Source organism: Lactuca saligna, chromosome 8 (genome assembly GCF_052625555.1).
Source record: "Lactuca saligna cultivar CGN05327 chromosome 8, ASM5262555v1, whole genome shotgun sequence".
NCBI lineage: Eukaryota > Viridiplantae > Streptophyta > Magnoliopsida > Asterales > Asteraceae > Lactuca > Lactuca saligna.
Window position 1 is genome coordinate 265,328,116 of NC_136424.1, and position 72,089 is coordinate 265,400,204.

Genomic DNA, 72,089 nt, shown 5'->3' on the forward strand with positions numbered 1-72,089 from the left:
CCTGCTTGTTATTGTAGCGCTCACTCAACACTTTGTTAGCGCTATGTAATACGACTTCAGCACCACTTGAACTGCTCAATAATCATATAACTTTTCTATTCAACACCCACATTCCATTCAATTTTTATTCGATCTTAATAAACATCTAATCAATTCTTATTAAACTTCCGTTATGAATGCCTTTAACTAGGGATGAGCAAAAGGACCGAACCGGTCGGAACCGGGAACCGGCTTCGGCCAAAACCAAGAACCGAACCGGCCCGACGGTTCTACTGGTTCCCGGTTCCTACCGGTTCTTGTCGTGTCTTCAAATGTTGGAATCGAACTTCGAAAAATAGCATCATATGGTTCCGGTTTTTGCCGGTTCTACCGGTTCCGGTTATATCGGTTCCGGTTCCAAAAATCCACAAAAATAACATCCCGGTCCCGGCCCGACCGGTTCCATCGGGTTCCGGTTCCGGTTCCGGTACCGGTTCCGGCCGATTCCCCGCTCCATATGCTCATCCCTACCTTTAACAAGTAAGGTAGGTGGAGTATTTTTTATATTTGGCATAATAAACATTAACCAGAAGAATAAAAACAAAGCAATCAAGTGGCGGCATTTAAATGGAATAGTTACTATTCATCAATTGGTTTTTAACAGTATAACTAGGGTTTAGACCATCCGCGCGTTGCTGCGGAAGATCCGGTATGTTAAAAAATATAGTTTGACACCATATATACCATTGAGATAATTAAATCATGTAAAGTGGAACACAAAAATATCAAAATAAAATATGGATACAAACAATTGATATTATAATGTATAAAATACTAATAATTTAACTTTAAAATTATAATGGGTGAAAACTGTTAAATAAAAATTAATTTAGGATAAAGAATATAAATATATATAAATTTTAAAACTATAAGGATAAAAATTATTATATCAAAATTAGTTCAAGGTACAAAATATAAAAAAAGATAAATAAGGTAGAAAAATGTAAAAAGAACCCAAATATGAAAACTTAAAAATAACTATGGTTACGTGGAATGAATAGTGAATTGCCTCTCATAACTATTTTGGTAATTAATATATATATAATAAGTAGTAAATCATTAAAGAAAACGTTAAAATGCCTACCTTCATAGCTAATAAATGTAGTAATATTTCCACTTAGCAGATTGAAGCCTGCCGCCGAGCACGTTGTATGAATATATGATAATACACTCGGCCCACCTTAGTGGGCTAGTTTAGCCATTCAATTCATCAATTCTATTTATTAATGAAAAATTAATTATTGTCCTTCTAAAAAATACAGAATTGTTTAAATCAAATTATCAGCAGTTATTTATACAAACACCAACTTTTCAAACTAATCATGCCCTAAATTATCGGACAACATTTACAAAAAACCAATTTTACATACTATGGTAGTTATCAGAATATAAATCCAAAAAATTATTGTACTTGACCTTTTTCTATTTTTAAGTAATTGATTCTTCCATAAACTACCATAGTTTTTTGGAATTAAACAAATAAACACAATTAATCAATCCGTTATAAACAAAAGCAAAGTTTACAAAATTTATTATATGAGCTTATACCAAAATTCTCTTGTATTGAAATGTCATATACAACATAATGTATTCATACAAACTCTTTCTAGAAAAATAGACCTGTAGCCACGATGCTATAATAGAGTAGAGTTTGACATAGCTTCGTGTGGACCGTTCCTACAAAATAATGGGCTCTAGCGAACTGTTAGGAGAAAGGGGCTAAAACAAGGTTGTTGAAAACTAGAAAAAGTTCTTGAATATATGTTTGTAATATGAAATAATCTATAAAATACATTTTATTTTACGCATAAATTAGAAATTAAGGTACTAGAGTTGTGTAAGAATGTTTAAGACCTTTAAGGGATATAATTGACGAATTTAGTATATGCTCATACCATACAAAATTGGATGAGATTGACTAAAACATCGGTTTTAACAGGTAAAAAACAGTTTTTGAATAAAAAACTAAAATCAGTCCACACAAGAACTCTGGTTCTAGTCTTAAATCATCATCTCTGATTTATTATTTTTGGAAACTATAATAAATTTACGTCATTGATTAAATATAATATATATTGATTATCATCATTGGTCTATTATAATTTATCATTTTATAAGAGCTATCAGTTTATTATGTTTATTCATTCAAAAAATTACACAATATTGATCATTATAAATATTCGAATGAATATATGAATACTAATAATAATAGATAAAATTGATACAAACTTACGTATGAGAGGTAAATTAAAATAGTCACATTTTTCATAATTGATTAAGAGTGTTTTTGGCATGAAGCTTTTTGAAACGTTTGACAAAACGTTATAGTTTAAACAAAAAGTTTCGTTTGACAATACGAGCGTTTAGCTTTTAATTTAAAAAAAACGCTCTAAATTTAAAAACTACTTCATGTAGTGTTTAACAAAACGCTACTGAACTTTTGAAATCAATTTTCATAATTACTCTTAAAAATATCTTTATATATTTATTTATTTTTAATCAGTTGTCATTTTAAGTAATTTTATATATTTCAAAAGCTTCCAGCTACTTTTGTCAAACACTTATATAACAAATAAAAGCTACAACTTCCCGCTACCAGCTACCCACTATATGCTATCCTTTGTCCGCTACCAGCTACCTGCTAACCGTTTCCAGCTAACAACTAGTTTTGCCAAACAATCACTAAATAAAAGACTAGTCTAACCCATGTTAACATCAAATACATTTCATGAAACTATACCTTAATTTTGGTCTGATCAGGATTGTAGTTGGATTTGGCATCAACCAATGAGGAAGGGTGGGGTTGAAAGCCTCGTCTCATGTATTTAATGCAACTCACTAGTCCAAGTTGCCTTTGAATAAAATTGAAAAATGAATGCGAGATCTTGATAATCCTGAGAATTTTTCGGTAAGTTCCACTAGACTTTACATTAATGAAGTCTTATTATTTATGAAGCCTTATTAGAAGCCGAAAATGATTCCACTATATAAAATAGTTTTGTTCAAAAAAAATATCACTATTTTAGTTTGGAAGGTATTATCTATTTGGTTCCCAATTAGGACAAATTTGGTGAATAGATGAATTGATCTAGAGTCACTTTGGTGTCCCTGTTGTTTCATACAGATTAAAGACATTTAACCTTTATTGGCCTAAGAAGATGACAAAAATGTAAAATTAGTCCTTGTGGTTTCATAAAAAAGTTTTCGACTTGCATAGAAAGTTCAAAATCATGAATTTTCTATGGTTTTGGTTTCAAAATTAAGAAATACTCATAGTTTTAGCCCATGGAAAACTTAAAAGGACTATTTTGCCTTATTAATTTCTTTTTTTTCATTTTTATATTTATTTTTCCATTTTATAATTGAAAAATAAGAAATAAAAAGTTAGCCAACCCCCCCCCCCTCTCTCTCTCTCTCTCTCCCTATCTCTCTCTCTCTCTCTCATTAAACAAACAAGTTGGAACAAAGAACACACACATCTCTCGTACCTACAACTCAAACACATTTCTTTCTTAGTCTCCTTCCTTATATCTTTTTCTCAACTTGCAAACGTAAACCCGAGAACTTATATACTCAATAAAACCTACCACATAGAGAATGGGTATCTATTAAAAACTCATATGTATGAACGATCCATTAAATCGATCTCTAAAAAAAACGTGGCTGCATGAATCGATTTTTCAATCCATTTGTTTGAATGATCATGGTGGTGCCTATTCATCTATATGACGAATCAATTTTCAACCCATATATCATCTTCTTCGTTCCTCTCCACCAGCCACTTGCGTCGACCTGCATCATCTTCTTGGGTTTTGTAGATTCCACAAGATCTGTAAACAAATGGTTCGATAATTGACAAGAAATTTTGTCAAACAACCTATCGATTAGAAATCGACATCTATCTGCAAATTAGAAAACAAAATCGAAATTATGGTTCAATGGATAACACTCGATGACATGGAAGCCGACATTGGTGATGGAGCAAAACCAAACGTTGGTGAACTACGAAAGTGATGATGGAGCAAAACCAAACGACACCCAATTGGATTCAAATTTATGGAGATGTAGGAAGACAACTGCTGGACCGATTGTGAAAAAAAGATCATGTTTTTCGATCCTCTAAACAACAACGAAAGAAGATCTAGAGATAGTATAAAGCTTAATAGGAGAGATAAGTCTTCTTTTCGTGAGATCTTATAGATTTCCTAGTGAAATCTGTTTGTTTTTTCGACAAGGATTTCAAGCTGTGAAACGACATGTGGGTCTCCAATGGTGGTGACTAGAAGACCCGATGGTGATGACATAAATGTTGAGATGATGCTACGTCCGACTAGCAAAGAATACCTATTCTCGTTCTTCTCCTGTCAAAAACACTTATTAACTGGAAAGACTAGTTGCAAGGTTGCTGTCGAGAAGAGGTTTCTACGACCTGAGATCGATTGATTGTTTCTGATGGACCACCAAGATTTGGTTAGAGATTTGAAATCAACGTGAGAGAGAGAAAGAAAGAGAGTAAAAGATCAAAAAAAAAGTCAAAGGGGGATGAGGGCTAGCTAATTTTTTTATTTCTTATTTTTCTAATTAAAAAATATTAAAACAAATATAAAAAATAAAAAATGAAAGAATAAAACGGTCTTTTCAAGTTTTTTAGGACCAAAATCACAGAAAATTCTTGATTTTGGACCTTCCATGCAAATTGGAAACTTTTTGGACCATATACACAATTTTTTTTGCAAACCACAGGGACTAAATTTGTAGTTCTTTGGTTAAATATTAGAGATTCTCCATGTAACACTTCCTTTAAAGACAAAGTAAATAGAATGAAATAAATAAATAAATAAGGATAATAATAATAAGTGAATAAAAATAAATAAATAAATAATAAGCCCTAAAATCCTGAGATGTATTTTATATTTTATTTTATTTTAGCCCTAAATCCTTAGTAATTTATCAGTGTTGGCGATAAGGAGTTAAATGATATAAATTCCAGAATTTAGGGTTTATATTGTAACTTTAGGACCTGAAATGTAAATGATTTTGGGAAGCAGGGGTTGCATGTTAAATTATGGACCTAATTCGAAAAAAGAAGGGGATAAAGGGACTGAAAGTGTTAAGAATGCTTTCAGTTTGCTATGTGGAGATGGGAGTAAGCACCGTTACCTCCCACCCTTGTCCCTCGTTTAAAAGCATAACACCGATACCCTCCTAAAACCCTAACCCTAAAATTCCAACCGCCACCACGTTATCACTACTCATCCATAGCCGCTGCAGTGAACCACATCCCCGCTGAATACCATAGTTACACCACTAAAGTCGAAGTCGGGAGCCACAAAATAAAGGGTTATTGTCTTTTTTCCCGTGGTTGTTGAGGACGGGGAACCACAATGGACGTCCTGGTCGCTATTGTGATCAGTGACGAACACAACCGCCTCTCTATCGTAAACGATATCCTCCCCCCCCCCCCCCCCCCCCCCCCCGCTTTCGTTCAGGGCATTGCTAGCCATTATCATTGCCAATCAAACGACCTTCTGCAGCTCCGGTCATCCTCAATCATCGCTTATCACCGCGAGGAAAACTGAGTGTGTGAGTGTGTGTGTGTTTAGTGGGTGCTCGTGCTTCATGTACGGGTATATGTATATCACTGCTGTGATCGTGATTTGTTTGTGTGTTTTTGGTTGGCTGGAAGTTGAAGAGAGCCACCATGGCAGCTAACCATGGCCGCTGCTGCCATTTTTGCTTTTTTGCCACCATCGACAACCGTGTGTGGGTGGTCTTGTGTGTAATGTAGTGTGTGAACGTATTTTATTTGTATGGTGTTTTATGGACATTGCTTGGTCGGAAATCGAAGATAAAATTGTTGGGTTATGAGCATTCTAACACTCCTAAGTGTACATGCAACCCTAAATACCTTGGATCTATGTTTTCTCTATTATACATGCAAATATGAATATCCAAGGTATTATCCTAAACTAGCATACACAACAATCAATATAACAAGATAGAATACATACCTCTTTGATGGAGCTTGTCTTCATGAAGCTTGAGTGCCTAGTGCCCCAAGTGTGACACCTCAAATGGTTCACACAACACCATAAGCACTTGGAATAACTTAGAGAGAAATTAGAACACTTCATGAAATCGTCTAGCCCTCATACACATACATACTGTCGATTTCTTGAGCCATGGGTTTCTTTTATATGGTGGCTATTAGGGTTACACCATGTAACTCATGACTTTACCCATTCCTTATGCTCCATGGATTTTAACCTCCATGGAGTATCCATGGGTCACCCCATGGACTTAGTCCAACATAAGGAATCTTGGATCACAAGCCCACATATATAAGAATGAATGATTTACATAATCAACCCACATATTTAATTAGTCTCCTTTTGATCACTTAATTAATTCCAAATTAATTCTTGATCAATACTAATTAAATAACCTTATTAATATATTAGAACTTATAATATATTAACAAACCTTAAGTGTTATTTCTCTCATTTTAGTCTATCCAAGTGCATGATGCCATGCAACCCAAATGGACCATGCCGGGTCGGGTCAAGTCTTACCAATTATAGTTATGGACTTAGACATTAATCCAACAGTCTCCCACTTGGATAAGTCTAAAACTATTTTTGCGTATGACTTCAGGAACCAACTGGCAATCGTAGCTCTCAAAAGCTTCTGTCGAACTCTGACCTTGTAGATGAACTCTGATCTTGTCAATGACTTGTCCATTAGATAAGGGATCATATATTCCTCCATTCTAGATATCATATAGACTGAGACATGGATTATAATCATTCTCTCTGTCCATTTGTTGTTTCCCGATTTCCGATTTATGACGACTGACTAATTGAACAAATCAAATCAGTCTTGGCCCGACCGAGCACTTCCATTTGTCATCATCAAATCATCGAGGGGCCCACAGATATCGCTTTTATCCCGAAGGTAAAAGGAATGGATAAACTTCGACTCATATGGCTTGTTCTACTACTTGTTGAATCGTACACAAAGACACGTTTTATAACATCGAGTTACCAATGCGTTTCGTGTAATCAATGTACTATCAACTCATAGTAACAACTCATATCTCTAGGTTTGAAGAATATAAGATATTATCGTCTCATGATCACTCGTGATAAAACCCATGAAGTGATTCCAATGAGCGCGGGTTGAATCCAATACTCAGAACTTATGAGCACTCATGAGTGTTGTAGCCCTTTGTCCAACATCTTAGACCTCTACAAGCCAACCCATGACAGTCTTAATTCATATCTACTTCCAACATATGACCGATTGTGGATGGTTTGAATAACTTAGTCATTCCGGAAGAATAACCTAGTTTATTCGGGAAGTCAAAACATGCAAAGTGAAACACAATAATAATTGAATCTAATATGGTATCAAAACCTATGAACATAAATAAAACACCTTTTATTTATCACCATATGATTACACATTATTCATTGTATACTGTTTCAGCTATCAACTTTTATTCTTGAATTTAAAACAATAGTTATCCCATGCTCCAAGCATGTACACTATGTTTTTTAAACACTAGTCATGCCATACACCAAGTATGCATAATATGTTTGTCTATGATCTTTAATTTTGTGAACTAGATCAATTGAACATAACTTCAATGATTCTCTTTTCACACTCCCAAATCCTTACTGCAAATGCAAGAATTCCAAATTCATGTCATTTACTGAAATCTGTTAGATTCTAAACTTATATGCATCGATCCTCTTGTAATGATTATGCACAAAGTCAGAAAGACTTAACAACAATCATTACAGAGCATTCCAAAGGAGATCAAGTCCTTGGAACCATCCTTCTTGCATTAAGTTTCCTTTATCTTACACAGATTGAAAATTCTAACTTTGAAACATTTCCAGATTCCATTTCGACTATCACTTCTGAACAAGAGTTGCCTCCTTACAGATTATGTCAACATGGTCCTTCCAGAATTATCACTACACTTCCAACTGTCCTTGAGCAACCAATCTTTGGTAAACCTTAGATTGTCCTCGACAATTGTTTAATCCTTTTAGTCATATCCAGTTCTAAACCTTTTCCCTTCTTAATGCCCCAGGCATTTGGAAATTTTTAGAAAGGATGAATATAGCACATGTAATCGATCCTATATCCGAAGCATATGGGACACGATTCATGATGTCTCACATAAAGACTAAACCAGTCTTTTGCTATAACATTTCCATTTCAATTCGCCAAGTTCTCATAATTCAGATTATGAAAAGGGATGCCGTAATCATAATCGAATTTTAGAACGCAAATAATGGACCCATATACAGAATTTCCTTATGTTGAGCCATTCCAACATGAAATTCATATATATCCTTGACTAAATGATTAAAACCTCATGATCTAAGCTTATAGATTTGAGATGAAGTATAATTTCCTCTCCCTTAATTATAGCAAAACAACTTTTTCCCAATTGAAACCTTTTGTTTTCTATAATTAACATTGCTAGCTTGCAATACTTATCGTAATTATCATGCTCCCACTAACATGATGATTATTAGCATAACACTTATGCTCCCACTAGCTTTGACATGTACTCAGAAAGCTCGACTTCTAGAAATCAATACTTTATTGACTTTCTGACCAAAGTTCAGATTTCTGATACTAGATTGTTTTGATAAGACTTTATCAAAAAACATACACCTTCCCTTAGATAGCACATTTGTGTGTCTAAATAATTATGAAGAGGGATGCCGTAATCATAATGGTTAGACCTTTTTGCCACTTCTCACAAGTCCAATTTAGTGTGCCGGTAAACCACACACGCTCCACTAACGACTTTGAGAATGCAAATATCCCAATTGCTATCTAGCTAAAATCTACTTAGTGGAAGTGTTTCCTCACCATCATTTTCATGAATCAGAGAGAAACCTTATGACACTTAGATTTATTGGTGTATGAGTTCCTACCCATATGAATTTGTCAAAACCATAATCACAAGACACGGATAATGACAAATCCAAAACCATATGGATTGAACTCAATCTTAATTTCTTGCCACCTGGCAGCTCAAGGGCCTACCATTGCTTCCAAGTTGTTGTGCAACACATTGAGAACTCTAAGAACTCATATGCAAAGCCAACTTTAACTGGAATGGGCACAGAATATGTCAACACGATAGGTTATAAACCTTAAGTCGTGTGCTAGTGAAGAACTTTAGGTTTCATTCTTGATTAGTTCTTGAGACTTTCAAGACCTTTAAGACTCCCACTGTCCTCTTGACCTATAAGACTCCCTTTTCAAACATCCAAGAGATAGTGCGGATTCTAATCAAGACAAACATTTCACATAATTAGCCTTAGTTGGTCTTTGTTTTATCCAAAACATCACAACTTACCAATTTCAAATGTACAAGAGTAGGAAACTTTTACTCTTACATTTGACACGTGTTTTAAACCTTCTTAAAGACATGTCACTCAACTTACAATCTTGAAGTATGACTCTAAGACTTGTATTGGAATGAAGTATGACTCATCTTCTTGATTTAACCATTTCAACAATTCAAGATCCCTTCTTCTTAGTCACAAGAATGAACTAAGACTTCCTTAGAGAACTAATTTTGATATGGTTTCTTAATCATTAAGATGATCACAAAACTGATACTAAAGTACTCTCCCATCTTCTGAGAAAATTTTATCCTTCTGCCTAATTTGATTCTTCTTATTCGCTCTACCTTACATTGGAACCTTTTCCAATGTCTCAGAGTTACACTTAAGCTTGTAAGTATAATCATATTTACTGAGCTTTAGTAAACTATGACGAATAGCCTTATATCTTTTGTGGTGGACTTAATCAGTGCACATGACTATATACTCGATCCCTTAGTCCATTACTTGACTCACACATCCATGTGAACAAGTAATCAGTCTTAATTTTCCAATACTTGAAAGTTCTCATTCATCATGCTATAGAACTTGCATGATTCCAAGTTCCGGTCCAACTGAAACTTGGGTGATGAGAATCTTTCCTTATTTGGTAAATTTAGACATTACCACAAATGAAGGAATCAATTTCATATTTCCACTCTTGCTATTAATGGAATCATATAAGCAACAATTTTTCCTCAAATGCCATTGTAAGGATATTTTTAAAATAAATAAAATCAAAATTTTCTTTTATTTTCAAAACTATGCGGAAAACTTATCCTTACAATCCATATGAAAACTTGTTGTTATCTATTCCTTAGCAGTATCTCATAACTCCTAAGAAGTAGCTCAAGAATCCGATTTTCAAACTACGCGATAGAAATCCATCTATGCCATCAGATTCAACATATTCTTTCTTTAAGTTCCTTTACTTTTCTTTGATTCTTAAGACATTACCATGTGACCCAGTCACATCATGCATCAAGAATCTCAGAATAGAAACTTAACAGAGTTAGAGTAGTGGACTTTACCTGAAGTAGAGTCAACCTTATTGACTTTAACACCCTTAGGTAAATTTGGCAGCTTCGCAAATAATGACCCTTTCTTTGGCAATATAAACATATGGACCCTTTGATAATGGTACACGGGAATATCACAGACTTAGCTTTTCTCTTTACCATTTGTTCAACCGAGTTGACTATGGCCGATCCCTTTCCATTGGGAAGAGAATGCTTTTTCTGTATTTTTTTTTAGTGTCACCATTGTCAATGTCCATAAAGTTTCAGGAAGTTGATCTTAACAATAGATAAGATCATTAAGGGTCTTGTCATAGTCTATTTCATAGGTGTTCCAAAAGAACTCACTATGTGACTTAGAAAGTAATTGAGCCACTAACTTTCTCAAGACTTTGACACCCAACTCTCCCGGCTTGTCAATATGTGACTACATCTCCAAGATGTGATCACACCTAGACCTTGCCTTGCCAATAGGGCTTGAGTGACCTTAAACTTTTCAAGAACTTGTGGGTTAGGGAGAATAATTGGAGGAGGAGAAAGAAGTATGATATCCATGGGACATCGTCTTCATTAGGAATGCTTGTTTCAAGATATTTGGGAAGATCATAAATGTCTAAACCAGACATCTTTTTGGGAGATATTCAAGATAGTTGATTTTAAAGTCCTTAATATGACACCCAATATGAAATATTAAGGCTAGGACCCAACAAACTATTTTATAACTTAGAAGAGGTATGCCGTAATCCAAGCTATAAAACAATTTGAAGGTAGGTGAATGACGATTCACCAATATCCACAAAGATAAACGAAATGTATTATTAGGTTTTAATTGGTTTTTGAAACTCCTAGATCTTTTGAGATTCATTGAACTGTTCAATGGCATGTTTCAATCTCGAGTGTGCCCTTCAGGTTTTGTGACTGGGATGCCGAGGATCACAAAACAAGGTGTGAAGTAACCATGCAAATTACTTGGTACCCTTAATAAATTACCCCTCAATCGATGTGCCGGTTAACCACACACGCTCCATCGATACTATGATAAATATTAAGTTACCCTTTGCCTACCTTGTTAAATACGAGTTAGTGTGCCGGTTAACCACACACGCTCCACTAACCGACTTAAACAAAGTGCAAAGTGTAATTTCATGGATTAGCACCTTCTTCACATTTTCCTAAGTAACTAAGATTGGGAATTATTAAGAGTTTAGTTACTTAGTATTTATCATTAATACTTTTAATGAAGGGAGAATTATAGTCCTGTCAAACCCGTTCGGCTAACGACCCTCCACCAGTCAAGCAAGCGGTGAGTGAGAGTGGACACCCATTAAGTTGCCATTTTATAGGCAACAACCTTATACCCACCTTATACACCGGCTTCGTGAATGAGGCGTACTAGTGGTAAGACCGACTTTACTCTTATACATATATATATATATATATATATATATATATATATATATATATATTATTAACTTATAATATTATAAAGTATAAGGGTTGAATTTTAACTTTTAAAATTCTAAGGGCTAACTTGGAATTAAAGTATTCATAAGAGAAAACTTTACAAATTCCAAAACTTGAGGGCAAGTTTTGAAACTATTCAAAACTAATTAATTCCATAACTTATGTGTTTAAAGTAGTTTTAATCCAAAAACTCTTCAAGTTCCATAACTTGAGGACAAATTATGGAAGACTTTAAACTAATAAAGAATTAACTTTTTCTTTATTTTATAACTTATGAAATTAATTAAGGTTACATTATTTTTTTTTATATTTATTTAATGAAGAGACTCTTCATTTTTTTTGTAACCTTTGCCAACTTTATGAGTTTTATGAGTCTTTAATGTGACTCTTCATGTAACTTGAGGATAAGTTACACAAACACATTTTATACTCAACTCTTAGATTAAAATGGATTGAAAACAACTATTTCATTCAACTTTTCTATTAATCTAAGAAACTCATAAGAACAAGATAATTCAAATCAAACTTTTTCATGTAATTAGTCTAACCTTTAAACTAATACAAAACATGAATCTATTGACAATTATCTTTGAAAATGGATTAGCATGAACATTACCACATTAAAAACAAGTTTATAAGTTCAAAAACAACTTAGGGTAATGTTCCTAGTCCATTTCTAGCCAAAAACCTCGAAGATATGCTGTCTGGGGTCCAACTCGTCGAGTGCATGAACACAACTCGGCGAGTTGGATGCATTTTGCCTTGGACTCGTCGAGTCCCTTCATGGACTCAGCGAGTCAGTTGGGCTGACAGCATCAAAACTCGATTTTTCAGCTTCTATTGCAGGTATAACAAGAAAACAAGCCTAGGCTTTGATACCACTGTTGGGTTATGAGCATTCTAACACTCCTAAGTGTACATGCAACCCTAAATACCTTGGATCTATGTTTTCTCTATTATACATGAAAATATGAATATCCAAGGTATTATCCTAAACTAGCATACACAACAATCAATATAACAAGATAGAATACATACCTCTTTGATGGAGCTTGTCTTCATGAAGCTTGAGTGCCTAGTGCCCCAAGTGTGACACCTCAAATGGTTCACACAACACCATAAGCACTTGGAATAACTTAGAGAGAAATTAGAACACTTCATGAAATCGTCTAGCCCTCATACACATACATACTGTCGATTTCTTGAGCCATGGGTTTCTTTTATATGGTGGCTATTAGGGTTACACCATGTAACTCATGACTTTACCCATTACTTATGCTCCATGGATTTTAACCTCCATGGACTTAGTCCAACATAAGGAATCTTGGATCACAAGCCCACATATATAAGAATGAATGATTTACATAATCAACCCACATATTTAATTAGTCTCCTTTTGATCACTTAATTAATTCCAAATTAATTCTTGATCAATACTAATTAAATAACCTTATTAATATATTAGAACTTATAATATATTAACAAACCTTAAGTGTTATTTCTCTCATTTTAGTCTATCCAAGTGCATGATGCCATGCAACCCAAATGGACCATGCCGGGTCGGGTCAAGTCTTACCAATTATAGTTATGGACTTAGACATTAATCCAACAAAAATCACCACCACCACCATCATGAGGTTGTGGCTTCCGTCTCCTACTGCCATTCCACCACCACCAAGCCGCCACCTTGGGTGTTTTGTGTCTTCTAGTATTGATTTTATCATGTTTTGTGTTAAAAATTATAAGCATTCACCACTAAAATAGGGGCTGTTGCCTTCGACCGCCGTCGGTCACCACTGCTTAAGGTGGCTGTGGGTGGTGCCCGATTTATAAAAACATATATATTTAATTAATTAACTAATTAACTAACTTATGACTTGTAAACCCTAATTAGGGTTTAGAAAACCCTAAAGTCATGAAACCCTAAATTTGGAATTGATTGGGACTCACATTGAAACTATTTATTAGACATAAAATATTAATTAATAATCCTTTGAAATTAATTTAACTCAATATTGCAATTAATAGATTAAGTCCTTAATGGTTTAAGTGTTCTTACCTAACTCTAATCGTCATTTTATGTGAAAACCCTAATTTTGTTTGGGCTTTGAGCTGGGCTTTCCTTTTGGGCCTAGGTGTTTGTATTTTATTGGGCCGTCTGAGAGCAGTTGTATGGATAGGATTTAGGTTAAGGCCCATGTAAGGGGTTTGGGCCCAATTAGGAAAATTAGGCCGTATATTGGGCCTCGATTCATTATTTTTCTTTTAGGCCTCTAGAGTTTGAGTTTGGGCCTTAACATTGGTCCAAGCTAGGTTAGGGGTAAAATAGTCTCTTCACCCAAAGTATAAAGTTTATGGTTATGCATTGGAACCCAATTATTAATTGGGTGTTGTTTTGATGTTGATAGTTTGGGGATCTGTCAGCCAGTAGCCACAGCTTTATTCGCGAGAGTGTGGCAGTTTGAGGTGACTCTCCTCACTGTTTGTATGGGTCGAAGGCACCAATGTCGACCCATTTGGTTTATGTATTGTAGCAAGGCCCGGGGTCTAGCCCTAGGCATTGTGTATGAAAGACCAAGAGGTGGTTCCTAACATACTGTATGCTATTATGTACGGTAGGAAGACCCGGGGGTTAGCCCTACACATTATGTATGAAAGACTAGGAGGTGGATCCTGGCACACTTTATGCTAATTGGCTAAGTAGAGTATTATGTATGCTGGTTGTATTTGTGATGCTTGCATGGAAGACTAAGAGATGGCTCTTGGCACTTGTATGTAAGACCCAGGAGGTGGCCCCATGCTTGATTATGATATATGTATGGATCATGGTTATGTATGATAATATGTGATTTATGTGCTTATATTCTAGATAGTACCTCATTGAAAGAGACCAAATGGGTAGGCCAGCACCCAGATATGTTAGGCAGTATGTGTTGGATTTGTGTCTAAGTCCATAACTATTTTGGTATGTACTTGACCCAATGGTGCATGCTCCTTTTGGGTTGCCTTCACCAAAGCAACTTGATAGGATGAATTATGGAGAGAAATGATTAAATATGATTTATTAATATATTATGAGAATAATATATTAAAGGAGAAATCATATTGTTTAATTAATATTAGCCAGTAATTAATTGGAAATTAGTTTTGTGACTAAAAGAGATTAGCTAAACTTAAGGGACTGGAATTGTAATTATAAGATAATTGCAATTTGGGCTATGGATTGTCTTAAATTAAGGAGTGGACGAATTCTATGGGGAAGCCCATAAGGAAATCATCCAAGGCCTTAATTAAAGGAGTCTATGGGTTACTTAGGGCTTAAGCATCCAAATTAGGGTTTCCTTGTTAGATAACCCTAATAGCCTAACTATATATAGATCCCTTATGACTCAAAAACGTGGGGAACTTCTCTTCTAGGGTTAGAACACGTTTTGGGCAGCATTCATCCTCTCTCCTCTTCATTCTGTTGCTCTTGGTGTTTGTGAGCCATTAGAGGAGTGACATTTGTGACTCTAAGCTTTCTAAAGTCAATACAAGGAGGAATTGAGATTGTTATTGCTACATAACAATCAATGTATGATCTAAACCCTAATTATATGTTATATTGATTATCATATGTTAGATGTAGGGTTTATAGTCTTGGATAACTTGCATGTACAATAGAGAAACCTAGATCCAAGCATTAGGGTTTGTATGAGCACATAGGATGTTCTTATGACTAAAACCCATAAGTGGTATCAGAGCCTAGATTGGTTTCTATTATATTGATGCCTTGTATGTTGAAAAAATTCAATTTTTGTGGTTCTGCATCATAGACTTGGCGAGTCCCACTGTGGACTCGGCGAGTTGGTCCTACTCGGCGAGTCCATGGGGGTACTCGGCGAGTTCGAGCGTCAGATGGAGCTATTTTCGGGATTTCTTGCTGTTTATCTTTGAGATACTTGCATTTATCATATTAGATCAATATAAATCCGATTTTATGATATATATGAGTATATTCTTGATCTGACTGAAGATATTTATCAATTAATAAAAATATTTGTTTCCTTATGTGATAATTGATTAATTATTTTGATTAAATTGGTAAATTGTTTTGCAAGAAATCATTAAATAAATCAAATATGGATAATTATGTGATTAAATGTTAATTTAGATTGTTTGTTATTTGATCCTCGTTGTTATGAAAAGTTTAATATTTTCCCCTTTAGGTTTTATAGTTTAAATTTGAACCCAAAAGTTTTGTTGTTTTGAAATTTAAATAGTTGAAACCCTAATGTTTTGAAAAAAAGGTTTCAAAACTTGCCCTCAAGTTTTGGAATTTAACTTTTGATTAATAGTTTAATTTTGATGTATATTTAAATTCTAAACCCAAATGTTTTGAATGTTTCAAAACTTGCCCTCAAGTTTTGGAATTTAAAAGTTGATTAAAAAGTTTAATTAGGAATGTTAAATTCTAAAACCCTAGTAATGTTTTGAAAAGTTCAAATCACACCCTTATGGTTTTATTAATTAATTAAGGAGTATACTTAAAAGAGGTTTAATAAATCCATAAAATTTTAGGTATACAATTTAATTGAATTAAAGGTATAATTATAAAATTTGACCACCTAGTATTCTCAAAGTGTAAAATACACCCTATACTATATATAACATTAAAAGTCTAACATTATATATATGTATGATTAAAAGTCAGTCTTACCGTTAGTAGGCTTCATTCACGAAGCTGGTCTATAAGGGGTGTTTAAGGAAATTACCTATAAAATGGCGATTGAATGGGTATCCACTCTTACCCACTGCACTCTTGACTAGTGGGGGGTCGTTAGTCGAACGGGTAGGATAGGACGAAACCTTCCATTATAAGTACAATGAAGTACAAAAGTAACTAAATGATTTTCAAATTCCCAATCTTAGTTACTTAGGCAAAAGTGAATTGATGCAATTCCATGAAATTACATTTTGTGCCCTTGCGAAGACGTTAATGGAGCGTGTGTGGTTTACCGGCACACTAAATGGTTATATGCAAAGGTAGCAAAGGGTGACTCAATGTTTGTCATAGTTCGGTGGAGCATGTGTGGTTTACTAGCACATCGAATAGGTGACTGTAACATGTGAGGGCACCATGTAAGTTTGCATGGTTATTCACCCCCGCTTTGTGATCCTCGGCATCCCAGTCACAAACAAGAGGGGCATATTGAGATTTAAAGATGCCATTGAAATGTTCAATAAATCTCAAAGTATCTAGGAGTTTTCATAGATTTAAAACTTAAATTTCTTTTTGTTTTTCATGGTGGAAATTAGTGAATCATCATTCACTTACCTTCAAATATTCTGCAACAAGATTACGGCATCCCTTTTCTAGGTTGTAGCGTATTGTGTTGGATCCTAGCCTTAGTATCTCATTTGGGTGATTTACTAAGGACTCAATCAATCAACTAACTTGAATTTGTTTCTCCCGTTTTGTAGATGTCTAAGGTTGACAACTATGGTCTTCCCAAATCCCGTGGAACAAGCATTCCACATGAAGATGGTATTCCACGATTCGATCGAGGAACAAGAAATCATGCTTCACTTCCTCCACTCCTCCAATTGTTCTCCCTAACCCACAATATCGAAGAATTGAAAGGTTCAACATCACTAAAGGCCTATTGGAAATGAAACATGAAGATGGTAAACCCGTGTGTACCCACGTTCTAGGAATGAAATCACACATTGATAGGTTGATAATGTTGGGTGAGTCATTCCCAAATGAGTTGGCTGTAAATTGGTTTTTGCAGTCACTTCCTGAATCATATAATGAGTTCAAAAGAAAGTATTATATGATGGATCATGATGACAACCTCATTGACCTAACCTACATGCTCATTGCTGCTGAATCAGAAATGATTTGGCGTAGCAATGGAGCGTATTTGTTGGGAAAGTCAACCGACCATGCTTCCGAGGACGTTATAAGAGAAGCGACCTGTGTTTACTACCAAGAGAAAGGGCGTTGGATAGGAATCTTCCCCAAGAGCCTGAAGATTCCAAAGATGGGAGAGTCAAAGAGTATGGCCGTGCTTCAGGTAAAATCCACTATCTAACTCCGTCAAGTTCCTATTCATTGATTCTTAATACATGATGTGATAAAATTGCATTTGAATGTTTTGCAGGATCGGTGAAAAGAAAGGAAGCTTGGTGAAAGAGCAAGATGAATCTAGTCACAAGGAATGGATCTTTATGGCATGGACTTGAAGATTAGATTTTGAGCTTAGATAGTTATGATAGAGTTGTTAGAAATTTTCCTTTTGAAATACATAGTTTTCAATGGATTTTGCATTGTAAGGACAAATGTTTTCCGCTGCTTTTATAAATAAAATAAAATTTCGTTTGACTTATTTATTTATTTGTTTATTTCCTTGCAATGAAATCGTTATGAAAATTGGTGTTTGCATATTTCTACAGCTAATGGATATGATTCTTATTTATGGAAATGATGAGAATTTACCAAATAGGGAGAGTTTCTCATCGCCCAAATTTCAATTGGACAGAAATTTGGAATCACGCAACTTGGTTGCATGATGAATAAGAAATTTCATATTTGGAAATTAGACTAATTCGGTGACAAAGTGAAGGACTAGGAGATCGAGTACACAATGTTGTGTGATGGTCAAAGTTGACCATAATAGTAACAAGACATTCATCATGATTTACTAAAAGTTTAGTAAATATGATTATACTTATAAGATTAAGTGTAACTCTGAATTGATTGAAAAAAGGTTTAAATCAATGGCAGAACGAATAAGAAGAATCAAGTAGGCAGAAAGATAAAAGGTTCTCCATTCTAAGAAGAAGGGAGAGTACCGTTTATGCTTTATGATTGGTCTTAATGATTAAGAACCATATCTCAATTGATTCTCTTAGTGAGTCTTAGTACAATTGTATGTTTAAGAAGAGGAATCAAGAATTGAAGAAATTGTTAAATCAAAAGGTCAATCATACTTCGTTCCAATAACAAGTCTTAAAGTTAAGATTGTGGCAATAAGTGACAAGTATTAAGAAGGTTTATGACATTCATTAAATATGGAAAGTTGTGATGTCTTTGATAATACAAAGACCAACTAGGACCAATTTATGAAGTGTTTTGATAAAAACTACACTAACTCTTGAATATTTGTTTGTCAAGAAATGTTTATTGACAAGAGAATCCTATATGTCAAGGAGTCAGTGGGAGTCTAATGATCTTGAAAAGTTTCAAGAACAAATCAAATAAGCCTTATCATTCATCACTAGCACACAAGTTAAGGTTTACAACCTATCGTGTTGACGTTATTTTTGTTTATGTGCTATTCCAATTGAGTTAATTATGCATGTGAGTTCTATGAGTTCTCATTTTGAATGCATAAAAGGCAAGGCACCTTGATCAATGAAAGGTACATTGATAGGAAAAGGTGAGCTGCTTAACTACTTGGAAGACGTGGTGGGCAGCTGTGCTACCATAAGGCAAGAAATCAAGATTAAGAAAGTTCGGTCCATATGAGTTTGAATTTGTCGTAAATTTTGGTTTTAACAAATTCACATGGATAGGAACACATACACTGTTTAAATCTAAGTGTCATAAGATTTCCTCCTTCATGAAAATGATTGTGAGGAAATGCTTTCACTAAGAAAGATTTTTAAGAAGATAGTAAAATTGCATTCTCGAATTCGACTATGGTTACGGTATCCCTTTCCATGATTTGAATTGTGAGGTTTGGCAATTAGTCTTAAATGTTTAGACACACATATAAGCTATCTAAGGCAAAGGCGTATAAGTTTAAGAAGCCTTGATAAAATATTATCAAAGCATTAAGTATTAGAAACATGGACTTAAGAAATTCAATAGGTATTGTTTTTTCTGAAAGTTAAGATGTTTATGAATACATGTCAAAGCTAGTGGGAGCATAAGTGTTATGTTTATAATAATCATCATGATAGTGGGAGCATAAATGTTATGATTGTATGATTATTAAGGTAAGTATTGCAAGTTGGCAATATTAATTATAGAAAACAAGAGTCATTCTTTGCAAAGTCGTAAGGATGGAATAATTGTTTTGCCATAATTAATGGAGAGAATATTATGCTTCATTTTAAAACTAAAGGCTTAGGTTGTGGAATGTTAATAACTTAGTCAAAGAAACATAGCGTGTTCTTAAAATTTCGATTATGATTACGAAATTCCTTTTCACAATTCGAATTTTGAGAACATAGCAAATAAAACATTATGCGTCGTGTCCCATACGCTTCGGGTATAGGATCGATTGCAAATGATTTAATGTTTGACCATTCTAAAATTTTCAAAATGTCTAGCGCATTTAGAGGGAAAAGGGACTAGAATCGGTTTTGACTAAAATAATTAAACAACTATCAAAGGACAATCCAAAGTTTGACGAGGATTGGTTGCTTATGAGTAGTTGGAAGCATGGTATTGAATGGACCATATCGACATTATTATGAATAGAAAAGATTCTATTAATAAGTTGTCATATGGAAAATATGGAAATGTTTCCATATTGGATGGACCATATCGACATTATTACGAATAGATAAGATTCTATTAAGAATGAGTTGTCATATGGAAAATATGGAAATGTGTCCATATTCGGAAATTGAATATTGAAAATCTATGTCTAGATTAGAAACTTTTATGCAAACGGATGTTCAAAGGAATGTACTTTGAGTGAGAGAAATCATATCTAAGGAATTGTCTTGTAACAATATCCGATAGAGGACTTTGTAATTTCATTGGCAATAGTCTTTGTGACTTTGGTGTAGTGATATTTCGAAAGGGTCATTGCATAAAACGTTAGAATCTAGCATATTCTATAAGTAGCAAGAATTTGATATTTTTTTCACTTATGGAAAAGGATTTGGAGTTGTAAAATGAAAATGATTGGAAATGTGTTCAATTTGATCTATTTCACAAAGAAAGAATCATAGGTAAACATTGTGTGCATGCTAGGAGCACGGGACAAGTGTAATAACTCAAGTAAGAAGTCGATTACCCGAAATGACAAATAATGAGTAATCGATATGGTGATAAATAAAAGGAGTTTTATTTATACTCAAAGGTTTGAGGCCATATGGGATTAGTATTATTCTTGTGTTTCACTTTGCATGTTTTGACTTCCTGAATAATTTAGTTGGTTTAGAACAGTCAAATTATTCGAACGGGCCACAGTCATTCATATGTTGGAAGTAGATATGAATGAAGACTGTCGTGAATTGGTGTGTGGATTGTCTAAAAGAGTATTAGACATAAGCAAATGTTTGCTGCAATGTTTATGAGTGCTTATGAATATGAATTTGAGCATTGGATTAAACCCACGCTCACTTGGATCACTCCATGAATTGTATCACGATTGATTGGTGAGACGATAACATCTTATATTCTTGAAACCGAGATGTGTTAGTTGTATCTTGATAATCGGTTGCACATTGATAATATGTAAATGCACTACTAAGTTGGTGTTATAAAACATATTGTTGTGTGTGATTCGGTGAGTGAGTGCAAGAAAGCATTGTATCAAAGTTTATCCGTTCCTTTTATCCAAAGAAGGATAAAAGCGATATCTTTGGGCCCCTCGATGATTTAGTGATGACGAACGTAAATGCTTGGCCGGGCTAGGGCTAATTTGATTTGTTCAATTAGTCAGTCGTCATAAATCGGAAGTCCAGATATAGTACAAAGAGAATGATTAGAAATCATATCTCATACGATATCAAGAATGGAGGAATATATGATCCCTTATCTAAAGGACACGCGTATCTGATAGGATCAAAGTTGACAGCGGCTTTGGAAAGCTTCGATTGTAGATCAGGATCTGAAGTCATACGCAGAATAGTTATTAGACTTATCCAAGTGGGAGACTGTTGGATTAGTGTCTAAGTCCATAACTATTTTGGTATGTACTTGACCTGATGGTGCATGGTCCTTTTGAGTTGCCTTCACCAAAGCAACTTGATAGGATGAATTATGGAGAGAAAGGATTAAAGATGATTTATTAATATATTATGAGAATAATATATTAAAGGAGAAATCATATTTTTTAATTAATATTAGTCAATAATTAATTGGAAATTAGTTTTGTGACTAAAAGAGATTAATTAAACTTAAGGGACTGGAATTGTAATTATAAGATAATTGCAATTTGGGCTATGGATTGTCTTAAAATAAGGAGTGGACGAATTCTATGGGGAAGCCCATAAGGAAATCGTTCAAGGCCTTAATTAAAGGAGTCTATGGGTTGCTTAGGGCTTAAGCATCCAAATTTGGGTTTCCTTGTTTGATAACCCTAATAGCCTAACTATATATAGATCCCTTATGACTCAAAAACGTGGGGAACTTCTCTTCTAGGGTTAGAACATGTTTTGGGCAACCTCCATCCTCTCTCCTCTTCATTCTGTTGCTCTTGGTGTTTGTGAGCCATTAGAGGAGTGACATTTGTGACTCTAAGCTTTCTAAAGTCAATACAAGGAGGAATTGAGATTGTTATTGCTACATAACAATCAAGGTATGATCTAAACCCTAATTATATGTTATATTGATTATCATATGTTAGATGTAGGGTTTATAGTCTTGGATAACTTGCATGTACAATAGAGAAACCTAGATACAAGCATTGGGGTTTGTATGAGCACATAGGATGTTCTTATGACTAAAACCCATCAGTATGTTGATATGTATGGTATGTGGTATTTGGGGAACTAACTAAGCTTTGTGCTTATGGTTTTCAGTTTTCGTTTCAGGTACTTCGTTTTCAAAGGAAAGGAGATGACGATCACAACGCATCACACTATGTTTTCCGCACATGAGATCTTTGGGATCACACTCTGATATTGTTTATGATAACATGTTTTGATTATTAACACTTTGGGTATTGACATGGAATGTTATTATGGATGTTTTTAAATAGTTGGTTTTATAATAACTTAACTGAAAATGAAATTTTTGGTCTTGAATTTTGGGATGTTACAAGTTGGTATCAAAGCCCTGGTTTGAGGGATTCAGACTCACTCTCGGGTGTGTCTGGACTCAAATCAAGGATTTGAGAGATTCTTACAAGAAAAATAATTTTTCTAAAATTAAAATCAAGGGTTTTAATAAAGAACAAGGAGTGTGATGCATGAAATCAACCAAGCTCAAGTAAGTTTTCCCTAAGATACCCATACATGTTATGTTATGTTATGTTATGATATGAACTGAGAATATTTGAACTGCATGCTAGATTTTGGCTAAGGATCTAGGAAGGATGCCTTACATACCTATTATATGTGCTTATAGTTTTTCATGCTAGTATTGATCAACTAGTGGTAGGATGGCTTGTTTAGGTTATGCCTGATTGTATGAGCCTTCAAATTGTGTGCCAGTATAGATTCCTGATTAGAGGATAGTATAGTTTGATTGGGGTATGATGGTTAGTTTTTCCATTGTTCGAATGCTATTTTCTTTGTGCTTTGTGGGACTCTTAGTAATGTGAATTAGATACTAAATGAATATGCTAAGTCACATGTGGCATAGGCAGGATAATCTCAGAGTGATGGATTTGACCCTATTATATAGCTCTTTTCAGAGTCCAACCGTTCTAGGGATGAGTATTTTACTTGAAGGATTATCTAATATCTGTTTTATGTGGATATATTCATAAGGTAACTAGTGGACATTAATGGGAATCCTTAGCAACTAAGGACTGGGTGGGTTTGGGAACCTAAGAAAGCCTAGGATATGCTGCAGTGGATTAGTAGTCTGGTTCAATGAGTACTGGAATAATGGTTTGAAGAAGTGACTTAGAGGATTCAGGAGGATTGCTGAGGAAAGTATGGATAGGTGTGGAATGTAGTATTGGGCCCGTACTACTGAAACAACATGATCCATAATCGAATCGGTGAGAGTCTTGGAGAATCTAAGAAGCTTATGAGATGTGGATTCTTGGGTATCTCCTTATTGTTGGCTTAATTGTATTTCAGTTTGGAGATGAGCTCTTAGGGTGATGGTTCAGGTTCGGGTTCCGGATCAGGTGCAGGTGTTGAGCCAATTAGCGAGCAGTTGTAGGAGTTCCTTTCATAAGAGATTTCTCGGTGTTTTACGGAGGTAGTTGATGAGTGCTTCGGTGCATCCCGTGCGGAGGTTATGACTATCATTGGAGCCCGCACACTGACTTTCCAAGAGTTTCGTGATTGTGGAGCACCTGCGTTCCATGGGGAGAGGGAACCCATTGTCAATAGGAGATGGTTAGCAAATATGGCTAACATGTTCAGAATGAGTTTCTGCCCTAAGTAGGCAAAGGTTGAATATTCTTCCTGCATGTTGAAGGATCAGGCACGTGATTGGTGGGAGGAGATCGATAGTGACTTAGGTAATGATACGGTCGATGCTATGTCATGGGATGATTTCTCGACTAGGTTCCGAGATGAGTTTGCACCGAAGATTGAGGTGAAGTAGTTAGTGCGAGAGTTCCTGGATCTCCGCCAGGCTACTGAGACGGTGGCAGAGATCACTGCTAAGTTCTGGGAGAGGGATTTACTGGTACCGCAGTATGTAGCAGACGAGGAGATGAAGAAATTAAGGTACCATGATATATTGTGGGATGACATTAGAAAATTCATGAGTATTTCAGGGTGCGAGACCCATAATAATATGAACTCTAGAGCCCGAGAACGAGAGATTGATTTGGAGCACATTGAGAAGAGGAGGTTAGATCAGGTGCATACTGTGGAGGGTCCCAGGAAGAGACCCAAGACTTCTGAACAGCATCCGAGAAGCCAGCAAGACCAGATTCAATGCAAAACATGCAAGAAACTGCACGATGGATTTTGTCGCCCCAGAGGTTTAGGCTTTTACAAGTGTGGTAGGGGTGGTCACGTCCGTAAGGATTTCCCTCAGGGGGCAAGCCAATTATGTTTTCACTGTGATCGGGTGGGCCATAAGAAGGCTGACTGTCTGATGTTGGGGGGAGGAGCAGTAGGCACACCTATTCCGGCTTCTTTGAGGATCACAGATGAACCAGATGGTAGGGTAGGAGCCGCAGGAAAGAGGAGCGGATTTCTGCAGGTATGTATCTTTTTCCTTCTTTTAGGTTATTTATATCCATGTTTATGGTTGTTACGGTATTACATCATTTTAGGTAAGCATACAATCAGTTTATTCTCTACTTGTGTTTGGATTATATTTTCAAGAAATGTCATATGCCAATTGCATACCGTGAATTATTAGTAGTTAGTGTAAGGTCATTTCCATCTTGCTAGTTCGGGGTGTGCAACATTATCTCGACTCGTAATCGAGATTAGTTCAGGGACATTATGTGGAAGGTATGCAGTCAGGGTTCAGCAGCATGGTTATCGAATCACTTCAGGTTCCGGAGGGTTCAATCATTATGCTCAGATTGACTCATGGGGTCACCTAGGGAAGTGGTCTATTGCCAAGGTTTTGGTCGAAGCGTTGGCTATTTGGAATTCAAGATCTGAGTACAATATCATTTCAAGGCATCTAGAGTTATCAATATTGCTGGAACTCAGAAAGTGTTCAACAATTCTTCAAGGATTGTTTGGTCTTTTATGTTAGCCTAGTAATGGCTTGCTAGCATTGGTAAGCACCGATTATCAGCATATCGATCATTGGAAGGTAGGAAGGATTAGGAATCCTTCCATTTCTCGTATGCTGTGGAGACTTAGTTTGATCGAAGTACACGAGAACCGTTTAGGTTCCCAGGCAGAAGCAAGCATGAAAATGGGATGAGCTCGTATCCCTATCAGGAAAGGAAAAGGTGGTCTAAGTGGCTGCCTATATGCGGATAATGTGAATTGGAAGTTCAGGAAACTTCTAACTTTGGGACCACATCTGACTGATTTATAGCAGATTATGGGGAACCTAGTTAAGGATCCCAGTCAGGACATGAGTTCAGTGTGGGATGTTAGACCACATGGGTGATCGACTTGGGGTGTGTTTGGATGGGTAATTAGCGGTAACACTATGGTCAGCGGTTGAGTTAGCATGGGAAGTGATTTAAGACTATGGGATAGCCGTAGCATTCACCAGCAGGCAGATAGCATGGAAGGTGTTGTAATACTGTGGGATAGTTGTATCATTCACCAGCAACTAGATAGCATGGGGAATGTGGTAAGACTGCGGGGTAGCCTGCAACAATAATCAGCAGACAGTGTAGAAGTGTTGTAAGACTACGGGGTGGCCCATAGCATTCACTAGCTAGCAGGTAGGATATAAGTGTTGTAAGACTGTGGGGTAGCCTTAACATTCACTAGTTAGCAACTAGTGTGGAAGTGTTGTAAGACTGCGGTGTGACCCGTATCATTCACTAGTTAGCAGATAGAATAGAAACGTTGTAAGACTGCAGCGGTGGCCTGTAGCATTCTTTATTTAGCCATTAGTATAGTGGTATAGTAAGACTGCGGGGGTGGACCGCAACATTCACTAGTGGTCTGTTAGTATAGGGGTGTTGTAAGACCGTACGGTGGCCTGTAGCATTCATTGGTCCCTATCTGACAGTGAGAAAGTGATTGATTTATGATTCACTCATATATTCCTTCAGATTATTTAGGACCGGATGGGTCAGCCGCACGAATGTGAGTAGGCCACAGTACGATCGAATTTGGGAACGGTAGGTTGTTGAAGACCAGGTGTGATGTAAGACTAAAGTGATTCTGGTAGCATTCAATTTTTGTATTACATTCGATGGCAATAGGTAGTCGGACCATCATGATCAGGAAGATCAGAAGGAATAATGCATCCATGAGTGGTAATATGGTTAGGACAAATTTTGATAGCCCAAGTTCTCCTTTAGAAGTCGTGTGGGGCGACTATGAGGTTGTTCTTTGCTCAGAAATTAGGCATGAATCTCATATTCCAGATAGTTGGTATATAAGTTGGGACCAGTGAGGCCTCGTTTACCATGGAAATCAAATAGGAGGCAGAGTGAAGTTTCAGGTAGTAGTAGTGATCTAGGGATTTCTTAGCTGGGTTGTTGGATCAGAGTAAGAGTGTGGTTTAGTTTAATATGAAATCAGTTATTTTTCATTGCAGTGATTCCCTTTTGGTGTGGGATTAGAGTGTTATCGTTTGGTCGTGAAGCTCAGAGACTGTTTGATTATGTGAATTTTCGTTCATCTTGGTCGCTGTAAAGGAGTGCATCATGAAGTAGAAGCGAGAGCTGATTTCGAGGTTGAAATCTAATTTAAGTGGGGGAAAATTGTAACATTCCATTTAAAGAAAAAATAAATAGAATAAAATAAATAAATAAATAAATAAGGATAATAATAATAAGAAAATAAAAATAAATGACTAAATAATAAGCCCTAGAATGCCGAGATGTATTTTATATATTATTTTTAGCCCTAAATCCTTAGTAATTTAACAGTGTTGGCGATAAGGAGTTAAATGATATAAATTCCAGAATTTGGGGTTCATATTGTAACTTTAGGACCTGAAAAGTAAAGTATTTTGGAAAGCAGGGGCTGCATGGTAAATTATGGACTTAATTCGAAAAAAAGAAAAGGATAGAGGGATTGAAAGTGTTAAGAATGCACTAAGTTCGCTATGTAGAGGTGGGACTAAGACGCGACACCTCCCACCCTTGTCCCTCATTTATAGCTTAGCACCGATACCCTCCCAAATCCCTAACCCTAAAACCCCACCCACCGCCACCTTATCACCCCACACCCCTAGTTGCCACTGTCACCCACATCGCCTTCGAATACCATTGTTGCACCACTGATGTAAAAGTTGGAAGCCACCAAGTAAAAGGTTTTCGTTGTTGTTCTTGTGGTTGTTGAGGACGAGGAACCACGACAGACGTTGTGGTCATTGTTGTGGTTAGTGACGGATACAACCGCCTCTCTATCGCAAATGCTATTCTTTCCCCCTATGCTTTCGATTAGGTCGTTTGGGAACTGAGTTGGGCTTTCCTTTTGGGCCGACGTGTTTGAGTTTTTTTGGGCCATTTGAGAGTATGTGTATGGATAGGATATGTGGATGGGGTTTAAGGTATGGCCCATGTAAGGGGTTTGGGCCTAATTTGGAAAATTTGGTCATATATTGGGCCTCCATAGTTTGAGTTTGGGTCTTGATTATGGTCCAAGCTAGGTTAGGGTAAAATAGTATCTTAACCCCAAGTATGGAGTTTATGGTAGTGCATCGGAACCTAATTACTAATTGGGTGTTGTTTTGATGTTGATAGTTTTAGGATCTGTCAGCCACTAGCCACAACATTATATGTAGGACTTCAGCATTGTAAGGAAAGTCTCCTCACTATTTTTATGGGGCAAAGGCACCAATACTTACCCATTTGTTTTATGTATTGTAGGAAGGGTCGGGGTTAGCCCTAGGCATTATGTATGAAAGACCTGGAGGTGGCTATTGGCTCACTGTATGCTATTGTATATTGTAGGAAGACCTGGGGGTTATCCCTAGGCATTATGTATGAAAGACTAATTAGAGTAGTATGTATGCTAGTTGTCTTTGTGATGCTTGCAAGGAAGACCGGAAGGTGGATCTTGGCACTTGTCTATAAGACCGAGGGGGTGCCCCCCAGCTTGGCAAGAAAGACCATGTGGCAGTTCGTGGCATAATGGCAAGATTATGTTTAGCATATAACATCTTTATTGATTATGATATATTTATAGCTCATGCTCATGTATGACAGTATGTGATTTTTGTGCTTATATGCTATACAGTATCCGGTTGAAAGAGACCGAATGGGTAGCCAACACCTAGATATGCTAGGCAATATGTTGATATGTATGGTATGTCGTATTTGGGTAACTCACTAAGCTTCGTGCTTATGGTTTTTGGTTTTGGTTTTAGGTACTTTGTTTTCAAAGGAAAAGAGCTGGCGATCGCAATGCATTTGTGACAACCAAAAGTTATTCTGTTACATTACCCCGTTACCGTTAACGGAATATTCCACTGTATACAAGTTCTGTTAGTTAGAGGTCGCCAAATAAATAAATATTTCAATTATATATGTCGTTAAGTCGTGATAAAAGGAAATAAAAACACATAACACACCTAGTCCATTATTCGGAAAAAAGTTAGTTGTATTATCACGACCACTAAATCGGGTGCGACCAAAAGCCCCGTTAAACGACAGTATCGGGTAGAATATCACTGAGCTCCAACTCCCACCCATATATAAAGGGGAGTAAACTCCATTTGGAGACTTTTCCACCCTCTCTCTCTATACTCTCTCTCTAGGCTCATTTTCAACTCCAAAACCGCGATTTCCGACCCCTAAACGTAAGGCTATCAACCCTAACTTGTTCTATGCGTGCATTATTATCTTTTTAGCCTAAAAATCATAAGATTGAGACATGAAAAAGGAGTTCACGGCCTAAGCTCCTCCTTAGGCCGTAAACACCCAAAATGAGGCCAAAATGACCCCAAAATGTCCCTAAAGGCTTTGAAATAAATTAAGGGAATTGCCTAGGAGTGTTTAAACATTAAATGACATGATTTTAGGGGGTAAAAGAGAGTTTATGGCTCATGAACATGCCAAGGCCGTAAACACCTTTTAATCTTGTCAAAATTCCCCAAACACAGTCCTAAAACACCCTTGGACTTAATACATAAATTAGGGGCTTATCATTTCGGGTTTAAACCATTTAAACACATCAAAATGGAGGGACAAAAGGAGTTTACGGACCAGGTATGTACCAAGGCTGTAAACACCCCTAAACATACCTAATTGATAGTTTTAACCCCCCCAAATGGCTTCACACTTCATCATAAATTGATAGCAAGGTATTAGGGGCTTGAAACTTCACAAAACTCAAGGAATGAGAGTTTACGGCCGTAAACTCCCTTAGGAGTTGTCCCTGGTCCGTAAACTCCATTAAGATGCCCTTAAAGACCTTAAACCCACTCATGCCTTTTGGAATTCGACCTAGAAAAACCCCACTATCAAGATTGAAGCCTTCAAACACACTAGAACCCCTCACCATGAGTTTATGGCCGTAAACTCATGGTGAGTAGTCCCTAGGCCGTAAATATGGTGTTGAGGGTTTACTCTTGGAGAGTAAACTCCATTCCTAAGCCATACACAACCTTAAATGTTACCTGGGACACCCCAAACACTTAAACAAAGTGTTTTTCGCTCCTTTGAGTGCGTATACTTGTTTAAATTGTATTAAATATACTAATTGTATGTGAACATATGTTATCATATGCTAAATAGGTCTCTAAGTATGTCTAAGTCCTTATGTGACACCGAACACCCAACCAACACCTCCGTCAGACCTACTTACACCAGGTGAGTTCATACCCCTGAATGAACCTTTTAAATGTTTTTACATGTTTTATAGGGGGGAATACAAGTTAAACATGCAGTTATCATATCAATCACATGTGATTGATAACCCGCATGCACGAGATTTTACCACACTGTACACTGTTTTACCGAGTAGGATACTATAAGGGTTTTCAAAAAGGATTTCCAATTGTTACAAAACTCTTACTTGTACTGTTGTATCTAAAATCATTTCAAACTAGTTTATAAAGATTCCAAAGATTTCTACAGGTTTTCAAAATTAATTTACCAAAGAATACCAAAATGTGATTATCCTAAGTATAAAGGTTTTTCCAAGGTTTTCATCAAAGTTCCAATCAAGATTAAAGCCTTCAAACACACTAGAACCCATCACCATGAGTTTATGGCTGTAAACTCAAGGTGAGTAGTACCTAGGCCGTAAACATGGTGTTGAGGGTTTACTCTTGGAGAGTAAACTCCATTCCTAAGCCATACACAACCTTAAATGTTACTTGGGACACCCCAAACACTTAAACAAAGTGTTTCCCGCTCCTTTGAGTGCGTATACTTGTTTAAATAGTATTAAATATACTAATTGTATGTGAACATATGTTATCATATGTTCAATAGGTCTCTAAGTATGTCTAAGTCCTTACGTGACACCGAACACCCAACCAGCACCTCCGTCAGACCTACTTACACCAGGTGAGTTCATACCCCTGAATGAACCTTTTAAATGTTTTTACATGTTTTATAGGGGGGAATACAAGTTAAACATGCAGTTATCATATCAATCACATGTGATTGTGTAAGACCCCATTCACTAAAATTACCATAAAGCCAAACATGCTACATGCATATTCATAATTATAATTCACACTAGTGGTCTAAATACAAAAGCATGGATACAAACCAACTAAAAGGGTTTTTACAAAGTTTCATAACTAGTTGTATAAATACATAACTACCCAGGAATTTATAATCCATATACATATATGTATACCAAGTAAAAACGTAGTAGTGTCAACTACTCTAAGTCCTCCAACAAAGCGTGTTTACTCTGGATGCTTATCACCTGAAATAGTTAAACACTAAAAGGGATAAGTGGGCGTCACTTAGTGAGTTCAAAAATAGATACAATATAACGCTATGCCATATACATAACAATATGACAGGAACAAAAAGAAACAAAGGACAACAAAGGCTTATATGTGTATCAAATGAAGGACTTTCCAAATCAATAAACGGTTAGATTCAAAGGATTACAATAATTAAGACACAATAATTTAGGATCATAAGCATCATAAATTCCAGCCCAAGAGGCACATAAAACACAATCCCTTTTAATCATGTTGCTAGAATATACAGGCTTTCAGCCCTACCTAGCCCGAAGCCAATACCAAAGTGATACGAGTCATGCTCTACATGGTCAAAGGCACAAAGCCAATACCAAAGTGATACGAGTCATGCTCTACATGGCCAAAGGCATCAAAATCAATATCAAGTAATAACCACTTAGATCAATAACACAAGAAAGCACATTGCACATATAACACATAACATACAATTGTCCCTATATTGAACTCACTGTGCTGTAACCGAATGTTGCGATAAAATTCCTCTTTTTCTGATGAAATTACACCATCCTCAGGCCTCTAAAACCTTCAATTATACCCCTGGAGTTCATATTTCAAATTTCATAAGCAATTACTCAACTACTCTCAAGTTATGTTGTTTTCAATTTAGAAATTTTAGTTTTTGTTCTTAGTATAGCTGTCACTTGCAGATCTGTTTTACCCTTATTAAATGTCAAAATAACTAATAAATTATACATATTAATAAAATAGACTCTTATATGTTTCTAATGCCACTGACCTCACATTTTTATGATTTTTCTATAATTTACTATGAATTTTACAAAACAACATCCTAAAGCTGTCAAAATGTTCCAAAGCTGTCAAAATTCAGCCTTACTGCACTGAACATATAGCTGTTTTCACCCCTTTTAAGTCCGGAATTAGATTTTGGTTTTAAAACAAAAATCAAAGTAGACATTCTCAGCTTTCCAGGGATATATAGCACATCTCCATACGATTTTTCTATAATTTTTGGTGATTTTTACAAAAACAGGACAATTATACCCTTTATAATTTCATTTTACCCTTTACATGATCAAACCTCATGATCAATATCACCAAGTTCTTCTTTTACAATGATAACACTGAATATTTTAGTAATCCATTCTAATTCAAGTATAAACCATGGGTTTCATTATTAATTTTCACTAATTACTCTTAAACCATATGATTAATTCTCAAGTTTACATGTAGTTACTTGATTTCCATTTAAGATTCTAGGTTAATAACATAAACTCATGCCTAATTTCATTAAATCAGTGGTAAACCCACTTTGATCAAACCCTAATCTCTTAATAACTCACTAATTACAAGGGCTAATCCAAAAATTAAGAGTTCATACCTTGATTACTAGACTTGATACTTCAAGAACACTCAAAATCTTGATTTAATCTTCAAAACTTGATCAAGATTGATCATGTATGTGAAAATCTCCCATAGGGATGGTGACAAACTGAAAATGGCAGGAAAATGACTCAAAATCGTGTTTCAATGGGTAAAAACCCGAGTTGGGTCGGGTTTGACCCGGTTTGGGTACCCGTTTTACCCCTAAACACTAAAAATTGCATAACTTTTCGCTCGAAACTCCGTTTTCGATGAGGTTTTCGCCTGTACGTTTCTAACGAGATAATTTACAACTTCCAATAAAAATATCCCAGAAAAGATCTTCCAATAAAATCAGATTTAATTATTTTTAACTTAGACGTTATACTTTCGTTAATTCCGATAGTTGACTTTTTGATCGGAATCACATAAGACTTCCCTATCACCTCTAATACATTCCAAATGATTCTAAACTTAGTTTAACTTCAAATATTATAAACCTATTTCGTTAGAAATCAACGCTTAAAACCATACCGAAAATAATATATATATATATATATATATATATATATATATATATTTTTTTTAAACGCTTACAATTCTATTTTACTATAACTACCTACTTTAAACGTTTAAAACAACATAATATATAATAATATTCATTTTTAAACTAACAATCATATGAAACATGATAATTAAACAAGGTTACTAAAGTGTATGTTACAAATACCTCCTCCTTTTGAGGATTTCGTCCCCGAAATCACGACGATTTAAACAAACGGGGATATTTTTCTCTTATGTCATTCTTATTTTCCCAAGTATAATTTGGGCCTCGATGATGTTTCCACTTGACAAGCACTAACTCCACTTCTTTATTACGCAGATCAACCGTTCTCTCATTTATAATCTCTTCAGGTTCTTCTATATATCTTAACTTATTATCCAATTTCACCTCTGATAATGGAACTGTCTCATCATAGATGCTCAAGCATTTGCGTAGATAGCTCACATGAAACACATCATGAATACCTGCCAAATCTTCCGGCAATTCCAAGCGGTATGCTTGTTTACCAACTCTCTGGATGATTTTGAAAGGACCAACAAATCTAGGACTTAGTTTTCCTTTCTTCCCAAATCGCATAATGCCTTTCCACGGGGATACTTTTAGCATTACGAAATCACCCACCTGGAATTCTATGGGTCGTCTCCTCTTTTCTGTATAGGACTTCTGTCGATCCTGGGCCGCTTTCATTCTTTCTCGTACAATTTGAATCTTGTCGGTGGTGTCTTGAATCATTTCAGGGCCTCCAAGGATCTTTTGTCCTATGTCTCGCCAACACAATGGTGTACGACATTTGCGACCATATAATGCTTCATATGGTGGCATTTTGATTGAAGCGTGGTAACTGTTATTATACGAAAATTCAACAAGAGGTAAGTATTTATCCCAGTTACCACCGAACTCCAAGACACATGCACGAAGCATATCTTCTACGGTTTGGATTGTTCTCTCTGTCTGACCATCTGTCTGGGGATGATAAGCTGTGCTGAGAGCAACTCGAGATCCCATTTCACGTTGCATACTTGCCTAAAAGTGAGAAGTGAAGCGAGTATCACGATCGGAAATGATCTTTAATGGCACACCGTGTCTTGCAACAATTTCATCCAAGTATACTTGTGCGTATTTCTCCATTGGATCCGTTTCACGCATGGCAAGAAAATGAGCGCTTTTAGTCAGGCGATCGACAATTACCCAAATGCTATCATGTTGTCTAGCAGTCTTTGGCAATTTGGTAATAAAATCCATGGACAGTTCTTCCCATTTCCATACAGGAACACTAAGACTTTCTGGGGTTCCATAAGGCTTTTGGTGCTCTGCTTTGACTTGTAAGCATACTAAGCATTCCTGTACATATCTTCCAATGTCTCTCTTTAATCCAGGCCACCAATAATCAGCTCTTACATCATAGTACATTTTACTTGTACCAGGATGTATTGAAAGTTTAGATTTATGGGCTTCATCTAAAATCTTCTGTCTTAATCCACCAATCTTTGGAATCCATAGCCGATTCTTGAATACTTTTAATCCTCGCGGATCATCAAGTAAAGCATCATTATAATGTATCATCCCTTCTTTCTTCACATTTTCTGGCTTTAGGGCCTCTTCTTGCCATTTCTTTAGTTCATCTAGAATAGTGAATTTTACTGTGGTATGAGTAATAGCATAACACATACTATTACGATAAATTTTTTTGCTAAGTGCATCGGCAACTACATTGGCTTTTCCAGGATGATATAGGATTTCACAGTCATAATCTTTGATCAGCTCCATGGCTCGTTGTTGTCTCATATTCAAAGTTTGCTGACTGAATATGTACTTGAGACTTTTGTGGTCAGTAAATAATTGGCATTTTGTACCAAAAAGATAATGCCTCCAAAGTTTTAGGGCAAATACCACTGCAGCGAGTTCGAGATCATGAGTGGGATAATTCTTTTCATAATCTTTCAGTTGTCTTGAGGCATAGGCTATCACTTTGCCATGTTGCATCAACACACAACCGAGTCCCAATCTTGAAGCATCGCTGTATACGGAGAAATCATCATCACCTTCTGGGAGTGATAAGATTGGAGCATGAGTCAAAAGATCTTTTAGAGTTGAGAAAGCTTTTTCTTGGGCTTCACCCCATTCAAACTTTACTTCCTTCCTTGTAAGACTCGTGAGCGGTATGGCTATACGAGAAAAGTCTTTAATGAATCTCCGGTAATATCCCGCGAGACCCAAGAAACTACGAATTTCGGAAGCATTACGGGGCACTTCCCAATTTTGAATGGCTTCGATTTTGATAGGATCTACAGATACACCATCACTAGAAATAACATGGCCAAGAAATTGAACTTGGCGAAGCCAGAATTCACATTTCGAGAATTTAGCATATAGTTTCTCCTTTCGAAGAAGTTCTAACACCGCACGAATATGAATGGCATGATCAGATTCAGACTTGGAATAGATTAGAATATCGTCAATGAATACGATGACTGATTTATCGAGCATTGGGCGACATACCCGATTCATCATATCCATGAATACAGCAGGAGCATTTGTTAAACCAAACGGCATAACAAGGAATTCATAATGCCCATATCGAGTACGAAAAGCAGTCTTCGGCACATCCTGCTCGTGAACTTTCAACTGATGATATCCAGATCTCAAATCAATCTTCGAGAAATAGCTAACACCCTGAAGTTGATCAAATAAATCATCAATGCGAGGTAGTGGGTACTTGTTTTTGATAGTCACCTTATTCAGCTCACGATAATCAATGCACATCCGCATCGATCTGTCCTTCTTCTTGACAAACAATACAGGAGCACCCCAGGGAGAAGTACTCGGTCGGATAAAGCCTTTGTCAAGTAATTCCTGCAGTTGGATCATCATTTCTTTCATCTCTGTTGGCGCGAGACGATAAGGAGTCTTTGCAATCGGAGCAGCACCAGGCACAAGGTCAATTCGGAATTCTACTTGCCTATCCGGAGGAAGGCCAGGCAAGTCATCAGGGAAAACATCAGGATATTCGTTAACAACATGAACATCATTTACCGTTTTCTTCTCCTCTTTTGAGACATCAACTGAGTAGGCCAAATAGATAGAACACCCCTTCGATATGAATTTACGAGCTTTAAGGAAAGAGATTATTTTGAAGATTCTTTGTTCACCATAGACATAAATAGGATTCTCCCCTTCAATAGGAATGCGTACTATCTTTTCATAGCACAAGAGTTCTGCACGGTTCTTTGACAACCAGTCCATGCCGAGAATGATATCAAAGTTGGGTAGGGAGATAGGAATCAAATTGGCAAGAAAATTATAACCTTCAATTTCTATGACACAATCTCTATAGACTTTATCAACAAGTAATGATACACTTCCCGCGGTATCTACATGAAATGGTTGGGCGAGTGCATAACATGCAATTTGAAAAGAACGCGCAAATTCACGAGACACAAAAGAATCTGAGGCACCAGAATCAAATAAGATGTGAGCAGGTCTAGAATTGACGAGAAATGTACCAGTCACAACATTCGGGTCCTCGCGTGCCTCCTCTGGGGTAATCTGGAATGCACGGCCTTTAGCCTTTGGCACATCCTCCTTTTGGGTTGAAGTACCCACTGGTTGTTGAACGGAAGCTTGACTTCTCACCATTTGGCTGGTAAGAGTAGGGCAGAAACGCTTTCTGTGGCCAGTAACACCGCAAGCATAACATGTAACATTCCTCATCGGGCAAACGGGCTTCATATGACCTGTTTCTCCGCATCCATAGCAAATCACTGGTCCTTTTCCTACCCTGCATTGACCTTGGTGGCTCTTTCCACATTTCTGGCATGGTGGTGGAGCTCTCGACTGAAGAGAAAAAGATTGTGGCCGACCGCGACCACGAAAGGCGCTCTGAGATTGTACTTTTGTGCTAAGATCAGATTGAGCAGATCGACCCAATGGATTAGTTGAAACAGAAACAGTTCGATCAACACGTGGATGCTTCGGGATAGAAAGAGTGGCACCACGTATCTCTAAGTCATGCTCGCGCTTTCGGGCATACTCAACAGCTTTATCGAATGATAGAATATCCCGATTGATCACGAAATCACGGATTTCATACCGTAACCCTTCCATGAATAACTGACTTTTATCGTCTTCAGTCGGGATATACTTCGCAGCAAACCGTGCCTTTTGATTGAATTGAGTTTCATATTCGGTCACAGTCATTCCTCCTTGCTTAAGTTCGAGGAACTCCTTCTCCAGTCTTCTCCTCATATCTAGAGGACAATATTTTCCTAGAAAGCGGATTTTAAACATCTCCCAAGATAAATTCTCCTGTTCATACTCGTTAAGAGCTTCAAATGTCGCTTCCCACCAGACTAAGGCTTCTCCAATGAGCATTGCAGAAGCATAGTTAACCTTGTCTTCATTAACCACATGGGAGATACGAAATACTTTTTCTGTGTTCTGGATCCAGGTAAGAACAACAATGGGATCAAGGACACCTGAAAACTCTGTAGCACCACTACTCTTGAAAGTTTTGAATGAGGGACGTTTCGCTTTCTCTCTTGAAGACTCTCCGGTGGCTTTCTCTTTACCCTTATCACTATCCCTTTTGTGTTGTTCTAGAGTTTGTCGAATAACACCAGTAAGTTTATCCAAAAGCCGCTCCTCACGAGGGGATATTGGAGTATCTCCCTCATTAAGATGAAGATCTCCACCCACATCTGGTGTATGACTACCCTCCTGCTCAGCCATTGCTCTGAAAAAATTGGAGTAACATAACACGTAAGAATATAAGGATTTATCATTACCCAACACCCCACTTAAGTCTTTCCTATGGTTTGTATCCATATACGGACAATAAATCTGTTCATATATTGAACTTCCAACAGTTTAAGTCTAAATACCAATTCGTGGTATTTAGTTCGCTTAAACCAGTGCTCTGATACCATAATTGTAAGACCCCATTCACTAAAATTACCATAAAGCCAAACATGCTACATGCATATTCATAATTATAATTCACACTAGTGGTCTAAATACAAAAGCATGGATACAAACCAACTAAAAGGGTTTTTACAAAGTTTCATAACTAGTTGTATAAATACATAACTACCCAGGAATTTATAATCCATATACATATATGTATACCAAGTAAAAACGTAGTAGTGTCAACTACTCTAAGTCCTCCAACAAAGCGTGTTTACTCTGGATGCTTATCACCTGAAATAGTTAAACACTAAAAGGGATAAGTGGGCGTCACTTAGTGAGTTCAAAAATAGATACAATATAACGCTATGCCATATACATAACAATATGACAGGAACAAAAAGAAACAAAGGACAACAAAGGCTTATATGTGTATCAAATGAAGGACTTTCCAAATCAATAAACGGTTAGATTCAAAGGATTACAATAATTAAGACACAATAATTTAGGATCATAAGCATCATAAATTCCAGCCCAAGAGGCACATAAAACACAATCCCTTTTAATCATGTTGCTAGAATATACAGGCTTTCAGCCCTACCTAGCCCGAAGCCAATACCAAAGTGATACGAGTCATGCTCTACATGGTCAAAGGCACAAAGCCAATACCAAAGTGATACGAGTCATGCTCTACATGGCCAAAGGCATCAAAATCAATATCAAGTAATAACCACTTAGATCAATAACACAAGAAAGCACATTGCACATATAACACATAACATACAATTGTCCCTATATTGAACTCACTGTGCTGTAACCGAATGTTGCGATAAAATTCCTCTTTTTCTGATGAAATTACACCATCCTCAGGCCTCTAAAACCTTCAATTATACCCCTGGAGTTCATATTTCAAATTTCATAAGCAATTACTCAACTACTCTCAAGTTATGTTGTTTTCAATTTAGAAATTTTAGTTTTTGTTCTTAGTATAGCTGTCACTTGCAGATCTGTTTTACCCTTATTAAATGTCAAAATAACTAATAAATTATACATATTAATAAAATAGACTCTTATATGTTTCTAATGCCACTGACCTCACATTTTTATGATTTTTCTATAATTTACTATGAATTTTACAAAACAGCATCCTAAAGCTGTCAAAATGTTCCAAAGCTGTCAAAATTCAGCCTTACTGCACTGAACATATAGCTGTTTTCACCCCTTTTAAGTCCGGAATTAGATTTTGGTTTTAAAACAAAAATCAAAGTAGACATTCTCAGCTTTCCAGGGATATATAGCACATCTCCATACGATTTTTCTATAATTTTTGGTGATTTTTACAAAAACAGGACAATTATACCCTTTATAATTTCATTTTACCCTTTACATGATCAAACCTCATGATCAATATCACCAAGTTCTTCTTTTACAATGATAACACTGAATATTTTAGTAATCCATTCTAATTCAAGTATAAACCATGGGTTTCATTATTAATTTTCACTAATTACTCTTAAACCATATGATTAATTCTCAAGTTTACATGTAGTTACTTGATTTCCATTTAAGATTCTAGGTTAATAACATAAACTCATGCCTAATTTCATTAAATCAGTGGTAAACCCACTTTGATCAAACCCTAATCTCTTAATAACTCACTAATTACAAGGGCTAATCCAAAAATTAAGAGTTCATACCTTGATTACTAGACTTGATACTTCAAGAACACTCAAAATCTTGATTTAATCTTCAAAACTTGATCAAGATTGATCATGTATGTGAAAATCTCCCATAGGGATGGTGACAAACTGAAAATGGCAGGAAAATGACTCAAAATCGTGTTTCAATGGGTAAAAACCCGAGTTGGGTCGGGTTTGACCCGGTTTGGGTACCCGTTTTACCCCTAAACACTAAAAATTGCATAACTTTTCGCTCGAAACTCCGTTTTCGATGAGGTTTTCGCCTGTACGTTTCTAACGAGATAATTTACAACTTCCAATAAAAATATCACAGAAAAGATCTTCCAATAAAATCAGATTTAATTATTTTTAACTTAGACGTTATACTTTCGTTAATTCCGATAGTTGACTTTTTGATCGGAATCACATAAGACTTCCCTATCACCTCTAATACATTCCAAATGATTCTAAACTTAGTTTAACTTCAAATATTATAAACCTATTTCGTTAGAAATCAACGCTTAAAACCATACCGAAAATAATATATATATATATATATATATTTTTTTTTAAACGCTTACAATTCTATTTTACTATAACTACCTACTTTAAACGTTTAAAACAACATAATATATAATAATATTCATTTTTAAACTAACAATCATATGAAACATGATAATTAAACAAGGTTACTAAAGTGTATGTTACAGATTGATAACCCGCATGCACGAGATTTTACCACACTGTACACTGTTTTACCGAGTAGGATACTATAAGGGTTTTCAGAAAGGATTTTCAATTGTTTCAAAACTCTTACTTGTGCTGTTGTATCTAAAATCATTTCAAACTAGTTTATAAAGATTCCAAAGATTTCTATAGGTTTTCAAACTTAATTTACCAAAGAATACCAAAATGTGATTATCCTAAGTATAAAGGTTTTTCCAAGGTTTTCATCGAAGTTCCCTTTTACGACGTATATTTGTACTTGTTTATTTCTGCTGCTCCGCTTCACTTATTTAAAACTCCTACTTTATAACACCTTCACTTCTTGATACGCTTATACCTGTTATTGCCTTTATTTCGCTTATACTTGTAGTCACTTATACTTGTTAGACGTTTCTACTTCATCAGTTGTCTCTTCCACTTCGTGATACACTTATACTTGGTGCACTTATACTTCACGATTCGATTATTCCACACTATTCGCTCACACTGTATGATTCAGTTATTCACTCACACTGTATGATTCAGTTATTCCACACTATTCACTCACACTGTATGATTCCGTTATTCCACACTATTCGCTCACACTTTACGATTCAATTATTCCACACTATTCCCTCACACTGTATGATTTCGTATTTCCACACTATTCGCTCACACTGTACGTTAGACATCACGATTCGGTTATTCCACACTCAATCGTAGTTAGATGTATGTCTGTACTTGTATAGGTGCATATAAATAATTATTGAAGAACTTAGGAAGGTTTGTCCGCCCTATTTCCTTTTCTTCGTTGAGATGTGGTCTGGTGGGATCGGATGGACGTCCGAAGGTCATTTGATTCATCAGTTGTATGTCATGTATACGAGCATAGACATATAGGTTTACTCTAGTCAGTTCAGTTAAGAGTCTCTACCTCTAGTTCAACACTTACATTAGAAACACACTACCCACTATTTGGAAGTCTCTACCCATTATTTGGGATGCATCTTCCGGACACGGCCTTCTCCGTCATCTAGATGGTAACCAGAGTCTCCTGTAGGGATAGCGGACATTGTGTGCATAGATCTATACGGGATTGACACCCCCGCACCCTGACTGCTAGCTATAGTCCACGACCCACCAAGCCAAGGAGTGACAAATGTCATAATTTATAGACGCTTGTTGGGCGTCACGTACTCTAGTTTCGGTTAGTATGGTTACGAGTATCCCAGGTTGCCTTATAATTCATGGCCTTAAGGTAACGGTATTCCACCGGCAAATTACACTGTATGCTGGTAACTCATTTTCAGAGTCACACTGTTTTGACCTTGCAAGATGTATCTTTCATTTGATACTGTCTGTGGTCTGTATTCTCTGTTTTGACCTTGCAAGATGTATCTTTCATTTGATACTGTCTGCGGTCTGTATTCACTGTTTTAGACCTTACCATCTGTACCTTTCATTTGGTACCTTCTGGGGTTTGTGTCTCCATTTGTTAGACGGAAGCAGGCGTGTCGTTCGTTTGATTCTCTACTGGAGTCTAAGATTTCTTTGCCTTAGTCAGCAGTCCTCACTGCTGAGGCATACGTTATTTCCCTGATTTCTCTTGCTTCCTTTAATAATCAAATTCAGTATTTTGATAATGATAGCGATTAAGGGAAAACTACTTTTTATCACATAACTCCGTCCAGTCTTGGTAGAAGGCTGCTTTTATTAAAGAAAATATAGGATTTTCTGGAAAGAACTCTAATACACTGTAAACTCTTTAACTACTACATTATAAAGTTATTTGAATCAAATGTCACTAAATACTTATGAACTCACCAGCATTTGTAAAAATGCTGATACTCACTTTTCAAATAACTTGTATTCTCAGGTCAGCATTAGACAGGTACATCCCCGGAGCTGTTGATGAAGATAGCTTAGTACCATGCTGCTCTTATTACAATTACTTGTATTAGTTCGATATATTGTAATGTGAACCATGTAAAACTATTACTATTAATGGAATGTTTTGTTGTACTTTGATTGCTATAATGAATGTGTTGTGATACTTGACATGAAGTCATCCACCCCAGAACGTTTCCGCCGTTCCGGTTTTGGGGTGTGATAGATTGGTATCCGAGCATTGTTTATAGTGAGGTAAGTATATCAATTCATAAAAGATATACAGCCTATAAATGCAAAAGGGATAAAACACTCTGACCAAGAATTATGCTTTAAAATATAACCATATTTTACCAAAGTATAAGAACATCCAGAATCTAAACACTCGAACACAAGTATCACAAGAAGAACGAGAATAAAAGTCTTCGGATGTTGAGCACTACAGTCAAACCTGGGCAGTTATGTAATCGTACACTGGAATAAATGTAACCTGATCGACTACATTTATTCGAGATGCGATGAATGTGTGCTTGGGAGTGATAGTGGTGTTGCAACAGGTCAGAAACGTACCAACTAGGAATGCTAGAGCCAAACGTAAAGTTGAAATACTATAGGAGTATTTTGGAACACTAAAAGACTCACACTAATCCCAGAATCATATTAAGAAGATAAGGAAACAAACAAAGAATTAAAATACCATAAGGGTATTTTAGGATCCATAACTAACCTAGTGTGAAGAACTAAAAAGATTCGCATTGATATACCTACAATTACAGAGAGTATAGTCCCAAGGTTATATATAATAAGGATCCCATAGGCTAAGAATGTGTGGTTTCGCTTTATTTCCTTTTCCTCGTTGGGATGTGGTTCTAGAGTAGTATCACATATTCGAAGGCCTATCGAATCTAAGTTATATGTGATTTGTATACCCTGTGTAATCGTAGCAGGACTCGATGTGGATCATCCAGTGAAATGTTAATAATCTCTTAGGATTCTTTAGACATTTCCATTCTCGCACGAACCCTGTAGAAAACCTTATCCACTTTAGTACTCGGCAGACGAGTTGATTCAGACCCAGAAGAGGTTCATTGAGAAGATTTCCTGTTCGGAAACAAATGAACTGGGTTGAGACTATTGAATTCACCAAGTGCCTATATCTTTTAGGGACATTGGTGAGAGATTCGCCTAAACTTCCGAGATTCCAGTCATCCATCATGTAGTGATGACACCCATAGTTGAATTCGGAAGTAAGGCAGAGCAGAAATTAAATATATCCATACGAGAAGAGAACCCTAGGTAACTATCCCGAAGGAAACCAACACCGACTTCAGTTAAAGATACGAGGCAGACACAGAGGGAGCCAGTGCATGGAACCCAAGAGTTGTCTTCTCCTCGTGTTTGTCATGCTAATACACCCTTAAAATAATACAATTTAGTGAGTTAGTGGTTACACTACTCACGCTATGTGTTAGGTAAATCGTCGTTTCCCATTGCCAGTCGCACGATTAGAGCGGATTCCCACACCTCTGTTGAGGTTGTTTAGCCATAAGTCTTCATGAGCCTATCTTTTCGCGGCTTTGTTCCGAACTGTTCTCAATCTGTCCAGACTGGAGAGTGAAACCTTCCCAGTATAAAGGTGATGCAGTAGGAACGACTCGCATCTTATGGCCTTTTCTGATACTCACACTCTTACCTTGTACACCAGGACTACATCATAGTGATGTAGGTCGACATTTAGACAACCAGTACTCTAGGCACAGGAAAGTTTTATGCCTAATACATTCAGTACATATATGTCCACGGTTTAGCCATCGTCTCTCATTTTCATGCGTTCATTTCCGTGTAGGGAAAACCATGCCTTCGAAGAAGCATAACCAATCCACAAGCAAGAAATCTACACTCTTATTCGATGAAGCTACGTTCCAAGCTGCAGTTTCAGCAGCCGTAGCAGCTGTCATGGCTCACCTGAATGCTAACAACGCCAATGTTAGCAAGGTGCCTATTGGAATTTCCGATCCTAGCAATGGACAGCATCAACCAACACCTTCATACCCAGCCACCCAAGAACCTCACTCAAATCCACTGAAGAGAAAGATCAAGATCGAAGAGGGAAGTACCTCAGCCCAAGGACCTTTCGAGGGGCAACGAGCTGAGATGGTTAAATTCCCTGCCAACCCTTCCATCCCTACACCTAGGAGACCATACTTAGGAAACCTTCCCCGTTGCAGAAAGTGCAGCTACTGTCATCATGGTGTCTTCCGGGAGCTCTATTGTGCTAGGTGCCACATGTTGGGGCATACTGCTCGCGTTTGCAGAACCCCGGTTGAGTTCATTACATCAACCACCAATGTGGCGACCCGTACAGTTTGCCACCTATGTGGTGAAGTGGGACACTTCAAGAAGGACTGCCCAACCGAAGGGAAAGACAAAGACACAGGAGGAGTCTAACTCTAGTGCTTAGGGAGAAGCATCAAGGAACCTAGTAGATTTTGGTACGTCTCTCGATCTCGGATAACTAAACTGAAAAAAATAAAAGGCTAATTCAAATGTAATTTTCTTCCCCATTAAGGCGAAAGTCGCAGCACTGTTATAAAATATATAAAAAAAATCATCACGTAAAACTATAATGGCAAAACATATACGTTACGACCATGTATAGTTAATATGGATAGACCTAGAGTGAGTGAATGCCGCCCCATTTCCTGTTCCTCGTTTGGTTGTGGATTTAGGGCGGAGTCTCTCAGTCAATAGTCCTCCCCACCTTAAGTATACATGACTAGTATATGTTAGGAGATTATAGAAATGCCTCGTGAGAATCCATTAATGAAAAGGTACTCCACTCAGAAACCCTTAGAACACTCTATAGTTTTGCATCGACTCTATCGGTCCAAGTATCCGCGATAGTGATACACAGGACGAAACCCGAGATGCCTAGAACTTGTGTGCCTGTTCGGCGCATGACTCCATCGACCCTCACTTTATATCATGATGGAGTGTGCCAACTTCGACGATTCTATCGATCATGGTTTGACTTCGTTCAACCATGTGTTCATCCCTAGTGCTGCGTAAAAAGAACTTTCTCCGTAGCCATATCAGCAAATAAAGGTTCTTCCGAACCTAAACATAATACGAATAATCAAACCTAATGCGATCCGTTAGTCACCCCTCTTATCTCAAACCTTCCGAAGTACCCAGGAGAGGGGTACCGCGCGCTGTTAACCAACCCTCCTTAGACAGATAAGAACCGAAGCGAAAGACACTGCATGCATTCCAGAAGACGATAACCACCCGAAGCATACCTAGTAGATTCCCTAGAAAGACCTTTCTGTTGGAATAGTGTCTAAGGCTGCAACTATAATAGGCAAGTATTTGACCCGGTTGTGCATGGTCCTTTTGGGTTGCCTTCACCATAGCAACTTGATGGGATGATTTATTAAGAAAGAGTAAATATTATAAAGAATAATATATAGTTATTTGATTAATATAAGTCATAGAATTAATTGGAATTAATTTGGTGACATAAAGAGATTAATTAAATAAAGGGGTATAAAGTGTCAATTGTTTGAAAGTTAAGCTTTAGACTATAAATCCTTATAGATATAAAAGGGACGGATTCTAGAAGCTAGGATAGCTTCAAAATCGTCCATGACTTATCTAAGGAAAGGATTTGGATAACCTTAAGAGAAGATTATCCTATTAGGGTTTAGACGGTAACCCTTAAGGAGTCTACAAGTATAAATAGACCCCATGGGTAAGGGAATCGGCATCTCACCTAAAGCAAGAGAACTCTGGCCGATTTCCACCCCTTTCCTCTCTCCTAAATCATCTTCCTTGCTATTGGTGTTTGTAAGCCATTAGAGGAGTGACATTTGTGACTCTAGAAGCTCCAAGACAACAAGATCAACAAGGAATTCAAAGGTATGGTTCTAGATCTGTTTCAATGTTGTTATTTAACCTAATTAGCCATTAGAAGTCTTGGATTCAAAGCATGTTTAGTTAGAAAGCCTAGATCCAAGCATTAGGGTTTTGCATGCGCACATAGGAAAGTTCTTACGGCCAAAACCCATCAGTGGTATTAGAGACTAGCTTGGTTTTCTTTAAATTGTTGCTTGATTAACTGAAACAAACCTGCAAAATTCGATTTTTTGGTTTCTGTGTCATGAACTCGACGAGTTCTAGTGTCAGGAAGAGCAAAATCGGGATTTCTTGATAATTATCTTATGGAAACTTTCCTTAAACTAATTAGATTAACCCTAATCCGATTTTTTGATATATATGACTACAATCTTGATCTAATTAAAGATATTTATCATCTAATAAAATATTTAATTTCCTTATATGATAATTAATTAATTATTTTGATTATTTTGGTAATTATCTTAAAAGAAATCTTGAATAAAATCAAATATAGATAATTAAGATATTAATTGTTAATTGGAATTATTTGTTATTTGATCCTCCATGTTTTAAATGTTTAAAACTTATCCTTAAGTTTTGAAATTTATATTTGGGATTAAAAGTTTTAATTTAGACAACTTAAATTTCAAACCCTAGATTTTAAAAAGTTTAAAATACAACTCTATACTAATATGATATTACTAGAATAATATATATATGTATAACTAAATGCTAGTCTTACCATTAGTATGCCTCATTCACGAAGCCAATATATAAGGTGGGTATAAGGTTGCGGCCAATAAAATGACGCTTAATGGGTGTACACTCACACCCAGCGCTTGCTTGATTGGTGGAGGGTCGTTAGCCGAACGGATAGGATAGGGCAACCTCATCCTCTCATTAAAAGTATAATAAGTAATACAAAGTAACTATATATTTTTTAAAAAAAATTCCCAATCTTAGTTACTTTAGGGAAAGTGAATTGATGCAATCCCATGAAATTACACTTTACACCCTTGCTAAGAAGTTAGTGGAGCATGTGTGGTTTACCGGCACACTAATTAGTGCTAAGCAGAGGTGGCAAAGGGTGATTCATTGTTTATCATAGTTCGATGGAGCGTGTGTGGTTTACCGGCACATCGAATAGGTGATCATTACAATGAAGGCACCATATGAATTTGCATGGTAATTCACACCCGCTTTGTGATCCTCGGTATCACAGTCACAAACAAGAGGGGCATTTCGAGATTTAAACATGCCATTGCATAGTTTCAATGAATCTCATGCGAACCTAGGAATTCTCAATACACTTAGGACTAATAGTTTAAGTTTTGTGATGGAGAATTAGTGAATCGTCATTCACTTACATTCAATTTATTTGCATGTTAGATTACGGCATCCCTTTTCTAGTATGTAAATGTTATTGTTGGATCCTAGCCCTAATTTTTTATTATTGGGTGACAATAAGGGATTCTTATTCTAATATATCCTTGTCCTTTCTATTTGTAGATGTCGAACGCTAACAACGCTGCTGCTAGTTCTTTCACGTTGATGAGCCTTTGCCAAAAGGTCACATTCGATGGAACGAACTTTAGCGAATGGATAAGATACATTCGAACCATTGCTCGCTATGAGGATAAGGAGTATGTCCTCGATGAGAAGCTCGAGAAAATCAACCTCGAAATCGCTACTCCGGCTGAAATCACTGCTTTCGAAACTCACGAGCATGATGCAACGAAAGTGCATTGCATCATGATCGCGACAATGAACTCCAAATTCCAAAAGTCCTACGAGGACATGTACCCGTACGAGATGCACCAAGACTTATTGGAGAGATACCACCAAAACGCGAGACAAGAGTGCTATGAGATTTTCACTAACATGATTTCCGCTAAGATGGGTCATGGAGAATCTCTTACCGTGCACCTGCAAAAGATGCAAAGGTATGTCGACCGCCTTCGCAAGTTAAATGTTGACTTTGGAGAAGACTTGGCGATCGACATGGTGCTTCACTCATTGCCTCCGATGTACAACCAATTTAGGATGACCTACCACATGAACAAAGAGGAGGTCACCCTAAGCAAACTCCAAGGTCTCTTGGGGGTCGCTGAGAGCAACTTCAAAGACAAGTCTGTTGCACCAACTCCTAATCCGCCTGCTGCTCCTGTCTTGGCTATTGGTCAAGGAAAGGGAAAGAAGAGGAAGGCCTCGTCCAAGAACCATCGCAAGGTTAAAGCCCGAGATGGTTCCTCTTCTAGTGGGACCAAAGTTGATCCCGCTAAGCCCTACCCTAACCCGAAGGAGGCAGAGTGCCACTACTACCACAAGATAAGACATTGGAAGAGAAGCTGCCCAGATTACCTGCAAGCAATCAAAGAAGGAAAGATCAAGCCATCTTTCGCAGGTATATACACAATCAAATCTAACAATTCTAATCATGCTATTTCTTGGGTTCTTGATACCGGTTGTGGTTATCACATTTGTTCTAATGTGCAGGGACTAAGAAGAAGTAGGGATGTGGAGCAAGGAAGGATCAATCTAATCATGGGGAACAGAAGATCGTCGCCTGTGACCAAGATTGGAGTGTATTCTTTAGTGCTTAGGAATAATTTAGTTTTAGATTTGAAAAATTGTTGCTATTCGCCAGAAATGGCTAGAAACATCATTTCATTTCATGGTTTATATAGACAAGGATTTAGATTTTCTTTTAATAATGAAAATGGTTCTATTTTGGCTTATCTAAATGGTGTCTTTTACTTTGAAGCTATACCATGTAATGGAATATATGAAACTGTTATGATTGTTGATAAATTAGGAAATGATATTTTGAATATTGATTCTTCCACTAGTATGGATAAAGCATCCTTGTGGCATTGTCATATTGGACATGTCAACAAGAAACGCATAGCCCAACTCCAAAAGGATGGAGTGTTGGAGTCATTCGACCTTAGGGAAAATGACACATGCGAGTCTTGTTTACTTGGAAAGATGACTAAGTCACCCTTCACGAGTACTTGTGAAAGGGGTGAGGTTCTATTGGACCTAATACATACCGATGTATGTGGACCATTTAGATCAACCACAAAGGATGGGAACCGCTTCTAAGCGACTTTTACCGATGATTATAGTAGATATGGGTATATCTACTTAATCAAGCAAAAGTCAGAAACCTTTGAAAAGTTCAAAGAGTTCAAGAATGAAGTGGAGAATTAATTGGGCAGGAAAATCAAGATGCTTCGATCCGATCGAGGAGGAGAGTACCTAAGTCTTGAATTCCACGATTATCTCAAGGAGTGTGGAATAGTTTCTCAATTGACGCCTCCTAGGACACCGTAGTTGAATGGTGTGGCAGAAAGGCGTAATCGAACCTTATTGGATATGGTTCGCTCAATGATGAGTCGTGCTTCACTACCTATCTCTTTTTTGGGGGTATGCCTTAGAGACTGCTGCCCATATCCTTAACCGAGTCCCTACTAAGAAGGTTGCCAAAACACCTCACGAGATGTGGACAGGGAAAGCTCCCTCGTTGGCACATATCAAGGTTTGGGGTTGCGAGGCTTTCGTAAGACGAGATACTCACGACAAGCTTGAACCTCGAAGTGAGCGATGTATTTTCATCGGCTACCCGCAGACATCCATTGGATATCTCTTCTATAGACCGAAGGACAACGTTGTCTTCGTTGCGAGGAGAGGAGTTTTCCGAGAGCAAGAACTCATAGGCCAAGGAGACAGTGGGAGGCAAATCGAACATGAAGAGATTCAAGAGTCGATAGATGAAGGAACCTCTACCGCTGGCACACAACCTGAGGAGGAAACTCCGGTTGAACCGATTGATGAGTCCTTGCCTCTTAGACATTCCGATAGAGTTAGAGTTCATCCCCAGTTTTATGGTTTTCATATTACTACCGAAGGGGACATGTATATTAGTGATGGTACACTAGTAAATCTTGATGAACCTAATAGCTATAAGGAAGCCATGGCAGGCCCGGAGTCTGCGAAATGGAAAAAGGCAATGGATAGCGAGATACAATCCATGTATGATAACCAAGTTTGGAATTTGGTTGATTATGTGCCCGGACGTAAGACCGTTGGGTGCAAATGGATCTTCAAGAAGAAGACCGACGTGGAAGGGAAAGTACACACATATAAAGCGCGATTGGTTGCGAAGGGCTTTACTCAAACTCCCGGAGTTGACTATGATGAGACCTTCTCACCAGTTGCAAAGATTAAATCTATTAGAGTGATGCTAGCGATTGCCGCATTTTATGATTATGGGATTTGGCAAATGGATGTCAAGACCGCTTTCCTTAACGGAAAGTTGGCTGAGGATGTTTACATGGCTCAGCCAGAGGGGTTTGTGGATCCGAAGCATCCAAATAGAGTGTGTAAGCTTGAGAAGTCCATTTATGGACTTAAGCAAGCGTCTCGCAGATGGAATGTTTGCTTCGATGAGAAATTCAAAGAGTTTGGATTTGTACGAAGCGAAGACGAATCTTGTGTATATGTCAAAGCCAATGGGAGTATAGTAAGCTTCCTCGTTCTATATGTCGATGACATATTACTTATAGGAAACGACATCCCGACTCTGCAGGAGGTTATGTCCTGGCTCGGGAAGTGCTTCGCTATGAAGGACCTCGAAGAGGCTTCTTACATTTTGGGAATAAGGATAGTAAGAGAAAGAAGTAAGAAACTAATTGGACTTGGTCATAATACTTACTTAGAGAAGGTACTAAAACAATTTAGTATGGAAAACTCAAAGAAGGGAGAACTACCGATACAAAGTAACGCCAAGTTGAGTAAGACTCAAAGTCCGAGTACCCAAGCTGAAATAGCAGAAATGAGCCGAGTACCATACGCTTCCGCAGTTGGCTCAATCATGTACGCTATGACTTGTACTCGCCATGATGTAGCCTTCGCTTTGAGCATGGTTAGCAGATATCAAGGGAACCCTGGCAAAGCACATTGGATTGCGGTGAAGAACATCCTTAAGTACCTTCGGAGGATGAAGGAATGGTTCTTAGTCCTCGGAGGGAGTGATGACTTGAAGGTGCGAGGGTATAGTGACGCCAGTTTTCAGACCGACAGGGACAACTACCGTTCGCAGTCGGGCTGGGTCTTTACCCTAAATGGAGGAGCAGTGACATGGAAGAGTTCCAAGCAGGAAACCGTAGTTGATTCAACGTGCGAATCAGAGTACATCGCAGCGAGCGAAGCGTCGAAGGAGGCAATATGACTGAAGAACTTCATCGGTGATCTTGGAGTTGTACCTGCCATAAAGGAGCTCATGGAGATTTTCTGTGATAATGAAGGTGTGGTTGTCTAGACCAAGGAACCGAGGGATCATGGTAGATCAAGACATATTGATAGAAAATATCACTTCATTAGACATCGTGTTGAAGAAGGACAACTCATAGTTAAGAGGATATCATCAGAAGATAACCCAGCAGATCTGCTTACGAAGGGACTAAGTAGGGTTAAGCACTTGCAGCATGCTGGGAGTATTGGGTTGAAGGATGATATTAGCATAGATTAGATAGTATTAGAAACGTGTAATAGATAAATGTAATTAACATTTGATGATTAAATAAAGCAGTTTTATTTATGAGTAATGTTACTATCTTGTGTTAATTGTTTAACTATTGTTTCACTTTGCATGTTTTGACTTCCAAAATAATTGAGTTTATTAGGAATAATCGAATTGTTCAAATTGTCCACAATCGTTCATATGTTGGAAGTAGATATGAATGAAGATTGTCATGAATTGGTGTGTAGATGTCTAAATGGTGTTAGACATAGCAAAGGGTTGCTGCAACGTTCATGAGTGCTTATGAACTAGTTTTGAGCATTGGAACAAACCCGCACTTGCTGGAATCACTTTATGGAATACAATATAAAAGGTGATCGCAAGACGATAATATCATATAGTCTTAAAACCTATATATATGGTTTGTTATCTATTAATTGATTGTACATTGATAATGCGAAAACGCATCAGTAACTCGGTGTTCTAAAATGCATTGTTGTGTATAGTTGGTTAATGAATAAGTAAATACATATAAGTCGAGGTTTATCTGTAACTTTTATCAAAGAAGGTAAAAGCGATATCTCGGCCGCTTGATGATTTGATTTGACTTATGTGTTTGGTTTTGAGCAATCTAACACTTCCTAAATATGCATGCAACCCTAATAAACCTTGGATCTATGTTTGTCTAAATACATGCAAAATAATAATTTTCCAAGGTTTATAACCTATCTAACATGGCATGGGGAACATTTCAACATAAAGAGTTAGAAGAGATTACATACCTTTTTGATGAGTTTGGTTCTTGAGGAGTTTGAGGGCCAAGCACCAATAGTGTGAATGCCTCAAATGGAATCACAAAACACCACAAACTCTTGGAAAACTTTGAGAGAGTGTATACACTTGTATATTTCGGCCACACACAAGCTCACACACACTAGTTCACTAGTTACACTTAGGCTCCATTTCATGCTCCATAAGCATGCTTATATAGTGTGCATGGTTAGGGTGAAACCCTAATAACCCATGACCTTTCCTTTTCCAAGGATCCATGGGTTAAAAGCTCCATGGATCATACATGGACTTCCGTATTAGCTTAGCCCATTAACAAATGAGTATTAGCCCACACTATATAAAATATAATAGCCCACAATTAATTAGTCTTCCTTTTAATCTCTAAATTAATTCATAATTAATTTAAGACTAAAACTAATTAAATAACATAACCTCATATTAATATATTATAACTTATAATATATTAATAAACATATGTGTATAACTCTCATAAAATTATCCATAAATAGTGTAGATGAGATGCAACCCAAATGGACCATGCCGGGTCGGGTCAAGTATATACCAAATAAGTTATGGACTAAGACACCTTATCCAACAGACTCCCACTTGGATAAGTCTAATAACTATATTTGTGTATGTTACTTCAGGAACTAACCAGCAATTGTAGCTCTCGAAAAGTCCGTTGAACTATGAAGACTCTGTTGAACTATGAAGCGCCATTTTTGATAAGTGATCATATAATCCTCTGTTCTCATGATATCAGCCGGACAAATACATGGAACAACGTCGTACTTATTGTCCAGCAGTTTGTTTCCTGATTTTTCGATTTGTTTGACAAATAACTTAATCGAACACATCAATTTAGTTCTGACCGGCCGGTACATAGGTCACAACAAAATCATCGAGGGGCCCGGATATCGCTTCTATTTCTAGAAGGAACAAATAAACTTCGACTCATATGCTTGTTCTACTACTTGTTGAATTGTACACAAAGGCACGTTTTATAACATCAAGTTACTGATGCGTTTTCGTGCAATCAACGCACAACCAACTCATAGGTAACAACTCATATCTCTAGGTTTGAAGATTTATATGATATTACCGTCTCACGATCACTCGAGATAAATTCCATGAAGTGATACAAGTGAGCGTGGGTTTATTCCAATACTCATAACTTATGAGCACTCATGAATGTTGTAGCAACCATTGCTATGACTAAACCCATTTAGCCATCTACAAACCCGATTCATGACAGTCTTGATTCATACCTACTTCCAACATATGAACGACTGTGGAGTGTTTAAATAACTTAGTCATTCGAAAAGAATAACCTAGCTATTTTGGAAGTCAAAACATGCAAAGTGAAACACAATAATAATCGAATCCAATATGGTCTCAGAACCCTTTTGAATACAAATAAAACCACTTTTTATTTATCACCATATTAATTACACATTATTCAATGTTTCAAATAATCAACTTAAGACTTGAATAAAAACAATAGTTATCCCATGCTCCTAGCATGTACACTTTGTTTTTCTAAACAATAGTTATGCCATACTCCAAGTATGCACACTATTTTGTCTATGATCCTTACATTGTGATGTAGATCAATTGAACATGATTCCAATGATACTCATTTCACAATCCCAAATCGTTATTGTAAATGTGAGAATCCCCGATTCCTATCATTTACCAAAAATTTGTTAGATTTTAAACTTTTATGCAATGTTCCTCTTGTAATGATTATTCACAAAGTCACAAAAACCTTATCACCAGTCATTACAGAGTATTCCAAAGAAGGTCAACTTCTATGGAACGGAAGTCTCATATTCAAAGTACATTGCTTTGAACATCCTTCTTGCATTAAGGTTTTCTAATCTTACATAGATTGAATAACTTCCACCTATGGAGACATTTCCATAGTCCCATTTTGACTATCACTTCCGAACAAGAGTTACTTCTTTTCAGAACATGTTAATACGGTCCTTTCCGACAACTTAGATTATACTTCCAACTTTCCCTGAGCAACCAATCTTTGTCGAACCTTAGATTGTCCTCGACAATTGCTTAATCACTTTAGTCATATCCAGTTCTAGACTTTTCCCTTCTAGATGCCTTAAGCATTTTCAAAATTTAGAAAAGATGAATATTATAGCACATGACATCGATCCTATATCCGAAGCATATGGGACACGATTCATGACGTTTGACATAAAGACATGATACTAGACCAGTCTTTTGCTACAATATTTATTTATTTATTTATTTGCCATGTTTTCAAAATTTAACTATGAAGAGGGATGCCGTAATCATAATCGAATTTTGAAAACGCAATATATATAGAATTTCTTCAAGTTTGAACCATTCCAACACAAAAACCATTCCAACACAAAATTCATATATGTTCTTGACTAAAAATGATTAAAATCTCAATCTAAGCTTTAGAATTGAAATGATGTATAATTTCCTCTCCCTTAATTATTGCAAAACAACTTTTCAACCCCTGCAACTTCACGAGTTTCTATAATTAACATTGCTAACTTGCAACACTAAACGTAATAATCATGCTCCTACTAACATGATGATTGTCAGCATAACACTTATGCTCCCACTAGCTCTGACATATTTCCAGAAATCTACTAGACTTCTGAAATTTAGATTCATACACCCTTTCTTAGATAGTTCACATGTGTGTATGAAAAGGGATGTCGTAATCATAGTCTCAATTGCTTAGGCATTTGCCATTTCTCACAAGTCCATGTTAGTGTGCCGGTTAACCACACACGCTCCACTAACGACTTTTGAAAATGCAAATAACACAATTGCTATCTACTTAAAATCTACTTAGTCAAAGGGTTTCCTCTCCATCATTTTCATGAATCGGAGAGAAACCTTATGACACTTAGATTTTATAGTGTATGAGTTCCTATCCATGTGAATTTGTCAAAACCATGATCACAAGAGAAGGTTAGTGACAAATTCAGCCTTACATGGATTAAACTTGTTCAATCTTAGTTTCATATCACCTTGGTAGCACAAGGCCCACCAATGCTTCCAAGTTGAACTATGATAACTCACATGAAAATTCAACTTATTTGAAGTAGGTACAGAAATAAGAATTATGTCAACACGATAGGTTGCAAACCTTAAGTCATGTGCTAGTGATAAATTACAGGTTTTACTCTTGATTAAATCTTGAAACTCTTTCAGGATCTTTAAGGCTCCCACTGTCCCCTTGACATATAAGTTTCCCCAGTCAAGAACCATTCCTTGACAAAACAAATATTCAAGGGATAGTGCGGATTCTTATCAACACTAAAACTTCACACAATCGGTCTTAATTGGTATTTGTCTCACCCAAGACATCACAACTTACCAATCTCAAATGTACAAGAGTAGAAAACATTTTACTCTTACATTTGACTAGTGTTAATAAATCTTGCTTTATGTCACTCAAGGTTACAATCTTGGAGTATGACTCTAGGAATTGTTTTGGAACGAAGTATGACTCATCTTCTTGATTTTAACCAATCCAACAATTCATGACCTCTCTTCTTAGCCATAACAATGCACTAAGACGTCCTTAGAGTATGAATTTGTGATATGGTTTCATAATCATTAAGATGATCATGAAATATGATATTAAAGTACTCTCCCATCCTTTCAGATTTGAGAAACTTTTATCTTTCTGCCTAATTTGATTCTTCTCATTTGTTTTGTCATACATTGTAACCTTTCCAATGTTACAGAATTATACTTAACCTTATAAGTATAATAATATTTACTAATCTTTAGTAAATCATGACAAAACAATCTTTGTGGTGGACCTTTACTAGCGCACACCCAGTGTACCTAATTCCTTAGTCCTTCAATTGACTCACATATACATGTGATCAAAGAATTAGTCTTAATTTTCAAAGATGAAAATTCTCATTCATCATATAATATAACTTGTATGATTCCAAGTTTCTGTCCATTTGAAACTTGGGTGATGAAAAACTTTCTTCATTTGGTAAATTCAGACACTACCACAAATGAAAGAATCAAATCCACTTTCCAATATTGCTATTACTGGAAACATATAAGCAACAATTTTCCACAGATGCCATTGTAAGGATATTTTTTAAAATAAATAAAATTAAAACCCTTTTTTTTCTTTTATTTTAAAGCTTTGCAGAAAAACTTATCCTTACTATCCACATGAAAATCTTGTTGTTATCTATTCCTAAGTAATATATTATAACTCTTAAGCAACAACTCAAAATTCTGATTACCGAACCATGCGATCGAAACCCACCTTCGCAATCAGAATCAACGTATACTTACTTTAAGCTTCCTATCTTTTCTTTTGATTCTTAAAAACATCAACATGTGACCCATTCACATTATGTAATATGAATCTCCAAATAGGAACTTAATAGAGTTAGTCAGTGGACTTTAACTGAAGTAGATTCAGAATTTTGACTTGATCAATCTTATGATCTTTCAGGTAAATATGGCAGCTTCGCAATCAGTGTCCCTCCCTTTGGCAACAAAACACATGGACCCTTTGGTAATGGCACATGAGACTATCTCAGACTTAGCCTTTCTCTTTACCATTTGGTCAACCGAGTTGACTATGGCCAATCCCTTTCCATTGGGAAGAGAAATGCTTTTCTAGATATCTAATGCTACCATTGCCAATGTCCATTTAAGGTTTGGGAAGTTGATCTTCTAACAAAATTTGCTTTACTAGTGTTCCAAATCATTGTTGATTCCGCAACACAAAGCAAATAGATAAGATCATTAAGGGTCATGTCATAGTCTGTCTCATAGTAGTCCCAAAGAGACACACTATGTTACTTAGAAAGTGATTGAACATCCAACTTTCATGAGACTTTGACACCCAACTCTCCCGGCTTGTCAATATGTGACTTTATCTCCAAGATGTGAGCACACATAGACTATGCTTGCCAATAGGGATTAAGTGACTTTAAACTTTTCAAGAACTTGTGGGTGAGGGAGAATAATTGGAGGAGGTGGAGGAAGTGAAGCATGATGTTGAGGGACACCATCTTCAAGAGATTTGGGAAGATTATAGTTGTCTGAACCAGACATCTATAATGGGAGAAAATCAAGTTAGTTGATTCAAGTTCCTTAATATAACACCCAATATGAAATATTAAGGCTAGGACCCAACACAATATTTTATAATTTGGAAGAGGGATGCCGTAATCCAAGCTATAAAATATTTGAAGGTAGGCGAATGACGATTCACCAATTTCGACCGTGAAAAACAAAATAATTTATTAGGTATTAATTGGATTTGAAATTCCTAGATCTTTTGAGATTCATTGAACTTTTCAATGGCATGTTTCAATCTCGAGTGTGCCCTCTCAACTTTTGTGACTGGGATGCCGAGGATCGCAAAACAAGGTGTGAATAACCATACCAATTCACTTGGTACCCTTAATATTATCACCTAATCAATGTGCCGGTTAACCACACACGCTCCATTGATCTATGACAAACATTAAGTCACCCTTCGTGATCCTTACTAGTCCAAGTTAGTGTGCCGGTTACCCACACACGCTCCACCAATGACTTAGTAAGGTACAAAGTGTGAATTCCATGGGCTAGCACCAAATTCACATTTTTCCTAAAGTAAATAGGATTGGGAATTAAATAAAAAATATTTAGTTACTTTATAATATTCATTATACTTTTAACGAGAATTTAAAGTCATTGTCCTACCCGTTCGGCTAACGACCCTCCATCGATCAAGCAAGCGGTGGGTGAGAGTGGACACCCATTAAGTCGCCATTTTATAGGCAACAACCTTATACCCACCTTATAGACCGGCTTCGTGAATGAGGCCTACTAACGGTAAAACGACTTATTCTTATACATATATATAATAATTAACCATTAATGTTATAAATAGTATAAGGGTTGAATTTTAACTATTAAAACTCTAAGGGTTGGAATTAAAGTTTATTAAAGTGTGTGAAACTTTTCCAAATTCCAAAACTTGAGGGCAAGTATTGTAACTATGCAAAACTCTTTCATTTCATAACTTATGAATTAAAGGTTCATAAAAATGAAGACTCTTCATTTTCATGTAACTTATGTGTTTTAAGTGTGTGTTAAATAAAAGTGACCTTTGGATATCCATAACTTGAGGACAAATTATGGACTCCATTAAAACACATAAATGATCAAGAGTTAATTCTATACAATTCAGCAAATAATTCCTATCATCTTCTAAATTCATAAGAACATGAACATGATCATCAAAATTTCAAGAATTATATGAACACATAAAATCATGGAATTTTGATTATAACTTTGAAATTGGTCCACCATCATCATTACCACATCAAAAACAGGTTTTATGAGTCCAAAACAATTTAAGGTAATGATTCTAGACCAATTCCAGCATCAAAACTCGAAGATATGCTGTCTGGGGGTCCAACTCGTCGAGTGCATGAACCAACTCGCCGAGTTGGATGAGTTTTGCCTTGGACTCGTCGAGTCCCTTCATGGACTCGGCGAGTCAGCTGTGCAGACAACATAAAATCTTCGATTTTTAGCAATTTGCATCAAGTATTCAAACAAGCAAGGCTAGGCTCTGATACCACTGTTTGGTTTTGAGCAATCTAACACTTCTGATGAGTTAAAAATCTTTAAGATCGATTAGATCTTTGAAACAGGTATATAAAGAATGTAAATCAATACTCAAGAATGGATTTGAATATGTCGAATGATTAAAACTTTCAATCCTCAGCAGAGCTCGATGAAGAACTTCCATTGTAGAGGATCCTAGGGTTACAAAAAGATAACTTCTATAATTACACCGTAAAACCCTGATCTATCAGTTACGTAAAAGATGCATGCAAGCATCTATAAATACACAAACCCTAGAAAATAAGATACGGATGGACAGGCCCATACCGCATAAAGGATGGGCTAGGAAGCGAGCCCAAGACGCAACACTAATAACCCAACAATCTCCCCCTTTGCGTCAATTGAGGCGAGACTTCACTCCAGCTTGCTTGCCCCCACAACACTGGCTTTCTTGACTGTCTTGAACAGGCAGGGGATGATAGCAATAAGTGTTTGACGGAAATGAATGTACCAGTTTATCATATCATTGAAGTACTTTTTATCACTATCCGTGTTCTGCTTGCAACGATTGATTATACCCAGTACATGCTCTAGACAAGTAGTGGTGTAGAGATGTTTATCAGCCAAAGCAAACAGGCATTTCTAGCCTTCTGCTCTAGTGAACATGACTGAGTTCTATTTTGGGTCAATCTTTCCCATCTTCATTCGGTTTATATCGCTAGCAGAACCGACTGGAGTGATGATGGGCTTCTTCCTCAGGATATTAGCAATCTCTTGATCAAGCTTAGCCACCTCCAAAATATAGCAAACTAACATTCTCTTGAAATGGTCTATGACTGGACCATATTCAGCTTCATTGACAAGAAGAATGTTGTGCAAAACGATCCAATCGTGAGGGTTGAGGTTGGGAAGATCAGCCAGAGAGATAGAGTGCTCAGATTTTTCAGATCCCCTCAAGACCTTGAATTTGACATTAACAAAGTTACCTTCAGGAACAGGCTTGAGTACCCGAACGTTGGTTATCTTCTGTGCACTCCAAGTTTGGTACTGAGGTTGAGCAGTCCTCAGGTAATAGTCTATAAGCTCCCTATCCACCTTCGGGTGAGGATGGGGAACTTCAGCTATATGAGCGAACGCATGGAAGATGAAGGCCTTTCAGGTCAGGGGCATGTCGAAATGGGAATCGATTGAGTTGACACGGTCTAGTGAGATGACCGGTTCTAGCCATAGAGTGCAAGGGGACTCAATGGCTTCTTTGATGAGCACTTCGAGGGTCCAAGGAGGAAACAGAGTTTTCTTGCTTTCAAGGAGATCATGAGCCTCCTTCATTTTCCTCTCCTTGGCCTCGGCTTCCCTGACAACTCGAGCATTTTCATCCAGTTCTCTCTCTCTGGTCTGCTTCCTGACCAAGCTGACAATCGGGTCTTGATCATCACTTTCATCACTGTCGTCGGCAATTTGTTTGGCTTTGGCTTGAGCACTCAAACTTGATGAAGGACTAGATGTTGGTTTGGGTGCTTTTGGAGGGACAAGTGATGAAAGTGGAATTGATTGAGGTAGGGAACTTGGAAGGGGTTTCTGTTGAGCTGTGGACTTCTTCTTTTCTCCCCCTTGTTTCGGATGGTCCTCCTGCTCAGGAATGCCTTCAATACGGCTAAGAAGGGCAAGAGCAGGAGCGAGCTTCTCTGCAAGACTTCGCCTCACCGAATAGTTGAGAATCGGATCATGGGCTTCAAGGATATTGGACAAAGCTCCGTGGACATCTGAAACACAACTCCTGACCACAACTTTCTCAGACCGAAGAGAATCGATCTCCTTCTTAGCCTGGGAGAGCTGATGAGTTGCCAAGGTAAGCTCGAAAGACTTTCGGGCAAGCTCTTCCTTTGTGGTAGATTCGGCGGCTAGAGTGGCTTGGAATGAGAGTAGATGATCTACAACCGAAGACTGAAATGATTGGTTGTCTTCTTTGAGTTGTTGGCGGAAGCTGGCAAATTGAACTTTTTCCGTGTCGAAGGAATGGACCAGCTTCTCCACAACGGTGTGGATCTTCTTAGTGTTTAACTCTGAAGCCTCCTGTAAAGACTCCAGCCAGATCTGGGCATCTTGAAATAGTTTTTCGACTTTTTCGGTCGCAACAGCAGTAGCCTGCGTGGATTTATCAATGGCAGCAGCAGCTGTGCTGATAGAGGCTTCATGTTCTTTTGTAAGTGACACCACCATACTTTGAATAGCAGCCTCTGAAAAGTGAGATATGGAGGAGGAGGAAGAAGCCACAAGATTGTCAATCTTCTAGTGGAGCTCCTTGATGTGCTTTTTGGTGACCGGAGCATCATCATCATCGTCACTCTGAAGTTGATAGGGGTTGTAGTAGATGGAGTCAAAAACGGTATCCTCCCCCCCCCCAAAAGGTTTCGGTTTCAGCAGATAGAGTGGGAGATAAGGGTGCAGTGGGTGGTTCGGTAGTGAGAGTGGGTTCGGGTGCAGATGTAGGTTCGGGTTGTGAAGTAGAAACCCCCGTATCAGATACGTTGGTTAGAACCTCATGGGTGGTAGTGGTGGTGGCTTCTGTAAAAAGTGGTGGGGGAAGGGTGATTGATGTGGTTTGAAGAGGAGCAGTTATGGGGGGAATGGAAATAGGGTCAGATATGGAGGGAATGGAAATGGAGGAGGTTATGATGGGAATGGAAGAGGTGGGTATAGGAGAAGGTGGAGGAGGTTTTAATGAAATATGTACCTCATGATCAGGAGAGTGAGGCGGGGTATCGCCTCTAGCTGACTCATCGGAGTCAGAGTGGTTCTCTTCCGAGTCGCTGGAAGAAGAGGAGAGAATAAGTTTTATCTTGGGTTGGACTCTCTTCTTCTTTGCTGGTGGGGAAAGATCTGGTTTTCAGGGTTTTCGCTTCTTAGGAGAAGGACCCTTTGCCCCCTTTGCTGCTTTCTTTATCTTACCTTAATCGGGTTTCTTTCCGCGAGCAGCAGGTTTATCTGCATCATTAATAGACTGAACCATTTCAGCAGAAAGTTCCCTTGGGCCCGAAGGAAGAAAGTCCTTGTAGGCTTTCATGATGATGCTCTCCTTTGACAACCCAGCAGACATAGAGTCCGGAATGGATCCGACGAAAGAAAATTTTGTCGGATCGGTGACAATAATTTTGGTGGTGTGGAAGACGCTGATGTTGGAGAGAAGGGAACCTGCAACCGTAGGAACATGGAGTTTATCCATGGCCCACTTGGTGATGAGCGTCCAGAACCTGGCGTAGGATACCTCAGTGTGGCAAGAGGAGGAGGCAAGGCTCCGAATGAGTTGCTGCCATAGAACCGAACCATAGTTTAGGTTAAGGTCGTGATAAAGACCATAGAGAATGGTCATAAATAGTTTGCTGGCCCCATTAGAACTAGAACTACGCTCGGAGAGCCCTTTGAAGAGAATGGTGAAGAAACCATTCCATGGAGGAGGGAGACACGATTTCTTGAATTTTGTGACCGTTGTGAGAATCTCTGTGTACCCCATATTGTAGCACATCGAAAATAATTTCCCGATGGTAATGGTATCGGGATTAACCCTAGATTCATCAGCTTCAAAGCCTAGGAGCCAACAGAATCGTTGCTTAGAGATGGAGGTCTTGTGAGAAAGAAGATCAAAGTAGATGCGATCCACTGATCTGTCATAATGGGTTATGGAGAAGACCTGGGAGAGGCATTCCATTGGTACAAGCTCAACTTTGGAAAGAGCGAGCACCAACGGAGAGTATTTGAGGCACTCCACCATGGGATACATGTAATTTTCGTTAGCCTTAGGGTTGAGATCAATGACCAGACTTTGTTGTGCACGGATTGGAAGAATATTTGTGTGGGAGGAGGTTTCCTGTACTGATGAAGAATCCGCCATGGTTGAAGGTAGAAGATGATGAACAGTAGATGATAATTCGTCCGATTTTGCTCGTTTGAGTTTTGAATGTGGTAAATTGGGAATGAAGCAGATGAGTCCCTTTTATACCGTGGGTAGAGGAGAGAGAAAGATCATCCCCAAATCTTCTTGATACAATAAAACGGTTTCGGATTTGACTGAAGTGTGACGGTTGGCACCCCCGATGATTACGCAGGAGAGAGAAGAACTGTTTTGTTTTGCACGCGTGCCCATCACCTCACTATTGAGGCCGTTACTCTGTCGGCTGAGTCAGCATCTTATCTGTTTAATAGTTGTCATCCAAACATAAGATTATAAAGTAACCGAACGAGAAGTTTGGAAAATCAAAGATTTTCGTGCATAGAGTGTAAAAGATAAGGAAATAAAGCGAGATATATAGGGGAAGAGTGATGTCAAATTAGACACAAAACAGATGATCCCGGGAACGAATCACTTTCTTCAAGGTCAAGAGAGACCTTAAAGTGTTTGTATGGATTCCCATTGAATTACGATCAAGCACTTTCTAAGAAGTGTTGAAAGGCATCTTTTTGTTAGGCATAATAGGATGGCTTTCGCTTTAATTTAGAAACCCGGACCTTGACATAAGACCGAGACTAAATGAAGTACTTGTGAGACCGATGTGGTCTGTTGAACAAGTAGGCTGGATAACAGATATAGTGACTTGGAAAAATATATGATGGTGAAATCTAAAAAAAAATTTAAACTGGATTCTAAGGGAAGAAATGTTATGGTAAATAACAAATTCATAAGAATCGCACAAACAAAGAGAGATTTCATGTTGACTGTCAATTCATGATAGGTATTTGAATGTTGGGTTTCACTAAGCACGTAGTGACACGTGGCTTAGATCATAAACACAGATATTTTGCAACCATAAACCTCAGTGGTTAATTCTGAGAGTCTCAAGGGTTACGATATGGGACCGAAATATGATGGAGAAGAGTAGGGTGGTGAAGAAAAGCAGTAGTAAACTCTCAACTCATAATGAGAAGAGAGTAAGGTAGCTCAGGATTAGAATAAATGGAGCAGCCTTATTGGGAAGACAAGGTTTGTATGTACCTAGTCATTAAGGCTTTTATTCAAAATCAGTTGAGGCTTTGGACAACGTGCAGCAACATGCTTCTAGGGACACTTAACTAAGTAAAATAAAGAAAGAGAAAAACCAAACAAAGTAAATAAAAAAATAAAAAAAACCGAACCCGAAATGGACCGAACGCTCGGTTCATTTCGGTTCCAAAAAAATATTTTTGGATTTTTGGAAAACAGCTTTACAAATGGGAAAAACCAATACAGAATAATTAATAATAATAAGCAATAAATAATATACATTTTTTTTAACCGAACCCGAAATGGACCGAAGGCTCAGTTCATTTCGGTTCCTAAAAAAATATTTTTGGATTTTTAGAAAAACAGATTTACAATAAGTGTACAACCATCGACAACACCTTTTTGAGATTTGAGCAAAAATATGTGTTATGGGACCGAACCCGAAATAGACCGAACGTTCGGTTCATTTCGGTTCCCATGTGAACTGAACCCGAAATGGACCGAGAGTTCGGTTCATTTCGGTTCATTTCGCTCCTTACTTTTTAACTTTGGGATGAAGTCTTTGGTACTGATTCAGATTCCATCATTCCTAGACCATGAAGGGTTTTATTGAAACTGGCTTCAGGTAGAGCTTTGGTGAAGATATCTGCCAGTTGATCGGTGGTTCGAACAAAGTGAATTTCGACATTACCATCCTCCACATGATCCTTAATGAAGTGATACCTCAGTGCTATATGGTTCGTCTTAGAGTGTTGCACTGGGTTGTGATAGATCCTAATTGCACTTTCTGAGTCGCAATATAGTGGGATCTTATTCATGTTAAGTCCATAATCCTGGAGCTGGCTTTGGATCCATATTACTTGAGATGTGCAGGAGGCGGCTGCGATGTACTCTGCTTCGGCTGTAGAAAGGGAAACGCATGTTTGCTTCTTTGACTGCCAGCTGACCAATTTCCCATCAAGGAATTGTCAACCCCCTGTGGTGCTTTTCCTGTCTAAACCACATCCTCCAAGGTCTGCATCAGAGAAGGCTTGAACGAAGAAGCCTGAGTTGGATGGATACCAAAGACCGAGAGAGGTAGTTCGCTTCAGATACCTAAGTATGTTCTTCACTGCAAGCATATGAGGTTCTCGTGGGTTTTCCTGAAACCTAGCACAATAACATACGGAAAACATGATGTCAGGCCTGCTAGCAGTAAGATACATTAATGACCCAATTATCTGGCGGTATAGCGTAATGTCAACTGCTGGTTTCTCCAGTGAAGGGGTGAGTTTGGTTCCAAAAGCCATTGGAACCTTGACCTTTGAATCTCCCATCATACCAAATTTGGCAACAAGAGTTTTGGTGTATCCTTCCTGGTTGATAAAGATGCCTTCGGGTCCCTGTCTAATATTTAATCCAAGAAAAAAGTTAATCGGACCCATGGAGCTCATTTCAAATTTAGTCTCCATCAGCTTTCTGAATTCAGCTGTTAAGCTGGGATTCGTTGAGCTAAAGATGATATCATCGACGTAAATTTGTACAATCATAAGGTGGTTACCTTCCTTTTTACGAAAGAAGGTTGGGTCAACCGAACCTTGTTTGAATTTAGACATCTTTAAATACTTTGTTAGCGTTTCATACCGGGCCCTAGGAACTTGTTTCAGACCATAAACCGCCTTGTCCAGAATATAGAAGTGATTTGGGAACTTCTCATTGACGAAGTCGGGAGGTTGCTCCATGTAGATTGTTTCTTCGAGTTCTCCATTCAGAAAAGCACATTTGACATCCATTTGGTAGACCTCGAAGTTTTTGTGTGCTGCATAGGCCAAAAAAATGCGAACAGATTCCAGCCTTGCAACTGGAGCGAAAGTCTCTTCATAGTCAATCCCTTCCTCCTGACAGTATCCTTTCACTACCAGACGTGCTTTGTTTCGAATCACATTCCCTTCCTTGTCCATTTTGTTCCTGAATACCCATTTTAGACCAACAACTGATGCATTTTGAGGAGTTGGAATGAGGCGCAAAACTATGTTCCTTTCGAATTCGTTCAGTTCGTCTTGCATAGCTTGAACCCAATCGGAGTGATCGAGAGCAGTGTTAACTGTCTTGGGTTCAACTTTTGAAACGAAGGAATTAAACATACAGAATTCTACTTTGGAGAATAGGGAAGTTTGTTTTTCCTTAAGTTGTGATCGGGTCAGAACCTTTTCAGAAACATCACCTACAACTTGAGAGACTGGATGATTTCTGGTCCATTTGATGAGAGGAGGGTAATTTGGATCATAGGAAGGATCCAATTCAGCGTTTACCATCTCTTCTGGTTCGGATTGACTTTCATCGTCAAAGAGCATATTGGCATTCTCCCCTTCGAATGAAGAGCTTTCTGAAATAGTCAGACTTTCGGGTATATTAAAGAGTTTGGGTGCTCCTGTGCCTTCAGATGCTGTGGAGTGATCAGATGCTACAGTACCTTTGGGTGATACAATACCTTCGGGTGCTGTTGTGCCTTCTGGTGTTGTGGAGCGTTCGAGTGCTACAGTACCTTCGGGTGCTGCAGTATCGGCGTGCTCCCCCTCGACTGATGCGCCGGAACTGGGCACTCCTTCATTCATTCGCCTAATAGCATCTTCTACTAGTTGCTTCAGATGATCCACCTTGTTGTCTGTTGCGCTGGCTTTCGAATTAATAGCTTTCTTTGGTTCATCAAATAACTCGACAAACTTCTCAAAGAGATTTGCAATTGATGCTGTGACTTGACCTGTTTGAGGAAAGATTTCACTAGGTGAGTTTATGTTTGTTGTTGACTTTTTGACATAGCTATCATCAAAGTTCACATAATACGTCTCTTCTATTTTCCTTGAACGTTTGTTTAATACCCTGTACGCTTTAGAAGTGAGAGAATAGCCCAGAAAAATCCCTTCATCGGCTTTGACATCAAATTTGTTGCAATGCTCTTTAGAATTGAAGATGAAGCACCGGGAACTGAACACATGGAAGAATTTAACATTCGGCTTCCTGTTGTTTATGATCTCATAAGGAGTGAGCGTGAATCACTTATTGAGATATGACCTGTTCTGTGTAAAGCAAGCTGCATATATAGCATTAGCCCAGAAATATAAAGGTAAAGAAGCAAAACTTAGCATGGTTCGAGCTGCTTCACACAAGGATCGGTTCCGCCTCTCAACTATACCGTTTTGCTGAGGTGTGTAGGGAGCTGAGAAATTATGGGTAGTTCCTCTTTACGCCAGGAATTCTTCGAATTCTTTATTTTTGAACTCCAGGCCATTGTCACTCCTGATGTTCTGAACGACTTTCTTCAGTTGTACTTCCACTTGCTTGATGAACATCTTTAGCTTGTGAGTCGCTTCATATTTAAGCCTTAGAAAGAACACCCATGTAAAACGTGAAAAGTCATCAACAATAACAAGAATATACTTGCTACCGCCGATACTTTCAATTGATGAGGGACCACACAAGTCAATGTGAAGTAACTCTAGTGGTTCAACAACTTTTGTGTTTATAATTGATGGATGACTTTGACAACTCTGCTTCCCCATTTCACATGCCGCACACAAATGTTCTCTATCGTACTTGAGCAAAGGATGACCACGAACATGACCTCCGGCGACAAGTTTGTTGATGTCCTTGAAGTTGAGATGAGAAAGCCTTCGGTGCCACAACCAGCTTTCATCAGATTGTGCTTTTGATAACAAGAAGATTGTTGGATTCCCTTTGATTGGTTTGAGATATTAACGGGAAACATTTCACCTTTGCACTCTGATTTGAGAATAACTTTGTTCGATTTCTTTTCAATAATTTCCGAACCCTCATCATCGAACGAGACCTTGAGACCGGTACCTCCAACAAGCTGAGATACACTGATGAGATTATGTTGTAGTCCTTCTACATATGCAACCTTCCTGATTGTGAAATCATCGTTTGTTCCCGAACTTGACATTTCCACCGTTTGAAAGAGATCTGAATTCCCATAGCCTTTTATGGTTCTGAAGGAGTTGTTCCCGAACTTGACATTTCCACTGTTTGAAAGAGATCTGAATTCCCTAAGCTCTTCCTTCCTCCCTGTCATGTGACGTGAGCAGCCACTGTCAATATACCATTCTTCATCGAACTACTCGCCACTGATAACCTGCACAAATTAAACAGATTTAGGAACCCAAAGTTTCTTGGTTCCACGTGAGCCTTTCACAGGAAAAGGAGCAGAAAAAGAGATGTCAACAAAAAATGTTCTTTTCATCAAAGTTGTTGCATGTTTCTTTTTGATGGTGTAAACCTTAATCTTTGTGGGATCTAGTGCTTTTGGTTTGGTCTCTGATTTAACTGACGAAACCTTTGATTTCCCTTTCAGGTCAGTTGGAGATTTAGAATGAGATTGAGAAGAAGAATGATTGGAAGAATTAGAATGAGAGAATTTAGACTGAGATGATTTCTTGACTTGATATTCTAGGTGATTCTTTTGGTTTTGATTATCAGAGGATCCGAACCTAGAATTTTGGTCTCTTTTGCTCTCAGAACCGAACTACTGCTTTCGGTTGATACTGTGCTCTGAACCGAACTTCGGCTTGATGGGTTTTGAGCATTCTAACACTTCCTAAGTGTACATGCAACCCTAATAACCTTGGATCTATGTTTGTCTAATTTGTCATGCAAAGTTGAATTCCAAGGTTATATCCTATCTAGCATACATGGGGAACAATTTTAACATAAAGTATAGATAGAATAACTTACCTTGTTGTTGCTTGTGTTCCTTGAAACCTTGTGAGCCTAGCACCTCAAGTGGTGATGCCTCAAATGCTTCACACAACACCAAATGCTCTTGGAAGAACTTATGAGAGTATACTCACTTCTTCAAATCGGCTAAGCCCTCTATTTCTTTGTTGCAAGTGTGTAACCGATTTGGGAGGAGATCATATTACTTATATAGTGTTGACACATCTAGGGTTAAACCCTAATGTGTCATGACTCTTCATTTCCATGACCCATGGGTTTGTAACTCCCATGGAGCATCCATGGAGCATCCTATGGGTGGAACCCAACTTGATGATCCATGGAGCCTTTTAGCCCACTATACAAGATATGGATGATTTACTTAATCAACCCATATATTTAATTAGTTATCTTTTGATCACTTAATTAATTCTAAATTAATTCTTGATCAAACTAATCAAATAATATTATTAATATATTAGAACTTATAATATATTAATAATCTCCAAGCGTTATTTCTCTCATTTAGTCTATCCAATTGCATGGTGCCATGCAACCCAAATGGACCATGCCGGGTCGGGTCAAGTACATACCAGAAATAGTTATGGACTTAGACACCTTATCCAACAGTCTCCCACTTGGATAAGTCTAGTAACTATTACTGCAAGTATGACTTCAGGAACCGATCGGCAATCGTAGCTCTTTACAAGGTTTCTCGAAACTTGAGAAGATGATGGTACGCCATTTAAGATAAGTGATCATATAATCCTCTGTTCTAGATATCAGTCGGACAAATACATGGAACAATGTCTTACTTATTGTCCAACATTTGTTTCCCGATTTCCGATTTGTTTGACAAAGAACTTTATTGAACACATCAATCTAGTTCTGACCGGGCCCGGTACATAGGTCAAAACAAAATCATCGAGGGGCCCAGATATCAGCTTCTAATCCAAGAAGGAACAGATAAACTTCGACTCATATGTTTGTTCTACTACTTATTGAATTACACATAAGAGCACGATTTTATAACATCGAGTTACCAATGCATTTTTCGTACAATCAATGCATAACCAACTCGTAAGTAACAAATCATATCTCTAGGTTTAAAGATTTATATGATATTACTGTCTCACGATCACTCGAGATAGAATTCCATGAAGTGATTCCAGTGAGCGTGGGTTGAGTCCAATGCCCAGAACTTATGAGCACTCATGATTGTTGTAGCCTTGTCCCAGACCTCTACAATCAAACATGACAGTCTTGATTCATACCTACTTCCGACATATGACCGACTGTGGAGGTTTGAATAATATGTTAAACCAAACAAAATTATTCTGGAAGTCAAAACATGCAAAAGAAATATAGTAAACGATCGACAAGAGATAGCAACACTTTACTTATAAATAAAACACTTTTATTCATCATCAAATGTCAATTACACTTTACAAATTTCGAGATTATCTAACTACTAAATTTAATATCATCCTTCAGCCCTATGCTCCGAGCATGCTGGAGATGCTTAACCCGAGTCAGTCCCTTCGTGAGGGGATCTGCTGGGTTCTCATCCGATGATACCCTCTTTGCCACGAGGAGTCCTTCTTCGATCCGATGTCTGATGAAATGGTATTTTCTGTCGATGTGTCTGGATCTCCCGTGATCCCTTGGTTCCTTGGCTAAGGCAACAGCACTTTCACTATCACAGAAAATTTCCATCGGCTCTTTAATAGCTGGTACAACTCCAAGGTCTCCAATGAAGTTTCTCAGCCATAACGCCTCCTTTGCCGCTTCGCTAGCTGCAATATACTCTGATTCACAAGTAGAATCTGCCACTGTCTCTTGCTTGGAACTCTTCCAAGAAATTGCTCCTCCATTTAGGGTAAAGACCCAGCCCGACTGAGAGCGGAAGTTATCCCTATCAGTCTGAAAGCTAGCATCACTATACCCTACAACTCTCAAGTTATCACTTCCACCGAGGGTAAGGACCCAGTCCTTAGTCCTTCGCAAGTACTTGAGAATACTCTTTACCCCAGTCCAGTGTGCCTTGTCAGGATTCCCCTGAAACCTGCTAACCATGCTCAAGGCAAAGGCTACATCAGGTCGAGTACACGTCATAGCATACATGATCGAACCTACAGCCGAAGCATAAGGTAATCGACTCATTTCTGCTATCTCAGCCTCAGTGCTAGGGCTTTGTGTCTTACTCAGCTTGGCGCTACTCTGGATGGGCAACTCTCCTTTCTTGGAGTTTTGCATTCTGAATCTCTTCAGAATCTTCTCCAAGTAGGTACTTTGACTAAGTCCAATTAGTCTTTTACTCCGATCTCTCAAGATTCTTATCCCCAAAATATAGGCAGCTTCACCAAGGTCCTTCATAGCGAAACACTTTCCAAGCCAGGACTTTACTTCCTGCAAGGTTGGAATGTCGTTTCCTATGAGTAGTATGTCATCCACATAGAATACCAAAAAGCTAACTATACTCCCACTAGCCTTGACATATACACAAGATTCATCTTCACTCCTAGAAAAGCCAAATTCCTTGACCTTTTCATCAAAGCAAAGATTCCATCTGCGAGGTGCTTGCTTTAATCCATAAATGGATTTCTCAAGCTTACACACTCTATTAGGGTACTCGTTACTGACAAAACCCTCTGGCTGACTCATGTAAACATCTTCAGCCAACTTCCCATTAAGGAAAGCGGTTTTGACATCCATTTGCCAAATTTCATAGTCATGAAATGCGGCTATGGCTAACAGAACCCGAATAGACTTAATCTTGGCTACCGGAGAAAAGGTCTCATCATAGTCCACTCCAGGAATTTGAGAGAAGCCCTTTGCAACCAGTCTAGCCTTATAAGTGTGTACTTTACCATCCATGTCGGTCTTCTTCTTGAAGACCCATTTGCACCCTACAGTCTTTCGACCTGGTACATTCTCAACCAAGTTCCAAACTTGATTGTCATACATGGATTGTATCTCGCTATCCATAGCCTCTTTCCATTTGGCAGACTCGGGGCCTGCCATGGCTTCCTCGTAGCTGTTAGGGTCATCTTGACTTACTAGTGTCTCATCACTAATAAGTGTCTCACCTTCTGCAGTAATATGGAATCCATAGTAATGCTCAGGTGCACTCCTAACTCTCGTGGAACGCCTCAGAGGTACAGATTCGTCAATTGGCTCAACA

The 72,089-nt window shown here is 37.6% G+C and overlaps 1 protein-coding gene and 1 long non-coding RNA gene across 3 annotated transcripts; both read right to left on the reverse strand.

The window, feature by feature from the left end:
* Positions 1-31,172: 31,172 nt before the first annotated feature.
* On the reverse strand, positions 31,173-37,530 carry LOC145011879 (retrotransposon gag). 2 transcript variants are annotated; one of them, XM_078970626.1, is made up of 2 exons: positions 36,732-37,530; positions 31,173-31,279 (listed from the first exon to the last, which is right to left on the reverse strand). In XM_078970626.1, exons 1-2 carry the CDS (start codon positions 37,513-37,515, stop codon positions 31,260-31,262), a joined length of 804 nt encoding a protein of 267 aa, XP_078826752.1. In that variant the 5' UTR covers positions 37,516-37,530; the 3' UTR covers positions 31,173-31,259. The 2 variants fall into 2 exon arrangements, with proteins under 2 accessions (XP_078826752.1, XP_078826753.1); XM_078970627.1 differs by lacking the exon at positions 31,173-31,279 and adding an exon at positions 31,789-31,880.
* A 17-nt stretch (positions 37,531-37,547) lies between these two features.
* LOC145011880 (uncharacterized) lies at positions 37,548-39,932 on the reverse strand. Its single transcript, XR_013664301.1, has 4 exons — positions 39,828-39,932; positions 38,938-39,025; positions 38,353-38,424; positions 37,548-37,960 (listed from the first exon to the last, which is right to left on the reverse strand). It is a non-coding gene; the product is annotated as an uncharacterized LOC145011880 (long non-coding RNA).
* Between the last annotated feature and the right edge of the window lie 32,157 nt (positions 39,933-72,089).

What these genes read in the sequence shown, in the direction of transcription:
- LOC145011879 (XM_078970626.1), bottom strand. Translation starts at nt 37,515, where the DNA reads ATGTTTAAAATCCGCTTTCTAGGAAAATATTGTCCTCTAGATATGAGG. An exon ending in GGACCCGAATGTTGTGACTG is followed by an intron (nt 31,280 to 36,731) that starts GTACATTTCTCG and finishes TAACTATTTCAG; the next exon opens with GTGATAAGCATCCAGAGTAA.